At 42.9% G+C, this 72,089-nt stretch overlaps 2 protein-coding genes, 1 long non-coding RNA gene and 1 pseudogene across 3 annotated transcripts in view; 2 read left to right on the forward strand and 2 right to left on the reverse strand.

The window, feature by feature from the left end:
* CDK5R1 (cyclin dependent kinase 5 regulatory subunit 1) overlaps positions 1-1,679 on the reverse strand; it is a 3,921-nt gene extending 2,242 nt beyond the window's left edge. Inside the window, exon 1 of the mRNA XM_058705679.1 lies at positions 1-1,679. This exon is cut by the window's left edge and continues 2,242 nt beyond it. Within this exon, the coding sequence (XP_058561662.1) occupies positions 621-1,544 (924 nt within the window). The 5' untranslated portion in view covers positions 1,545-1,679 and the 3' untranslated portion in view covers positions 1-620.
* A 4,453-nt stretch (positions 1,680-6,132) lies between these two features.
* On the reverse strand, positions 6,133-37,134 carry PSMD11 (proteasome 26S subunit, non-ATPase 11). Its single transcript, XM_058705678.1, has 14 exons — positions 36,977-37,134; positions 34,550-34,651; positions 28,280-28,404; positions 22,056-22,127; positions 21,625-21,682; positions 18,769-18,963; positions 13,150-13,294; positions 12,346-12,406; positions 10,635-10,697; positions 9,034-9,159; positions 8,541-8,576; positions 8,233-8,284; positions 7,792-7,934; positions 6,133-7,673 (listed from the first exon to the last, which is right to left on the reverse strand). Exons 1-13 carry the CDS (start codon positions 37,065-37,067, stop codon positions 7,792-7,794), a joined length of 1,269 nt encoding a protein of 422 aa, XP_058561661.1. The 5' UTR covers positions 37,068-37,134; the 3' UTR covers positions 6,133-7,673.
* Positions 29,317-32,680, forward strand: LOC131498405 (uncharacterized). The gene is made up of 3 exons (XR_009255418.1): positions 29,317-29,399; positions 31,439-31,510; positions 32,594-32,680. It is a non-coding gene; the product is annotated as an uncharacterized LOC131498405 (long non-coding RNA).
* A 21,701-nt stretch (positions 37,135-58,835) lies between the features above and the next one.
* Positions 58,836-59,296, forward strand: LOC131497571 (small ribosomal subunit protein uS8-like; annotated as a pseudogene).
* The last annotated feature ends 12,793 nt before the right edge of the window (positions 59,297-72,089 follow it).

Consider the following 72,089-nt stretch of genomic DNA (forward strand, 5'->3'; position numbering starts at 1 on the left):
AAGGAAAGCCCTTCTCCCTAAAAAAGAAAAAAGAGCAAACCAGGGTCGTGTGCGGCCAAACGACAGGACGCAATCTTTGTACCAGGCCGGCTTCTCCATGATTGAAGAGTGGTCCCCGGGTGGCGGGCATCCGGCCTTCACAACCCCACTCGTGGCTCGGTCAGGGCGGCGAGCTCCACAAGCCTCTGGGAGAATGGACGACCCAAAACAGGAGCCAGAAAAGGACCTCCAACCGGAAATGCCAACTGCTCCCTGGGCCAACTGGCCAGAGCCCCCCCACCCTCCGGCTCCCATGCCAGACGCAGCGGGCAGCCTCACCTGCCCTGGTCCAGCAAGGGCACAGGTGGCAGAGGCAGGTCAGTCCTTTGAATTCCCCAAAGTTGAGAGGTCGGTGGCCTGGGTGGCTCTGGATACATCTTCTGGGTTTTGCACAAGGTTCGGGAGTTCAAAAGCGCCCAGAGTTCTCAGCAGGGCTGAAGAAAACCCCAAGGAGAGAAGGTGGGAAGGGACAGGCCCTCGGTGGCTTTGCTAGACACATACTGTACACAAAATCTGATTTGCTTAATAATAAATTTTTAAAAATGAATTGAATCCTTGAGCCAGGATGCGGGCTACAGGGCTCACCGATCGAGCCCGAGGAGGAGCCGCTTCTTGTCCTCCTGACCGCTCTCATTCTTCAGGTCGGAGAACACCTGTGTGAAGTAGTGTGGGTCGGCGTTGATCTGCAGCATCTTGGAGCTCATGAGGTTGATGACGGAGAGGCAGCGGTCCCAAAAGGCCTCCTTGCAGCTCTCCACCAGGAAGGGCTTGAGCGGGTAGGAGATCTCGTTGCCCATGTAGGAGTAGGAGAGGTACAGGCAGGTCAGCAGGATGGCCTGGAGCTCGTGGTCCGAGCCCACCTCAGAGGAGATGACGTCCCTGCAGAGCATGTAGAGGAAGACCACGTTGGCCGGCGTGATGAAGCCCTGGTCCTGCCAGCCCTGCAGAAGCAGCGAGCGGTCCACGCTGCGCAGCCAGAGCACAGGGTCCGTGGGGGACAGGTGCTTCAGGCGGTAGCACCGGCGGCAGAGAAACTCGCCCAGGCAACGCAGCAGCTCGCTGGTGGACGCCTGGACGATGACACGTTTGGGCGTCCCTGCGGAGGTGAGAGCAGGATGTGGGGCCTTCTTGACCGAGGAGGAGACCCCGGTCTGGGAGCCCGAGAGCTGGCTGGCAGGCGGTGCGGGCGGCTGGGCCGGTGGGGGCTGGGCGAACGTGGACAGGTTGGCGCACGACAGCGACTTCTTCAGGTTCTCATTGTTGAGGTGCGTGATGTTGTTCTGGTAGCTGCTGTTCGGCTGCACCTTCTTGGAGTTCTTCTTCTTGGCCGACACGGCCACGATCCTCTTCCAAGGCAGCACGGAGATGATGGAGTGCCGCTTCAGGTTCTTGTCCTTGGCGTTCTTGCTGTTCTGCACGGCCGTGTAGTGGCCCACCGTGGCCGCGCCATCCTCAAACAGCGTGGCCTTCCGGTAGCTGGGGGACAGGGACAGCACCGTGCCCATGGTGCCGCTGCGCGCCGGGCGGGGGCCCGCGCCCCTGTGCGCCCAGCCTGCCGGCCGGAGGGAGAAGACAGCTCAGCGAGCCCGCGGCGGCCCCGGGCAGGAGGCGGGGGCGCTCCCGGGGGCGCGTGCTGCCCCTTCGGATCTGCGTGGAAAACAAGATGGTTCTCAGCACCAGGCGGGGCTCGGCGCTGCGCTCCTCCACCCCGGCCCAGGCGGCCCCCGCGGACTTGGCCCCGGCCCCGCGCCCCTGCGCCCCCGCGCCGCAGCCCGGCCGCCTCCACTGCAGCACCCCCCGCCCGCCTGCGGCGGCCGCTGCGGTCCGGACGGCGGCGGGAGGGGCCCATGCGCCGGCGGGAGGCTCCCGGGGACCCCCGCCTCGACACCGCACGCGGCCTCAACCCCGACCCCGGCTCCTCGGGGGCAGCGGGCGGCCGCGGGGCGCAGGCTTACCCGGCAGGCGGCGGCTCCTGCGCTCCGCGCCCTCCCTCCGCAATGCGCGCCGCGGCTCGGGCCCGCGGTCCCCGCGCTCGGCGCGGCTCGGCGGGGCTCGCGCTCGGCGGCGGCGGCGGCTCCGGAGCTTCTGTCCAAGGTTCTGCAGACGCCGCGGCCCCGCCCCCCGCCGGCCGCCTTCGCCGCCGCCGCCGCCGCGCTCCCGTTCCCGCCCCGGCGCGCACCTCCGCGGCCTCCTTGTCGGGGGCGCGCGCGCGCGGCCCACGCGCCGGGCTGGCCTGCTCTGGCCGGGGAGCCCGGGGCCGCCGCGGTCCTCAGCGACAGCCGGGCGCGGTGCGGACAGGGACGCGGCCGCGATCCCGAGCGCCTCTACTCGCCGCGCCCCTTGGAAGACCCGGACTCGGGCGGTGGCGGCGGGTACTCGCGGCGCCAGCCCCGCCCCGCCCCTGGGGCCGCCCCTCCCGCACCGCTCGCCGCCCGCTCTGCGCCGCCGCGCCAGCAGCAGCCCGGCCGCGTGAGAGTCCCGGGCGCCCCGCGCAGCCGAGCTCGGGGCCGGGCCGGGGGTGGGAGGGGGAGCGCCGGGGGCGGGGCCGAGGGCCGAACCCGCCCGCCGCCCCGCCCAGACACGTGCTGCCTTTGTTCCCGCCGCGGCGCCCGCAGCCGCGGGCCGCGGGGGCGCTCTCGGCCGCGTCCCCGCCCTGGCGACGCGCGGCCCGCCCGGACTGAGGTTGCCGCACGAGAGGCCATCCACAGAGGCTGGCCGGGACTCCGAGATCCCTTTTTCCATTAACATCCTCGCCACCCGGGAAAGATGCTGGGGCGCCGGGGGAGGAGAAGCCTTTGCTGAAGCCACTCGCATCCCGATGGGCTGTCCCATCGACTTTCGTGCCTCCCCCTCCGGGTCTTCTGTTCCCGCACTCCAGGTAAATGCCCCGGGCCTAGAGGTAAATAGAAATCCAGGCCAAAGAGGCGTAGGCGTTCCGGGTTGGTCCGCAAATAACGCCTGGCTTTCCCACACCAATAGGGCTCTGAGAGCCCCTGGGTCGTCAGCTGCCCCAGAGACGGGCCAGTCCTTCACAGATGTGACCTCGACGTTTCCACTGGCCCTCTTACCAGTTCTAGTAAAGCTGAAGCAACCGTTTTTCCAACCAGCCTCTGATCCTCTGATTTAACTGGTTTTCATGCAAAACATGTATCATTTGAAGATCTGGCACCAGTAAAATTGTAAAATTCTGACTCGACTAAGAACAATTCCTCTCACAGACAAGAATTCAGATCCTTCACAAGAATCATTCGTTTTTCTTTTAGTTTTGTTCTGTAAATTGATTTAGAGTTGACCACAAGCCAGAGAAACAGAAGCTCCAACCCGTATCTTAATCCAGATTATCACCTCTGGACCAAAAGATAAGGAAGTGGTAATCCAGATTAGACTACCCAATTCCCTGGCCACTTGACAGGAGGCTGTCAACCTGTGCCAGCTCTGCCAGTTCTGCCTACTGCCCTACACAGAACAATGCTGCTATCGAGTCAGAAAGCGCTAGAATTTGTGTATGTACTACCCAGCGATTTCTCTGTCAATAGTGGCAATTGAAGCTTTAGGGACTTTGGTGACCGTAGAATGGAAAATGCATTGTTCTGTACCCAGAGGGCTACTTCTGAAACCTCCACAGCAGCTGTCATCTTAACTTAGATGAAAGCAGGCCCTTAGCTCGCTGAGCCCCTCCCTCCAAATGTTCCTTGGTGTACAACCTCTGCCTGCTTTGAAAATGGAGCGATCCTCAACCCTCCTTCCCTATAGTAAGGAGCTTGAAGAGGTAATCTCCTCCAGGCCCCCTGGCCCAATTACTCTCTTTTCTCTAAGGCTAAGCCTTTCTCCCACCAGCCCCAGGTGGAGAGGCCCAGAGGCCCAGCCTTTGTCCATATTGCCTCTCAGGGTCGCCTTCAGATTCTGGTGTTGAGCAAAGGTTAAATGCTTTCCATTTCACAAAACGGGCCTAGATTTCAAAGCCTGTAATCCTCCCCTTAGAACTATCTGGACCCACCCTGTTCCCTGTACCTACAAATTTCAGTTCTAGCTATTCCAGTTCATGGCAGACAGCACCAAGGTCCACTTTACCCCATTTCAATTTCCCAAACCTAAGAAGCATGCACTTGCCTGGGCCTTTTCCAATCTGACCACACTCTGGTATCTTCTCTTCTTGCCTTTGTTCAGCCAGCCTTCCCTAGCACTTTCAAAAAGAGCTCTTTGCATTACTACCTCAATCTCCTCACGTGTCAAAGGCAAAGCCATGTTTGCAGCACAGCATGAATGAAACGTGCACTGCCAGCCCGCTTGCTACTGTGACTGAGGAAAGAGGCTGACCGGAAGTCCTATCCACCCGGCCATGCCCAGTTTCAAGGCACCCCCCATCACCACCACCACCCCAAGCCCCCATCACAGCTCCAATTGCAAGGCAAGGAAGAAAGGTCCATATTCTGCCACAAATCGCAGAATCAAGGCCCCAGAACGCAGACCCGGCTGAATGAAGCAGAGCTGTTTTCTTCCCAGTCTTCTTCAGAGAAGAGCTCCAAACCCCATCAATCAGCCTATTTATCCTATAGCCTGCCTCTAGCTTCTAGAAGGGCCAGCCTCCTTGTTATCTATGCCATTAGCCTTATGCTATAGCTGGCATTCCTGTGTACCATCAGAGAATCCCGTCCTCTGCATGGCCCCATTCCCATACCGCCCCAAGAAGGAGAGGCCAAGGCCCCAGCCAGCTACCTTCCAGAAAGGGCTCCAGAGAAAGCAAGGCTAAGCCCTGGCTTCTGAGGAAGCCATGCTTTGTTCCTTCAGGGATCACAGAGCAGCATCTAGTGGCCCTTCTGGGCAGCACAGATTACATAACTAGCATTCAGCAGTGTTCCAAAGCCAAGCGCCTCAGCCTCTGCTCCCAACACCAGCGCTGTCTCATTAGCACATAAGAAAGCCTTGGCACTGATGCAAGCTGGTGCCAGGAAGTGTCCCTAGACGAGGAAGCCTGGCCCAGGCCAGCCCATGGGCCACCGGACCCTCTCAGCTGTGTCCAGACCCAGCCTCCTGGAGGCCAGGGAGGGAAAGCAGTCCCAGAGGTCTAGAACAGCACAGTCCAAAACAGTGTAACGTGAGCCACAAAAGCAAGCCACATAGATAAAATTGAGTGTTTTCTAGTAGCCACATTAAAAAAATAAGAAAAAAAAAGAAACAGGTGGGTTTTAATAATATATTTTATTTAACCCATGATGCTCAAAATATTTCAACATCTATATTAAAAAGTTGAGCTATTTTACATTCTTTTTTCTTTGTTTCATACCAAGTCTTCGAAGTCTGGTTTGTGTTTACACTTGCAACGCATCACACTTCGAATTACCCACATCTCAAAGGCTCGACAGCCACATGAGGCTAGTGGCTACACAGTGGACAGCACAGGTCTAGAGGAGGTCATCAGACCCACATAGGGAGCAGAGGAAAGGGCTGCTGCCGACTGAGCTCCTCGGGGCTGCCCTAGGCTTGGGAAACCCTCCCTCTTCTCCAGCTCTAGGGCTGACTGGATCCCTTTGGAAGATCTCTTAAAGTCCTTTAGTGAAGCAAAATCCTCCCACAAGTGAAACTACAAAGAGACTATACAAAACTAAAACAGAATGAGAGTGGTTTGGACTGAAGTAAACTGGCGGCCAGAGCGCACACCTCTCTCCTGTCAGCCTCAGAGCCCCTCAAACCACCACTCCCAGGGTCTGAGGGGCTATGTGAAAAATCATACAGCTTTTCCAAAAGATTCCAACTAGAAACACAACCACAACTGAATGTCAGGACTCCCCAGGCACTTGCGTGACTTCATATAACCCTCACACCACAATTACCTACCACGGAAGCGGCAGAGGATTACAACCCAAACCGTGTCCTCACTGGACCGTGTTGCCTTGGAAAAACGGAAGGATACCTGCACACCACTTCCCGCCTCTGACCTCACCGACAACTTTCTTACCCGAAACCCTCCACTTCACCCTGGGTCCAAAGGTCTCCCATGAAGCAAATGAGATACCAGAGCTTTGGCCAGTCTAGAAGGCTACACAGAGCTGTGTGGACTTGATCAGAAGCCCTCCAGCACTCAAGAAAGGACACTTTTTGAAAAAAAAAAATTGTTTTTATTGGAACTCATCTGAACATCAGATATACCTGGTGTTGGTTAGCAAGAACCGTTTGTACATTTGATATTGATGGTGCCAAAACCAAAACAGTGACTGGACATGACGGGGAGAGATGTTGAGAACAAAAAACCTGATTTTGGAGAGGAAAGTAAAAGCCAGTCGGATTCAGTGAGGATGCAAAACCTGGTACAACAAAATCCTTTTACAAAATATAAATTTATTACGAAAACCTGGAAGGATCATCTGAGAAAGGGAAAGAAAAAGGAGGCCAGCGGGAAGGAGGCATGAGGGGAGGAGAAGAGGAGAAGACAAAGAGATGAGAGGAAGAAAATAGAGCTGAGCACGACGGAGGTACAGAAGCTTACCTGCCCAAACGGCATGAAAGCCTTGCTATGTGATCTCATCATAAAACAAAGCATGCGGAAATACAATGCTCTACCTCCCATCCGTTCGATTTCTAAGAGGTAAATAAAGAAGCTCCCTGGGAGGGGGACATGAGGTTGCTCGAAAACCCAACAACGAAGATTTTAAAAAAACAAAAACGAAAACAAAAACACCAAAAGCCCCACACCCCACAGTCGCATTTCCAATGTTCACTTGTTAAAAAAAGACTAAATCCATCTGACAGCAGGAGGAGGAGGGGGACAGGGAGAGAAGCTGATGGATTTCAGACAGCCTGACTCCCCTGGAGGAAAGGAGGGAGGGAGAGAGACATGTGACGGTCTCCTGGTTGAGAGGAAAAGAGAAGGGACAGAAAAGAGCAGAGAAGGGCAATTAAAACACTGACGTCTAATCTAGTTTACTGTGTTAAAAAGAGCCACATGCACAGCAGGCCCCCTGAGGGCCCACACTGCTCCCGCGTGGCCCTGGTGGACACTAGCTCCTGGCCGCGTCCCCACTCCTCCACAGGTCGGCGCGAGCTGTGCGGGTGCGGCTGCGGCGGGACCTCCGGCCGGTGTGCTGGAGCCACTGTCGGGGGGAGGACGGGAGACAGGCCACGTGGCAGGGAAAGAACACCGAAACGCCGCATTTCAAATAAAAAAGAAAATAGCAGTCTATACACAGTTGTTTGTTTTGGTTCAGTACAAACAGAATAAAAAGTCGTTGCTTTGATGGTCAGGCAAACACCCAATTCTGAAGAGGAGGAGAGCTGACGCCCAGCAGGTGGATGAGGAGCCCCAGTGGTTGGCGGAGCGCCTGGCTTTGCGGCCCTCTCCCAGGAGGCAGAGAGCACAGCTTTAGGTAGTGTAAGCCTTTTTCCTTTTATTTAGAATAACCTTTTTTTTTTCTTTTTCTTTTTTTTTTAAGCAATTTCCCCACTCCCAAGTCGGGCCAGTAAAGATTACATGAAAACTGGCACACCTATTGGCTGGAATACAGATGCACCAAATGAGGATTTAAAAACTTTCCGAGCGAAAAGTAGAACAAAAAGAAAAAAGAATCTCCTAGCATTTTCCCCAAAGGTTTCACTCTCCCGCCACACACACTCTCCAAAGGACCGCTACAGATCCAACTCTGCAAGAGAAGACAGAGCAGTGTCAATCGGGGAAGCTGCGAGGCCACCAGGAGGCTTTCAGTCTCGACAGGCAGAAGATAGCGCTGCCCGGGCCTGGGTCCCAGAGCCAGCACTCACCTATGTCAGTTTCTTGGCTTTGTTGTAGAGGGAATCCACTACTTTACTCATGTTCTGAATTGTTTCCAGAGCAGCTTCATAAGTTTTATCTACTGGGGGTTCATCGAAAATAATCAAGACACCCTCCCCCTGGTCCAAGATCCCTGCAGGAAACACAAGGGCAACCCAGGTAAAAGAATGGATTAGACACAAAAGCACTTGAGAAGCAGCCCACTCCCTAGCTGCCTCCCTTTCTCCAGAAAGGAGGAGAACCAGAAAGCATCTCCATGCTCCATGTCCACATGTCTATTACACATTCTCTTATGGGGATAAGAGGGGCAAGGATCCCAGGGAGCCACCAGGTGAAACAAATGGAACATCTCCTTTCAAGATAAACAAGAGCGTGATGCCTCATCCGCATCCCCACCACCAGCAGCCCCCTCGCCTATATGACTTACTCACCATGAAATTTCTTGTCAAGAATCATCTGTGATAATTTCCTTTCCACGTCGGCCTAAAATCAAAGCACATGATGAAAGGGACTGGTATCCACTAGTCGAAGATCACACGGGCATGAAAGTTTTGTATAAAAGGGCAAATGGATCGAAAACAAAACGGCAACAATGCAACTCGAGCTCTGAGCTCATGGTCTCCTTACCACATGAAGAAGCTTGAGGACCTTTCAACCAGGCCCATCCAGTGTAAGTGCCAGCACCTCCATGTGGCCCTCTCCCCGTCCCCACCCCCAAGACAAGCTCAGGACTGCTTACCTTGGAGAGTTTGATGAGGCTAGATATGTGTTCAATCTGAAAGAAAAGGCAGAGAAGACAGCGACACCGAGAGTCATGCTTCTGCCTCTAACTTGGAGGTAGAGTGGGGGTGGGATTGCTGTGTCTCCTGAAACCTGGCCCAGTGTCTCTCTGGGACGGACTGTCTCTGGTCATGCTTAGGTCTCTCGTGCTCTGTCCGTCTGCCTGCCTCTCATTGCCAGACAACACACACTCCTACCCCACAGGCCCCTACAGGAGTATCTACCACAGGCACGGTGACTACAGAAGCAAGGAGGGGACTGCTCTCAGATTACAAGCAGAGGCCATCTCCCCGGCCTCCACCCCACAGCACCTCCACAAGAAAAGCTCAACCCTCTAGCCCTCCAGACACAGCCCTGGAAGCAAGTTCCTATTGTGGATAGGTGTGGGAAGGGAGGGAGCTAGAGAGGACGCTTAGCCAGAGAAGAACCAGGGTCCCCCGCAGGGTCCTTACCTGAACTCGGGAAAAAGGCTCAATGACCCGGATCAGATTCTGTTCCAGCAAGTTGTCATACAACTTGGCCAAGTGTGTACTGATGATTGGGTCATCCCGGAGCTCTGCCCGGTAATCTGTCAGGGCCTGCCAAGAGAGCCGGTCACAGAGATTGGCACACAGAAGCACCTGAAAGGCACACTACTCCTAGCTTCCTAAGTAGTCTGCTGGACTTTGTAAATCCATGGTTGACTGAAGTTATGGAGGATCTGAGATGAAAGACCAGTTATGACAGAAAGGAGAAGAAAAGAAACATCAAGAACTAAAAGACGGAGCCCCTTCTTGGCACCATCTTTCTATAGGCAAGTCTCACGTTGACAGCTCAAACCACGTAAGCCCCAAGAACAGCTAGCTCAGCTTGAAAGCCAAATCAACTATACAAGCAGTTCTCAAGATGTATCCACAGAGTGAATAGGGTCTCCGTGAAAAAAAAGGAAAAAAGTTTTTTGAGGTAAATAACGGGAAATGCATTCCACAACTGGCTCGTGGAGTTTTACAAGAACATCAGCATACAGTTCTGCAGTTAACAGAAAGCAAAGCATCTAATTTTGTTTAGCCCTAGGGTTTCCCAGACCCTTTTCCCAAGGAACACCTACTAACAGAAGTGTCCCATCAAACATCCCAAACTTTAAAATAAAATGATCTATTTTGTTTATTCATAAATGTAATTTATCTACCCTGAGAAATGGTCTCAATATCCAGCCTCATGCCAGCTGTGCTATAAGGTGTTAAGCAAGCAAATCATGACAAGTAAGGAAGTGAATGAAACCAGCAAGAAAGCTCTACAAAGATGATGAATCTTGGGGGACACCCACAGCCAAATGGTCTAGCCTCTGTCCACACTACGTTTTTCTTCCTAGATCTAGGTTTGTTTTTATTAGGTTGGTCAATATACTCAGACTAAGAGAAGAGAGGCTCAGAAGAGAACAGATAAGTCTCACACTACTGCTCAGGCAAGTCCTCCCTTTTCAAACCTTCACTAACAATGAGTGGAAGGCAGAGGAGACAAAGACAGCCTCAAGAGTGAACTGAGGAAGTGTGTTCCAGTCCACTAGCATACATCAAGACTTCTCCTTTGCCGACAGACGAGAAGCAGAGCTGACATTTCCGGAGCTGAAGGAAACCCTGAGACCGTGGAATGTGGAACAAGTGCCAAGCCTGGCATTGAATCCTGACATGTGAGCTGTGGGGCTTCGGGCCTTCTCGCTGAACCCCAGCTCCCTCAACTATAAAATGCAGGTAAGAGGTTGTTGTGAAAAATTAAGTAGAAAAGGATGACAGAAACAAATGTTTGAAACTGAAAGTTACTATATATAAATGAGGTATTACAACTCAACAAGTTTCATTGTACAAAAGTGCTCAACTCTTTCCAGGTTTTGATACTGTACTATAATTAAGATGTAACCAATGGGGAAACTGGGTGAATGGTACATGGGATCACTGTGTACTATGTTGGAAACTTCTTGTGAAACTATTATTATTTACAAACAAAAAGGTTTTTTTAAGTATGTACATGCCCCTCTCCTCCACCCAAGTCCCTACCAACCCGATACCGTGCTTACCTTTTCAAAATCTGCCAGTGATCTGTTCTTGCTAGCCTGAGCCACACATTTTAATGCTTCTGTCTAAGAGTAAAGAGAAAAGCAGTGAAAGTGATCTATTCTGCACTCAGACCTCATCCACTAAATGTCATAAGCAGTACGCTATGTCCACACAACTTTTGGATCCAAGGAAGAACCTGCCCCACCATTGTGTTTCAGAGGCCTGGGAAGAAAAGCTAGAAAATGACGAGAGAACTATGATCTCTTTACCCCTCCTCCAAGGCTCTTTATGCCCAAGCCCCCAGACTCTTTTTGCCCTTAGACCTGATCATACCTGTGCTTCATCAACTCTCATTCTCCCAGGTTTGGTACAGAGCACGAGCCAAGGTCTATTTTCATTAGGGTTGAGACACCAGAATTCTACATATTACACTCAATGTTAAAATGCCACAGAGGGATGAAGGCACAATCAGTGGTTGACAGCAACTTCTAACCTGGTTAATAAAAGGCACTTCACCAAGCTATCAAGTCTCCACTCAGCAAGAGATCTACAATCTTTCTGGGAGACTGTTCTGACTCCTGCTTGAAAGTGGTCATCAAGGTACAAAGGACCAGAAGGACCTCCTCTCGTACCAGCCTATGCACCTACATAAGGACGGTGTGTGTTACACAGCAGACTTTGAAATGGTGCAAAACTAATCATTGGTCTGTCTCAGCATTTATGCCAGACAGAACAGATGTCACAATTAGAAACACCTGGAAATGAGAGCCAAATAACCCAAGTTCAAAGTCTGGCTCCACCATTTACTACTTACCTGACCCTGTCCTGGACACTTGAGACCTCTCTTAGCCCATTTCCTAAACTCTAGTTCCATACAGGCAATGAGTCCTTCAATGTAGTAGTAACGACTATTCCTGTGGTCAAAACTACGAGGGGATCTGAAACTTTTTTGGATGAAAAGCCATTTAGGACCACTTGTAGAGAAGGACAGTTTCTTCCATCTGTTAGGGCCATTCCTCCAAGGACATAATAAGATTGTTAATGGGTCTATTGTTCAGAGACAACTGCATTTGAAATCCAGAAAGATTACTTTTACTTTACTAGTGATAATCAAGCAAAGTACAAAGAAGGGATGGTCCCGACTTCTGAGACCACCTTTACACAGGTCATACTCATACCTACTCAGGCACAAAAGGGGCTCCTCCTGACTATCAAAGGCCTCTTGCACCACACACACTGAGGACATGAATTGGAAAGGTACTGAGCAACACTTGGATGAGCCATCAAAACCTAGTTTCTGCACCAAGCACTTCAACCTCCCTAAAGCACATGTGCACCAGACCTTGCCAGGCTCCAGATTCTTGGAGAACCCAAGATTTCATAGTCTGCACATATTAAGTTTACAAATCAGGCTCAAGATAGATAAAATTTTTGGTCAAAGCAAAATGCAACCTAACTTGTGCAAATGCTATGGTTCAGTTCTTATAACTCCCCCAAACCACCTGATGTCCATAAGAGCACCAAACACAGACTCTCCAGGCCAAGAATTTAACAGTACAGGAAACACACTGCATGGCCTTAAGGGAAAGGGGTGGCAGGGGGCGAGGGGGATCACATGGAGAATATAGAATGGAGACCTGAAGAGCACTGGTCTCACTGTGCATCATGACTGACAATGTGCTGGCCTCAGAGTGAGTAGAGGATCAGAACTGCAGTCAAAATATTCCCTACCTGCCTCCCTGCATACCGAAGCGCAAGTTTCCCGCTCACCAAAGCCTGGACATCTTCTGGGCTAGAAAAAAAAAGACAAACGTGGTCAACTGCTCCAGGATGTTAGGCTTCTAAGTATAGGTTGAGGCAAATTTGTCTCAGAATTCCACGGAGAAGACCGCCCATAGAGGTAACAGTCCCCACACCCAAACCCACAGGCCCCTCACCTCACAGAAGGCAGGCTTTCTTCACTCTCTGCCTAAGCCCAGCACTTGAGAGCAGAAAAACTCCAGCATTAAAAAGAAAGCAGCACTGAACGTCCCAAAAGTAGTAGACCCAACAGACAGAATAATGTCGGTCAATATCTCATTACTCCCAAAGGAATGTTGATAAATTCTGTAGAATTCCTTATGAAAAGATCTGTCATCCTTGCTGTTGTCCCCTTTCTCAAACCTCTCCCTAACCTCTTCCTTAACCCACCCCCATTCTGGGTGGCCCACCTGGCCAGTGCTGGACTGTAAGCTAATTTCCAGGCCCACTGTCTGGTGCTCAGCAACTCTCTGGTCATAATAATTGCAGGATGATGAGAACACTCCAAGCGAGTCTGGAAAGGAGATTTCTAAAATCTGTCTCCCTGATTCTCAAAGACCAGCAAGGAAATGTGCTCTGGAACACCTTCAATCCCCCCACTCTATGTCAGCCAGCCCCAGAGGTGGCCACTTCTGCTTCTGTAACCAGCCCAACTCCCTGTGCAAGCCATCTGTATGGCCAAAAACTGAGGTGAAGAACTTGAGTTCTCATACCCCCAAGTTAATGTGTACCTACGTGTTGAGCATGATTTTGCACAGCAACATGTACTTCAGAGATGTGATGGCCTTGGGGCTATCGATGGAATCATAACCCTCAAATGCCTCATAGAAATATGAGTATGCAGTTTTCCAATCCTTCTCCTCTGCTGCATGGATAATACCTGGGCATTAAAAAGAAAGGAGTAAGAACCATATGAAATAATAGAACCATCAAAGATCAGAGCTGGGAAGGGCCTCAGAAATCTATCCCAACCCCATCTACTTAGTGATGAGGTCAGGAAGGGATAAAGGGCCTGCCCCGAAGTCAATGCCAGCTAGTGGCAGAGCTGGGATTAGACCCAGTTCTTTAGTCACCAAGTTCAATGTCATCTTGACAATATAAATTCCAAAGGAGTTAGAGACCCTACTCAAAGGGGATCCTAAAAACCTTTAAAAAGCAGGGGCAGGCGGGGAGCGCTAACATCTTTCCCCAGGCTTCCCATCACCACCATGGTTCTGCTATCTTCTGAAGCCACTAGAAAAGGCCACGTTTAGCCTCCAGGACGTCACCCTCATAGGTCAGGAAGTTCAACCAAATATCCTGGACTGCCTGAATGACTTGTTTTGGTAACATGTCTTTAAGAGAGCTTGCCTAAACTTGACATTTTTATATGTAAGCAGCTCTCATAAGAAAAAGGAAATCCAATCTCTTATACTCTCATTTCAGATACTTGTCATTTACAGGTGTGCTTTTGTCTAGATGCAATCAATATATAGACTTCATATAATGCTAGACATATGAACTTAATTTAACTGGACATGGTTAAGCAGTACTTCCTTCGGCTGATAGACTACAGGTTTAAATAATTCTCTATCATTTAGAAGTTGGAAGGGCACCTGGATGGCTCAGTCAGTTAAGTGTCCGACTTTAGCTCAGGTTGTGACCTCATGGTTTGTGGGTTCATCGGGCTCTGCACTGACAAGCTCAGAGCCTGCAGCCTGCTTTGGATTCTATGTCTCCCTCTCTCTCTGCCCCTCCCCTGCCAGTGCTCTCTTTCTTTCAAAAATAAAAAATAAACCTTAAAAAAAAAAAAAAAAAGCTGGGTTGTTCCCAACAAGGCTAACTTTGATTGAACTTGCTATTACTTGCAACCTACACTATCACTTGGGGTAACATGAAATTTAGTTTTTTCTAGCTTGGGAGGCATCTAAGCCCTCAGAGTCTGTATTAGTTCTAACTCCACTTCAGCCTTTATGAGGTTACAGACCTCAGCCCCATTTGTTTATTACCACAGTGCTTCCCAACATTCTTTTTTTTTTTTTTTTTTTTTTAAATTTTTTTTTTAACGTTTTTATTTATTTTTGAGACACAGAGAGACAGAGCATGAACAGGGGAGGGTCAGAGAGAGGGAGACACAGAATCTGAAACAGGCTCCAGGCTCTGAGCTGTCAGCACAGAGCCCGACGCGGGGCTCGAACTCACGGACCGCGAGATCGTGACCTGAGCCGAAGTCGGCCGCTTAACCGACTGAGCCACCCAGGCGCCCCTACTTCCCAACATTCTTAACATCAAGACACACAGAGAAAGTATTCAGCACCTTGAAATAAAAGGATAAAACTAGTTACACGTGACCCAAGGGAAGAATGTTTCAGCACATTTATTTGTTTGTTTGTTTACTTATTTATTTATTTGAGAGAGGGTGCAAGTGAGCTAGGGGCAGAGAGGGAGAGAGAGAATCCCACAAGGGGGAGGGACAGGGAGGGAGGGAGGGAGAGGGGGGTAAAGATGGAGATTGAGAGAGAGAGAGAGAGAGAGAGAGAGAGAGAAGTGGGGGTCACCCAAGGCAGGGCTCCAGCTCACCCAATGCGGGGCCCGAACTCACGAACTGTGAGATCATGACCTGAGCCAAAGCCAGATGTTTAACTGACTGAGCTACCCAGGTGTCCCGTGTTTCAGCACATTTTAAACCCACCTATCATATACTTGCGTGCCTGTACACCATCTGGGAACTTGTGACTTAATAACCATTTACTGAGTGTATGTGCCACACCCCAGTACTTTTAAAATACCCAAGAAACCTCTCATTTGGAGGCTAAAGGAATCACCCTTCTTCTCTACTGTTCTTAACTAAAGAGAGCTGGAGAAAATCCACCCTTCTCTGTAGCCAAGGAGAGCGCCCTCAAGAATGTCCAACAAACTATTAACACTGCTAAACTAGATTAGACAAATCCCCATTTCCCACACCTCCTGGTCCTGAACTAGAAGAGAACAGACCAGACCCACAGCAAGACTAGTTTAAAAAAAGAAAAAGAAAAAGAAAAGGTAAAATAAGGGCCAAGAACTGGTATACTGCTTTCCCAAATACAGTAATAAATAGGGCCCACATTAGGACTCCAAGCAACATGGCTATTATAGGTTTATCTATTTATTTATTTAAAGAGAACATTTTTTGAGAGAGAGAAAGTACGCACGTGAGCATGGAGGGGGGGCAGGCAGAGCGAGAGAGGGAAGGAGGGAGGGAGAGGGAGGGAGAAGGGGAGGGGGGGGGAGGGAGGGAGGGGGCGAGAGACACAGAGAGAGAATGAATGAATGAATGAATGAATGAATGAATGAATGAATGAATCGTAAGCAGGCTCCACACCCAGCACAGAGCCTGACTTGGGCTCAACCTCACAACCATGAGATCACAACCTGAGCCGAAATCAAGAATTGATCCTTTAATCGACTGAGCCACCCAGATCCCCCAGGAGGTTTATTATTTAAAAAACAAAACGGGGCACCTGGGTGCCTCAGTCAGTTGAGTGTCTGACTTCAGCTCAGGTCATGATCTCACAGTTTCGTGAGTTTGAGCCCCACCTCCAGTGCTGACAGCTCAGAGCGTGGAACCTGCCTCAGATTCTGTGTCTCCTCCTCTCTCTGCCCCTCCCCTGCTCATGCTCTGTCTCTCTGTCTCGCAATAATAAATAAATGTTAAAAAACAATTTTTTTTAAAACAAAACAACACAGCAACAAAAAAACTGAGACTGTCACTCATTCAACACAAAAATTAATGCCTACTATGTGCCAGGAACTGATACAATTACTACAGAGAAAATATGAAGAAAAGGCCCTCATGAAGCTCACAGTCACACAGTGGGAAAGATGGTCACCAAAACAGAAACAAGACTAGTACCATAACAAGACTAGCACCATGTACAAAAGAATAGAGCTTTGATAGGGAAGTCCAAAAGAAAAGAAAGCACAACTGGATCTGGAAGGGTGCACAGGAGTCTGCCAAGGGGATAGATGAGAAGGGGGAATTTCCAGGCAAAGAAGACAAAATACACAAAGGCACAAAAGTAGGAACACATGAAGTTATCTGGTAACCGATGAAAAGATGCTTTCCTTTAGCTTGCCATGTTAAAGTAAAATGTAGCCTGGGAATAATAGGAAACCACTGGAGAATTTCAAATAAAGGAGTTACATGATCAGATTTGTGTTTGAGAAAAATGACTTTGGGGTCAGTAGTGGATTGGGAGAAGTAATCAGCAACGGTTACATCAGTAAAACATTACTCCAATGCCCCAGACCTTTATTTATTAGCACAGTGACTGTAGGATGGGGAAAAAGGAGGCAGGTTTGGAGACAAACTAAACCTGATCTAGCAATTGACTAGATATGAAGGGTAAAGAGAAAAAGGAGTCAAAATTAACCCAAAGACAGTAGCTTGAGAAACATTAAGTCAATAATGATACTACTCACTTGAACAGGACAAAAAGGTTGAGAGAGGAGTTAGATAATAATTTTGCTTTTTGACATGTTGAGACTGAGACGCCTGAGACATTTAGGTATGTATGTCCATTATGCAGCTGGAAATCTGGACCTGGAATTTAGGAGAGAGGGAAGCTACTGAAGGTCTAGGTGAAGAGACCACTGGTGGCATGCAGCAGTGAAAGCCACAGGTGAGTATGAGATTTGAGACAGGAAACAGAACAGGAAGAGAAAGAAGCTAAGAAACACACTGAGAAACACCCACACTTAAAAGTCAGTCATAAGGAAGAGGAAACAGCAAAGTGTGACCAAAGAGAGTCAGTCAAGGGAGGAGAACCAAGAAGACACTGATGTCAAAGAAGACTAGAGTGTTCAATAGGGTCAACTTAACCCCAAAAGGAGAGGTTATAAGGAAGTTATTGACTTCTTTCAAGGAGTCAGTAAAGGAAGGATACTTTTTCAGCTTTTTCAAGAAACTTGACAGAAAAAAAGACAGCAATTTAGAAAGGAGAAAGGCCTATGCTTTTGTAGCTGGGGCAGTTCAAGGACTAACAGGAAGATCCAAGGGGAGAAGAAAGACTGAAGACTCAGAATGAACAGAAGGACAGGTATAAGAATCAGTGACAGAAATTCTGGAGAGGAATGAGAAGAGGGTTCATGTACACAGGGCCTCCATTTCTTCTGAGAAATCAGATGCAAATTCATCTCTTGCCCATGAAGGACGGCATAAGGAAAGAGGAGCAGCTTAAAGCGAGTGCCAATACTGGTGAAAGCTAGGTGCTGTGGTAAGAGCTTCACGTTCATCATCCCACTTAATCCTCACCACGATCCTATGAGAAGGTACGACTATTATCACCATTTTACAGATGAGCTACAGATAAATAACTTGCCCAAAGCCACACAGCTAGAAACTGACAGAACCCCAATTTCAACCTAGGAAAGGTAGTTTGTAGAGCTTCTGCTCTTAACCTCTGAATGGTAAAACATATCATGTGATATTCACAATACCTGATAAGCAAGTAGGACAGGTATTCTTTCGCTTATACAATTATAAACAAAGATTGCAGAGAGGTAACACCAGGACTTCAAACTAGTAGTCTTTTTTTTTTTTTTTTTTTTTTACTGCTTATTTATTTTGAGAGGGGGGATGGGGGGGAGTATGTGCAGGGGGAGAGAGAGAGAGAATCCCAAGAAGGCCCTACACTGTCAGCAAAGAGCCCAACTCAGGGGCTCAAACTCACGAACCGTGAGATCATGACCTGAGCTGAAATCAAGAGTCAGATGGTTAACCGACTGAGCCACCCAGGCGCCCCTAAACTAGTCTTCTGCCTCCAATTCCAGTGCTCTTTCAATAATGATGATAAACTAGAATAAAAGCTGCTAGCTACAAGAAAAAGCATTCTCCTGCCAATCCATGGCCTCCTAGCCCCAATATTCACACACTCCATCAAAAAGGTATCCACTACACTCAACTGCAATTGGGGGTAGTAGGGGACGCATTCCTTTAGCCCTGATCTGAGGCCCTATGGAAAAGTCCAACATGCTTTACCAAGGTCTCCAAGTGACAAGAGACTTGGGTTAGTCGAATTCTGAAGAGAAGTGCTACCACCCTACATGAGTGACTAAGGTGGAAGTTAAGGGAGCTTTTTAAACTTGTGAGACCTTTCTAGGCTCTTGGCTATAACCATCATGTCGCCTGGACCACCACAGATAACCATGTTCTTAATATATTTTAGGCAGTTAACAGCAAGTTAATAGGAGGGAATGTATCCTTCTAATTGGTTTCTCTAAGAAGTTTAAGTAGAATCAGCCAATTACATTCTCCATCCCCATGCCCCCCATTCCTCCCCACTGTAAGATAAGATGAACTTTAAGAAAACATGCCATGAGTAGCTAGGGTGTTACCTGATTGCATATCCAATGTGGCCTGCAATTTAGGGGGGCAGTAGATAGCATTTGCTGTAGTTCGAGCAGAGGTTAAGGCAGCTCGGGCTTTCGGCAGGTTGCTCAGGGCATGGTATGTTTTGCTTTCTAAAAGCTGTACTTCCACCAAAAGGGCTTTGTCATCCATCTTTTTCAACTCCCGCAGCAGCTGAGAACCTGAAGCAGGAAAAAAATATATACCCCTTTGTTAGCCATAATCTTAATACCTTAATACTGTAACGTCTCACTCTCCCACCCTCATAAGAACACTCAGGATGGGGCGCCTGGGTGGCGCAGTCGGTTAAGCGTCCGACTTCAGCCAGGTCACGATCTCGCGGTCCGTGAGTTCGAGCCCCGCGTCAGGCTCTGGGCTGATGGCTCGGAGACTGGAGCCTGTTTCCGATTCTGTGTCTCCCTCTCTCTCTGACCCTCCCCCGTTCATGCTCTGTCTCTCTCTGTCCCAAAAATAAAAAAATAAAAAATAAATTAAAAAAAAAAAAAAAAAAAAAAAAAACGAAAAGAACACTCAGGATAAAGAAACTGGCCTGAACTCAGAGAGGTAGTCTATTTGCAAGAATTAATTTTTTTTTTTTTTTTTTACTTATGTGCTATTTTCTCTTCCAAAAGAGAAACATAGACCTCTTTGAAGTTTTCTACATACTAAAGACAACATTAGGGCCAAAAATCCTATAGGCTTACTCAGAAGATCTGAATACAGTGAGAATCTCCACCCAGAACATGCTGAAACTAGTTATTCAGTTCAGACAGCCACCTGGTCTCATTCTCTTCCTGTCTAGCAATCATAATACTACATAAGAAACGCCAGGCACTAAGATTGGAGGGGGAAGGAAAGAGTTCTGGATATGCCACTGTTCTCCAAATACACCTTCTTCTCATCTCAGATGAGAAAATCAAATCCAAATAGACTCGCATCATATATACAAATTAACTCAAAATAAATCAAAGACCTGAACATAAGAGCTAAACCCATAAAACACAGGAGTAAATCTTTGTGATCTGGGATTAGGCAATGATTTCTTAGGTATGATACCGAAAGTGTAAGCAACAAAAGAAAAAACAAATGGGACTTTAAATTAAAATGTGCTTCAGGGGCGCGCCTAGGTGGCTCAGTCAGTTAAGCATCCAACTTCGGCTCAGGTCATGATCTCACAGCTGGTGAGTTTGAGCCCCACATTGGGCTCTGCTGACAACTCAAGAGCCTGGAGCTGCTTCAGATTCTGTCTCTTTCTCTGCCCCTCCCCCGCTCACGTACTGTCTGGCTCTCTAATACAAATAAACATCTAAAAACAAATTTTTTTTAATGTGCTTCAAAGGACACTATTCAGGAAAGTAAAAAAGTAACCCATAAAATAGGGGGAAAAATTTTGCAAACCACGTATCTGGTAAGGGACCTGTATTTAGAGTGAACAATAAAATGACAACCAACCCAATTAAAAAACAAGCAAAGGATTGAATAAACATTTCTCCAAAGACATACAAATGGCCAATAAGTACATGAAAAGATTCTCAACATCATTAGCCATCAGGGAAATGCAAATCAAAACCACAATGAGATACCACTTGCACCCCCCACGAAGATGGCTAGAATAAAAAAGACAATAAATAAATAAAACGTGGCATAACCACACAATGGATATTCAGCAATAAAAGCGAATAAAGTACTGATATATGCTACAGCATGGACGAACCTTGAAAATATGCCAAGTGAAAGACCATATACTACAAGATTCTATTTATAAGAAATGTCCAGAACAGGAATATCCACAGGGGCACAAAGTAGATTCATGCTTGCCTGGCGGGGGGTGGGGAACAATGGGAAGTGATAACTAATGGGTACATGGGTACAAGGTTTCTTTCTGGGGTGATGAAAATGTTCTGAAATCAGATTGTGGAGATGATTGGACAACTGTGAATATACTGTATTCGTGTAAATTCAGTGGTAAAAAAACAATGAATTGTACACTTTTAAAAGGGTGAATTTGGGGACACCTGGGTGGCTCAGTTGGTTAAGTGTCTGACTCTGGATTTCGACTCAGGTCACGACCTCAACAGTTCATGAAATCAAGCCCCATGTCAGTATATTCATATTCTCTCTCCCTTCCTTGCTCTCTCTCTACCCCCCCCGCCCCCGCCCCTCCCCTGCTCACGCATGTGTGCGCTCTCTCTCAAAATAAACTTTATTAAATAAATAAAAGGGTGAATTTTATGGTCTATGAATTACATCTCAATAAAACTGTTGTTTTTTTAATGCTACTATTTGAATCATATGAAATCCCATTTTGCTGGATAAAAACAATACTGGCAATTTTTCAACTTTAATAGAGAACCATATTCTTTCATCTGGGGAAAATAGCCCAGATCTACCCACTAATTTAAAAAAAAGAAAAAAGAAAAAAAAGAAAGAAAGAAAAAAAAAAAAAAGCAGCAGGCAAAGACTCCAGGGTGTTTAAAGGCCACACAGGGAAAGCCTTTAGTCGGCCCACTCTAGCTGCCATATACATTTGCACCAGTTAACTTCTTGGGCTTTAAAAGAGATTTTAAATATAATTATAAACAAGTATAGTAAATGTAATAGTCAAACACTTGCAGTTTGATCCTTTTGGTTTCTAAATCTGACAGACTAACTCTGGGTAGTTCTTCAGAACTTCCAAATGGCATTTTTCCATGACAGGTTCAGTAAATGTAAGCCACTTTAAATCCTTCTTAGAAGTAAACAGAACATAAGTTGTTAGTATGTAACTAGTAAGAGTGGCCAGGTTCAGAATACATTTATTTAGCCAGCTAGGATGCCTTATTACTTTCTACCAGCTTACTTACCCAAATGCAATGCTTCCTGGTACCTCTTGGTATCAAAGTACAAAGACACCAGTCTTGCCTAGGAAAGAGAAAAGGCATTGACTGACAGAAAGAAAGAAAAAGGCCAAAGAAAGAAATCAAAGATTGACAGTCACAGAACTGTTACTGTTGAATATACAAGTCCTGGAGAGAGCACCAAATCCAGCCCATTATCTCCTACCATGGCCAGTGATTGTTAACTTTACTGTGCTACTGCTTACTCTTCTGAGCCAAACAGCAGGTCTATCTCAAAACTGCCACCAGAGTATTCTCCTGAGTGGGATTACTATCAATAACCTTTGGCTGCCTGGAGAATACAAAATTACTGAAAATACTTTTGATCAGAATGGTGTTAATTACATTCACAGTCTAATGCCCAAAGACCTGAAATCAGTACTAGTGTAGGCACATACCTCCAAAGCTTGGCGTAAGAAAGTTCTTTTCTCTGATTTGGCCCATTCGATGCACTCTAAACACAACTCGACCTGCAATGAAGAGACAGTACGTGCAACATTATGTCCTCACATTCTTCCCACAGACCTTGCTTTGGAGAACAACTTTAATTCCCTCCTTATATATTACCCATGTTGCTCTGTTTAATGTCACAGGGGACATGCCTTGATCCACAGTATCTCAAAGTGTAATGGTTATATCATAATGGAGAATCAACTTGGTTTTTTACAAAGTATTTTTGTGCTTAGATTGTGTTCTTTTGGAAAAGACCTTCCTCTTTAAGATTCCTCTCCTACCTTCCCAGAAGGAACCCAGAACTTCCAACATATATAGCCCTGGAATATAGATTTCTACAATGGATGAGAAATCTTTAAAGCAGAAACTTCTGCAAATAGTAACAGTAATGTGTTAATATGAACCCACTGGTAATAAAGGGGAGAAATTCTCAGACTAAGCACAAATGCCTTGTTCCTAACACTTGCTTATATGACTCTAAAGGCCCTTTCCAATACTAAGAAGTGCAACCAACCAATTCATCATCACAATACAATACACTTAGCACATACTAAACGGAGTTAAAAAAAAAAAAAAAAAAAAAAAACTAGAATTAGCCTAACACTTAAAAGGACTTTAAAGCTTTATTTAATGGTATGCTTTGGGAGCACATGGCTGGCTCAGTCAGCAGAACATGTGACTCCTGATCTCAGGGATGTGAGTTTGAGTCTCATAATGTGTACAGAGTCTGCTTTTAAAAAAATGAATAGGGGCGCCTGGGTGGCTCAGTCGGTTAAGCGGCCGACTTCGGCTCAGGTCATGATCTCACAGTCCTTGAGTTCGAGCCCCGCGTCGGGCTCTGTGCTGACAGCTCAGAGCCTGGAACCTGTTTCCGATTCTGTGTCTCCCTCTCTCTGACCCTCCCCTGTTCATGCTCTGTCTCTCCCTGTCTCAAAATAAATAAAACGTTAAAAAAATTAAAAAAATTAAAAATAAATAAAAAATAAAAAATAAAAAAATAAAAAAATAAAAAAATGAATAAAAATAAATAAAGGTGCTTTGAATCCCCAGTTCTATCTGCCACCCAAACAGTGATATAACATGCAAAGTAACTGATTTAAAGGAGTGTTGTCGCTAGATGGTCTACCTGCCATCAGGCATCTGTGACATCTTAGCTTTGAGAAAGTACATATTAACTACTTATATCATTTATATACATATTAAGATCTTATATCACTTCCGTTGAGGCAAGTTTTGTTATTAAGATTCCTAATGAAAGCATAAGATTAAAAAGAAACTGAACTTTCTAGAGAACTAATTGCTAATACAACAGGTCTTTAAATCCAAAGTTCTCTTAAGAGGTGTGTAAGGAAGGAAAAGGAAAGGAACATAATCCAGATTGACAGATCATCTGCCTTTAGATCCTAAGTTCCAAGCTCAGTGAAGAAACATGACATTACATGCTATTTAGCGGACTCACCACCGTAAGAGTCACTGGAACCTTTACAATTCACTGAGGCCCCCTGGTGGCTACTTAATCTCCAGCACTAAATTCAACAGACCTAATAAAAATTCTACAAAAACTAAAATAAAAGCAAGCCAACCACAATTTCAGTCTTCTGCATCATGTTCTGAAAAGCCAACCTCAAAGTCAGATCAGTTCATAATGTGAATGGAACTGAAAATACTTTGCTGAATATGTTTAACAATGAAAATACAAGAGTCCTTAGTCCTGTAAGTCTTGGGAGGGCTAAGAAATGCTTACCATGCCAGTTTTACACAGGGAGCTTTTTCAGAGAATACAAAAATGGACGCCGAGGCTCCTGATTCAGTAGTCTCGAACAGAACCTGGCCACTTGGATGTAGACCTCTAGTTAAGAAACACTGAATTCTACTCCAGCATCTCACCTGTCCCCATTTCCCTGACAGTCCAGATGTCAAGTGACTCGCTCAAGGTCACATAACAGCTACTGGGATCAGAACTTGACCCTATCTCCGGTGCTCTCGTTCAGGTCAGTACTGGTATTTCTCCTAAAGCAGGGACTTTTTTACAAACTGAACTGAGATCTGTTACCCATTACAGGGGTGCATATTCTGCACTATCTAGGACTGTAACTGGTGACACCAGCGCCTCAAATTAAGTAAAAATTTTAAAGGCCATTGGCCTTGCTACACAACTATTTTGTTTGAGGCTTTGTGCCTTGTTAATGCTGACAATGACTGATAAAGGGGATAAGAATGTATGAGAAGCCCATGCTTCTGGAGGAAGCCCTTATTTGAGTACTAAACCTTGATGTGGTCGAAATCAGACATTTAAGTTTTCTTTTTTTTTTTTTCTTTTTTTTTTTAAGTTTATTTTCAGAGATCGGGGGGGGGGGGGGGGGGTGGGGAGGCACAGAGAAAGGGAGAAAGGGAGAAAGGGAGAAAAGGGAGAATCCTAAGCAGTCTCCACTCAAGGTCAGTGCGCAGAGCCCAATGTGGGGCTTGAACTCACAAAAACGTGAGATCATGACCTGAGCCGAAATCAAGAGTCAGGCTCTGACTCCCCGGGCTCCCATTCAGACATTTAAGTATTTTTAAAATGACTTTACTAACTAAATCCTTATGGGAGAAAAATTACTACTATTCCAAGTCTGAAGTTCTCTAGCATGAACTCCTTTCCACTGAAATAACTGTTTCAATAACAGGATTCAATATAAGGTTTCTTAAAATGTACTATTGTGGTTTCAGTTGGATAGACTATACCAAAAAATGGCTTTCCATAGTCAATTACCTAGAGATCCCTGAAAGGTAAAGTTAATTTTGAAATTTCAGTTTACAGGGGTGCCTGGGTGGCTCAGTTGGTTAAGCATCTGACTCTTGATTTCGGCTCAGGTCATGATCTCACAGTTCATGAGTTCGAGCACCTACATCAAGCTCTGTGCTGACAGTGCAGAGCCTGCTTGGGATACTCTCTCTCTCCCCTCTCTCTGCCCCTCCCCTGCTCGAGTGTGCACACACGCACTCTTTCTTTGTCTCAAAATAAATAAATAAATTTTAAAATAAAATTTAAAAATGAATCTTTTTAAAAAAATTTTTTTTCAACGTTTTTTATTTATTTTTGGGACAGAGAGAGACAGAGCATGAACGGGGGAGGAGCAGAGAGAGGGAGACACAGAATCGGAAACAGGCTCCAGGCTCCGAGCCATCAGCCCAGAGCCTGACGCGGGGCTTGAACTCACGGACCACGAGATCGTGACCTGGCTGAAGTCGGATGCTTAACCGACTGCGCCACCCAGGCGCCCCAAAAAATGAATCTTTTTAAAAAATGAAATTTCAGGGGCGCCTGGGTGGCTCAGTCGGTTAAGCGGCCGACTTCACCTCAGGTCATGATCTCGCGGTCCGTGAGTTTGAGCCCCGCGTCGGGCTCTGTGCTGATGGCTCAGAGCCTGGAGCCTGTTTCAGATTCTGTATCTCCCTCTCTCTGACCCTCCCCCGTTCATGCTCTGTCTCTCTCTGTCTCAAAAATAAATAAATGTTAAAAAAAAAAAAAAATTACAAAAAAAAAAAAAAAGAAATTTCAGTTCACTCTGGCAAGAGTCAGGTTCAGTCCCCTCCTCACCCCAATTCTCCACTCCTCTCCCCTTGCCAACCATCCCCTCACTCTCTTACCCCACCCCCTTACGTCACACATACATCCTCACTTTCTGGGCTCCAACCCTTAGTGCTGTAATTGACCCAATCCTCACCTTTTGGAATATGACAAGCTGAAAACTGTTCTGTAGATCTATCTGACTTCTGCTCAATCCCCAATCAGAAAAAGGCAAGGAAAAATTCCCTCCTCCAACCTCCTGGGTACCAAACTCCCTAGCATAAAACTCCTAGCCCTCTTAACAATGTTCTGAAACAACTTTTGCCTCAGGCTGCAATACTACTGTGACAGGGACCTATAACTTGCTTCCCCATCCTTTCCCATCACTCAATCAAATATTAAAAGAACCTAGACTTTTCCAAGATGAACACTAGCTCCATTTCCCCAAGCCAGAGACCTTGAGTCCCCTACAGAAATGTAGTAACAACACACTTTTATCTCAGTTCAATAAATTTGTCTTAATTCAACAAAGTATCTCCTAAGCATCTACCACAGGGAAGGTATAATCCACACACTCCTCCAGCAAATATTAGTTCTGTAGCTCCTCTGCGCCAAACTACTCTAAGTACCAAGGGTACAGCAATGGACAGGACAAAGTAGCTACCCTCACGGAACTTATATTCTAAGGAGTAAACAGATGTTAAAAGTAAAATAAATATGAAGAAAAGTAAAGCAGAGAAAAGGATATGTTAGACAGGAGGGCCTAACCAGACATGGGGCCACATGATAAGGCCAGTAAATCCCACTAGCCAATTACAGGACAGTGCTAAATTATGATTTAATAGACTTCCACAAAGGAGTAGGAAGACTGAAGATTAAACAAATGCAGCTCTATCCATGGAGTTAACTCTATGCTCTATGAAGGGACAAATCCCAGAGACGTCGGTGTATAAAGGAGCAGCTTCGATAATTAATTTTTCCTGCCTAAAAAGTTCCAAGTAACACACATCAATCTGTTTCACACTAATGTTTCTTGGTCAGCCCATTATAAGGCACCCTATTTCAAACAAAAGATGGTGTCACTTTTTCATGAGAACAAAGTATGATAAAAAAAATTTTTTGAAAGTTGAGTTAGATTAGAGTAACACCCCTTTAAAAATCACTTTTTTTTTTAAGTCATTCATAAAAATAGTTCTAATGCTTTGGTTCAAAAGGCAGCCATCTAAATATTATCTATTTTTGGGGTGTCTGGGTGGCTCAATTGGTTGGGCATCTGACTTCAGCTCAGGTCATGATCTCACAGTTCGTGGGTTCGAGCCCCATGTTGGGCTCTCTGCTGTCAGCACAGAGCCTGCTTGTGATCCTCTGTCCCCCTCTCTCTGTGCCCCTCCCAGCTCACACGTACACACGCTCTCTCACTCAAAAATAAGTAAACATTTGGAATAAATAAACAAATGAATAAATATTTTTGACCTACCATCATGAAACATAGTTCTGCCACAAATTTGAAGACTTCTCTACAAATGGATTTTCTACAAATAAATTTGGTATATGGTATTTAAACTAGGTTTCAAAGAATCGTTAAGACTAGAGAGCAGATTTTACAAAAGACCTGATTTCAAAGTGGGATCCATATATCCTAGATTTCTGAAACTCATTATTTACTCAATGTTTACTGTGCCCTTCCATACCTTTTACGTGTATAGCCACAGAGATTACAGCAAACAATGAGACATATAACCAACCAGCAATTCCTACCCCTGTCCTTACATATCTGACATTTTATATATTTATTGTCTGCCTTCCTCATTAAAATATAAGCCTCATGAGAGCAGTAACTGTGTTTTTACAAATGTATCCCCAGTACTGAAACAGTGCGTGGCACACAGCAGGCACTCGGTGACTACTAAGCAATGTGTCTATAGGAAAGACAACAACTGTATTCTTCCTACAAACAGATTTAAGCAACCACAATATACCCTGTTTGAATCTGCTGCTTTTTACAGAGTAAGTTTTAACTTTGGTGGTGTCTCCTCCTGAAGTGCAGAAATACAGCTATCTTTAAAAGTTCAGAAGAGGCTCACTGATTCCAAACAGGCACTGATTCCAAAGAGGCATTCTTCAATACAGGTCTGGTCTGAACTTGCAGACAACACGTACAGGTACAGGTACACCAGAGTCACTTCCGCACACACAAGACACAAACACATGGATGCTCACCCCTCAATAAAGGCATATATGCGGTACAAAACACGCCAGGAAGGGATGCCACAAGACTTAGTGCTCACAAGGAGCTTTGTGACACAGAATGAAAGGTACCACAGACACAGAAAACATTACAAAGGTGTGGCAATACAATACCTCAAAGACAAGAATCAGTTTGTAACCCTGATGTAATGAGGATTCCAGGGACCACTGACAATCTCCACTTACAAAGCAAAGCATGGAACAGACCCAAAGTATCAAATGCCCTGTAACAAAGAGAAACTGACATGATAAGTCCTGAGCTGTCCTCCCAGCTGTCCCTTCCACATTAGCACCACAGTGCAAGCAGGCATTTCTTTCACTGAAACAGATTTTTTTCCATACGGTCTACCTTCTGCCATTAAAGCAGCTTACCTCCTGCCCTGTAGCTGCTTCCATATCAAGAAACAGATCAAGAAGAGATCGGACCAGACGAGCTGCCTTAGCCTTGCTGATGGAATTCAAGAAGGGTCGCACATACTTCAGGAGTCCTCCAAGCTCTGCGTAGAAGGTAATTCAGAAAAGAAAAAGTAAACATCAATATTAGAGACAAAATACCCATTAAAATAATGATCCAAGCTCATAAAATCCATCTAAATGAAGCATAGTAGGAACATAAAGCATTCTTAGCAGGTAACAGAGTAGCAAAAATGAGTCAACAACATATACCAAATATGTATTCCGTTCCGTACTCAGCTCCTGGATTACTATGAGGGCTCTGGGAAAAACTCACGGCTCTAGGCCTCATTTACCCATCTTAATGAGAGATAAAAAGCAAAGCCTTCAGTCTCAGAACACAGTTTTCTAGAACGTGAAATATGCTGTGCTTCTGACACCTGAGGCGAAAATCACTCCCTCATAGCCAACAAATCTGATCAGGTTACAGGAGGGGTGTTTTGTTGTTGTTGTTGTTGTTGTTGTTGTTGTTGTTGTTGTTGAATTTCCAAGTCCACCGTGGCAGCTCCCCCTTAAACAGATGAAGGTTTTCAATTCCAGGTTTCCTCCTCCTCCCTTTCAAAGTTCTCCCCAGGTTAGACTTTTAGCAATATCCCTTCCCTGGCACTCTTCTGAATAAACTTTTCACAGAAAAGTTAGGATGTATTCCCCTTAAAGATATACTATCCGTTAAAGATATATTTAAAATTCCTCATTAATCTGCAAAGCTTAAGTCTTAAACTATGACCAAAACAGGTGTCCACCACAGAAGTTTTTCTCCTTATAGGAAAAGAAGGTGGAACAGTAATTTTAAGGGAACATCTTTAGAAACAAGAGTAAAAATTGTAGAATATTTCAACTCAATAACTAAGAAAGTATTTGGAATGTAGGTTAAAATTACTTTAGTGCCACCGCCTCTTTAATATTCTTCAGTTGTGGACTCACCCTCCTGAGGATTCTAATTCAGGGCAAGCAAACCTCACCCTCCCGAGAATGCTAATTCAGGGTCCTGAAATCCTCATCTGCCTGAACAGTAACAGGATGCATGGGGCTGCGTCAGGTACAAAAGGAACTTTATACATAGAAAAGTTCATCTTTCTCTTCACTCTCCAGTACTGACCTTTGATTTCACTAAGGTTTTTCCCATTCTGCCACTCCATTCATCCCTGCATAGACTATACATGCTTCTGCTCTCATGTCTCACTCCTGCTGCATTCCCATGTAGAATTTCTCCCCCACCTTCTTGACCTATGTAAACCTTACATATCCTTTTAGGTCCAGCTAAAGTCCTGAGGAGTCTTCCATGACAACTCCAGACCACACTGATTTCTCCCTCTCAAATTCTTTTTACATTTATACAGATCTTAATTATATGCTCATAGCTTTAAAAAAAAAAAACTTCCTGGGGCGCCTGGGTGGCGCAGTCGGTTAAGCGTCCGACTTCAGCCAGGTCACGATCTCGCGGTCCGTGAGTTCGAGCCCCGCGTCAGGCTCTGGGCTGATGGCTCAGAGCCTGGAGCCTGTTTCCGCTTCTGTGCCTCCCTCTCTCTCTGCCCCTCCCCCGTTCATGCTCTGTCTCTCTCTGTCCCAAAAATAAATAAAAAACGTTGGAAAAAAAAAAAATTAAAAAAAAAAACTTCCTTTAGTATTTATTTTTGAGAGACAGAGTCCGAGCGCAAGCAGGAGAGGGGCAGAGAGAGAAGGAGACACAGAATCTGAAGCAGGCTCCAGCCTGAGCCATCAGCACAGAGCCTGATGCAGGGCTCGAACCCACGAACTGTGAGATCATGACCTGAGTTGAAGTCAGACACTTAACTGACTGAGTCACCCAGGCGCCCTCGCAATCATAGCTTTTTAAAAGTAGTCTAGTACAGGAGCACCTGGGTGGCTCAGTCGGTTGGGCATCCGACTCTTGGTTTCGGCTCAGGTCATGATCTCACAGTTAGTGGGCTCAAGCCCCGCATCGGGCTCTGTGCTCAGAGCTCGAAGCCTGCTTGGGATTCTCTCTCTCCTTCTCTCTGCCCTTCCCCGACTCACTCTCTCTCAAAATAAATAAATAAACTTAAAAAATTTTTTAATAAATAAATAAAAGTAGTCTAGTACGATGTCCCTTCTCCCACAATATTTCCTACTATGACAGAACAATTCTGAATAATCTCTAATGACAGGAATTGTTCAGAAAGTAGACTATTCGGATGTTGGTCAAACTAAATTGTTCCTTTATTTAAAACACAAGTCTGTACCCTCTTTCCACATGGCTTCAAATCTCTGAAGATAACTACCATTTATATCTCTCTAACTTTCCTTTTCTCCAAGCTAACCATCTTTAGCTATTTCAACTCTTCCCCCAATGTCCTGGTTTCTAGATTCCTTGTCACTGAATAAACTCTAGTTTGCAAACATACCACTTGTGGTAACCCAGAACTGAAAACAACTCTCCAGGTAGGATCTGACCAGTAAGGCCATGGCCTAATTCTCTTGATCTCACCACCACATGTAACACAAGGTAGCCTACTTCCTTTTTCCTAATAGCATTTTTTGTTTAGACCGAGTCCATTAAGGTCTTTTTTGCATAGACAGGTAATTCCCCATCTCCCTGTTTTGATAAATACTTTTAAGTATGTATCTTTATACTTACCACACTGAATTTAATCTTGCTGGCTTTGGCAATAACTCTGAATCTTAATCCTGTCCTCTACTGTACTGAGTCATCTACAAAAACAAGCAGGCCTTCTGAAATGGCTTTAGCCATAATGCCAGATGCTGACCAGAAAAATAAGGACAGATCCCTAGGACATGATGCTAGAGACTTCCCTTGAGGTTGACAAATGATTTTCACACCCTTTACCTATCATTAATATTATGGAAAATGTTCAAATACCTTGCTTACATCAGATATGTAATCTGTATCATTCCTCTAACCCAGAAATGGGCAAACTTTTTCTGTGAAGGACCAGATAGTAAATATTTTCAGCTTTTTGGGCTATGTGGTCTCACTGGCGGGTACTCGATTCAGCCACTGTAGTGCAAAAGCCATCAGACAATATGTAAATAAGTGGGTGTAGCTGTGTTCCAACAAAACTTTATTTACAAAAACAGCTGGCAAGCCCCTGCCTATGGAGCTCTGCAAATCTACTGGTCTGATAAGGCTAACCAGAGAAGAGAATGGAGGTGAGTTTGGAATAATCCTTTCTTAATAAACCCACTGTCTTAAGTGATTAAAACCTACTTATCAAATAATCTGTCCCAGATATTAATGATTACCAGTTTAAAGTGTCTAGAAATTATTCTTCTCATTATCTTCATGCAAAGAGAAATAATATTTGCCCATCCTCAGTTTTCTTAATACTTCTTCATCCTCCATGACTTTTCTCAGAATAATAGTGGCTCTATAAATATATCTGCTAGAACTACGCTTTTGATATTAAAAGACGAAAATTGTCAGAGCCTAGAGACTTGAACTTATTTAAAGAGACTATCTGCTCTCTCTTCTCTCACCTAACTTGGCTTTAATTCTCTTTCTGATATCTTCTTTCTCTTTTTGAAAATCATTTTCCTTCCTGGAAAAGGCTGAAGTGAAACATGAACTAAGCAGCCTGCCTTCCCTCTAGCACCTGCTAGCATTACAGTAGTTGCTCTAAGCGCTGAGTGTTACTCTTCTTACCCTAACCAGAAAACAAATGACCTCTTCGTTGCCAAAGACTCAGCAATTTTTTTTTATTCCCACAGAATCTACTGACTTTTTCCTCCTATTTATTTATATTTATATGACCAGAATTTCCTTTTTAGAACCTCACAGAATTCAACATAATCCTTTTAGAATCTCAGGCTATGATATCTGCAGATCCTGACCCCGGCCATCATGTCTGATGGTGCTCAGCACCACTTTCAACTACTATCATGCATCCAACCTTGCCTTATTCACTAATTCCCAAATGACTGCTATAGGTCAGGGACCTTATCTTACATTTTTTTAATGGAGTACTTAGCACAGTGCTAGCTGTATGTTAAATGCATAATAAAACAAAACTGTAGGTTGGGAATAGACATCTCTTCTCAGGGAACCAAAAATCAAAGGAAACAATATAAACCTATCAATTATGAATAGCAGTTAGGTACATGAATGTAGGCCCAGCGACTTCCTTAGAGTTTCTATTGTATATACCTGTACCCATCAAACTCTTAGAAAACAATGATAAATAACTTGGAAAAGTTTCTGAAAGTCCTTATGATTCACCTGTTAAATTCCAACAGGTTAAGCTATACACTTCTAAAGTTCTCAGGTACTGAGTCACCAAAAGGAGAAGGGCAAGGAATAAGAAGATAAAATGAATAAATAAATAAAATTATAAACTAATTCAAGCAGAAATAAATAAATAAAATTCAAACAGAATAGTTAATATTTTGGGATAAATTTTTGAAGTGTTGACTACACTACATGCTACTTGTAATTATCCGTGCTACTGGAGGAAAACAAACATTTGGATATTTCAACGACCGAAAAACCTTAAATCACTTTATCTGACTTTCTACCTCTTTCAAGAAAATTACCTTATTAATTATATTGTGTATGGACTAATTATCAAAACTATTATGCAACACCAAGCTCACATTAACTGACAGTCCGAAGAAATCCATATGAAATATGTTAAATAGGAGGGAAATCAGTCTAAAAAAAACAAAAACAAAAACAAAAACAAAAAAAAAACACAGGGGCACCTGGCTGGCTCAGTCAGAAGAGCATGCAACTCTTGATCTTGGGGTCATGAGTTCAAGTCCCATGCTGGATGTAGAGATTACTAAAAAAAAAAAAATAAACCTCAAAAATAAGTAAATGAATAAGTAAATAAATAAATTTTCTAAATGGAGGGAAAAAAACCAGTGCCAACCATTGATAATCCATAAATGATTAACTACAGAAAGCAATAACCATTATACCATAAGACTATGAGCTCTGAAGTGGGACTAACTGATTCAGATCCTGGCTCTCCCACATACTAAATAAGTGACTGGGTAAGTTATTTAACTTTTCTGTGTTCAGTTTCCTTAGGTGTAAAATGGACAATTGTATCTACATTATCAAGTTGTTTTGAGGATGCAATAAACTAAATCATTTTTGTGCTTAAAAATGCAACTAGTTGATAGTAAGCATTTAAAAACTGTTTTTATCATAAATATTTTTAATGATATTTTAAATAAGATACAAAACCCATATAAACACATCCTCCCAATTGCATACATCCTTACTCAACTTTCTATTGCCTAAGCTTAATAATAAGTTAGTTATCCTTAACTGCGAAAAATCTTAGTTCTCAAGTTCAAGAAGTTTTGCTAACTTACACCTCCTGGGGAATATTATTTCGGGGAAAGTAATCCAGGAGGTCACTTACCAGAGCTTAATCCACTGCAATTAAATAAGATCTAAATTCACTTTAAAGTTGACAAAAAATCACCCGTTTTAAGCTTAAGCAGCCTTCTCTCTCAACCCTATTACCACTTTACTGGTCAAAGACCCTTCCTGGTCTCTTATTCCAAGGTCACACACACCCATCATCAGAATAGCATCTGAAGCCTACAAAGTCAGTGGTTCAATTACAACTAGAATGTTTGGGCAATGACATGCACAGAGTCCCAGGTAACAGTGGAGAAATCTCGGGAAGGCTCTTTTCATTTGTTGTCTTACTTACTCTGTATCAGGAAAAAAGGACTCACTCTCTCTCTCACTCTCCCCCCCCCCAAAGAAATTCATACCTCTCTCGCTTGCTCTCCCTCCCTCTCGCTCTCCCTCTCTCTCTCTCTCTCTCTTCGACTCACTTGGATGCAAAGTCCCTAGTCATTTTCAAGACAAGGGCCCAAGTCGCTATCCATCTGAAGTGTAACAGAGCTGAAATCACTGAAGACTGCTGCTACTCGTGCTGCTGCCCTTATGTAAGGGAACACAGTGAAAATTCCAGCCAGAAGCAAATCAGAGACCACCATATCCCAGCAGGGCCAGGAGCTTCCCTCACCCGCAGAACAAAACTGTTCCACGGAAGAACAGAGTTTAAAGTTCACCCAGCTTCCTCCTGAAGAACCGAAGCTCAACAAGTTGACAATAAAATGACTACCAATAAACTGTGTGGATGCATTCCTAGGATCCTTTACAGAAACTTGAAAAACCTCACCCAACATTTCAGGTAAAAGAGAAAGCAAGCCATTTGCAGCACTTACCTGCAGCTTGTCCAGTCTTCGCCAAGAGAGACCCGAGTTCCAGGATACTCTGCTCTTTGACCTGCACTGCCTCCTCATCATTCTCCTGAATGTCACGCTTCACTAGGAGAGGAAAATGCAAACCTTAAAATTCTGACAAAAAATGAAGACTGAGGGAAATTTCACCCTCACAAGACCAATTACAAACACTGTCACCAAAAGACAAGTTCTAGATAGCTAAAAACAAACAAATGCACAAACTCTAAAAGTGAAATCATCATGTGGGATACGTCCCATGTAAATCATAAGAATAGATTTCTCTCTGACTTTAAATGTGCCTTTTCATTCTATCAATTAGAATTTCCCTTACCCACCTACACTGAAATTTCCATTGCAGTCACTTGGTTAAAGCAAAATTCAAACAAGTTCTTCTTATTTGTGGTGGTAAGCCCCATGCTGGGCACTATGTTACTGAAAATATTAAACATACGTATACGTTTACCTGCCGCAAACTAAAATCAAATGACCAAGTTACTGATGAGTAAAAAGCCAAAAGTCTTTCAATAAACTTTAAACCTGTGTAAAGCCTCACTGATGGGTGTGCCAGGGATAAGCAGTTCTAGGAAGCCATTCAGGAAGAACAACCCAATCAAAGCTCCAGTGTGATCCTTAGGAAGGACTGGTGCTTTATAATGGATGCAGGACCTGTTAAAACAACTTTGTTCTATCTGTCCCACTTTCAGCTGTTAATAACTACTCTACCACTCACACACTGAACAACCTCTCCGAGTTTGCGGTGATAATTTTAGCGATCATCACTAGTTATCACTTCTCTTACAAAGCATCATGACTTGACAAAAACCAAGATTTTGATACTCCATGATGGAGTCTGGAAAAAGTACGGCTGTAACCATCATGACTCAAGCTTGCTCTAACAGGGAGGCTTTCAGGCAACTCTCTCCTAGTAGAGTGGAAATCACAAAATGTTCCAACTACAATTTTTACTAATAGTTTCACGTTATAAAAGACAAAATATTAGGCACTAAGCACACATACAAAAATAAAATCCATACTTCTCACATTAGTGTGTACTCACAGAATAAAAATACATGTGTGACTGAGATGACTCAGTTCTGTAACTATAATAACTTAATTCAAGATCAGAACTTCAAAACGAAAACCTTTCATTTACCAATACGATCCATCCACAGATGCATCTTAACCCCCCACCTCCTCTCCAAGCCTCTAATAACCCCAAAGACAAAGACATCAAGATCCTGTCATTGTCTTTTCTCCCCTGCAAGTCAGGAATATCAAAATACAACAGACTAGGAAGTCAACACGAAAGCCAACATCCTGGAGGTCCCACATACACGTGCATTCTTACACTACTTGTTGATCCAATTCGAATCTTCTCAAGCTACATTAAAAAGATCACATTACTACATGTGCAGTGAAGAGCAAGCCCATGCCCTAACCGAACCCTTTGCGACTGAACATTAAAAGCCTTCTGTCTCACAAATTTCTGTTCACACCTGAATCCCGATAGAAACCTGTCATAAGGGACTGGCTGGAGCTCCCATTTCAGTTTTCCTGTTGGGCGCAAAGCTAAGGCAATCATACTACAAGGTACCGAAAAGTGTCTTTAATTTCTTCCGGCCGTGTGCAGCCGGCCGGTTCCCCGAACTCCGCGGCTGACAACTAACTCCCCGAACTCACTTCCCACCTTCCACAAGGGAGACCAGGACGATTAGTCACCTCCTCGAGTCGGACGGTCCCATCACGCTATTACACCCTACACGGGGGCAAAGGAACGTCTCGGGCACCTCTTCAAACCAAATGCCAATTGTCAGTGTGTGTCCCCTCGGTATTTTCCACATTCAGAGAGAGGTCTCCCTTTAGTGGAGCCTTCCGATGGGAGGCTGGGGAGAGGTAGCAGCTCCCAGCGTCCCGAGGAAGAAAACTCCAAGAGCAAAGCGAGCGCTCGCGCTGCCACCCGGAGCGGGCTGTGCTGATAACAACGGCGGGAAACCCTGTCTACAGCGGGTTTCGCCAAGGCCCTTCAACTCGAGGCTCTTAGTCCTGCTCGCGACAAGCCCGCCGGCCGGCACTGCTCCCGGTCCCGGGCCAGCCCGCATGGGCCAGAGCCGGGGCAAGGCTGGGGAGTGGTGGGGGCCCCGGCTCGGCCCACCCTCCCACTCCACGCGGAGCCCACCGTGAGTCAGCAGCCGGCGAGGGAACGCCGGGGCTGCCTCGGGGCTTCCCACCCGGGTGGGACCTAGGGGGCTCCAGGGAGCTGCGAGCGGCCTGTGCCCCCGGCCCGGCCCCCCTCACACACAGTGAGTCAGCAGCACCAGAGCCGGATAGCCCGGCCCCGCTCCGCCGCCGCCGACCCGCACAGGCCGAGCTGAGCCGGCAGAGTCAGGGAGGGGGCGCGGCGACCTTTACCGATGGAGTGGAGAATGTCGATGGAGGCCTCCCGGTCGGTGCTGAGTAGAGACTGGGCTCTCTGGAACTCCACCACCGCCGCCGCCGCCATCTTACCGCTTTCACACCGTCCCCGGCCGCGGCCGCCGACGCCGGAAACACACTCCCGGAAAGCCCGCCCTCGCCTCCCTCTTCTCTCATGGCCCCTCCCCCCCTCCCGTTCCCAGAGCACCACGGGAGTTGTAGTCTCTCCGCCGGGCGGGGCCTGAGGAGTGAGGGTGAGCACCGGGGCGCCTTGGCTGGTGGGCGGCAAACTCCCCAGCACCGCCTAGCGGTCAGCCCGCGGGCGAAAGAGGCGGTGCCTAAGAACCGGAGCCGGAGGCTAGTCTCCACCCACCCCAAAAGAGGCCTCTTAGCGGCGACTCCCTTAGCTCGCCCTTGAGAGGAGTTTTTGAACCCTCGCCTAGGTATTCGTGGAGAGCCGTTTGGCTTCCTTTGTAGCTTCCACGTTTAACCACTCATTCAGGGCAATGAACGATCTTATATAGTGCTCGCAATGTGGCAAAGAATTGCACCATTCAAAGGCGTTCAAGTGTCTAACGACATTTGTCACACACACGCACGCGCACACACTTTCCAGGCTAGGATCCTGTAGAATCATAGCCAGCCTGTGATTAAACCCACCAGTGCCGGGGAGAACTGATGTTGGAAAGTGAAATCTCATCTTTGCCCCATTCACTCAATAAATCCCTCTTGGGAGTCACACCAAAGTCTAACGGCTACCTGGACTCCTCGGCTCAGAAAAGAAAAAAACTGGAGTTTTCTCTCTAATATCTCCAGTGCCTTCAACTAAAATCAGAGATATCTGAAAGGCTGTCAAGTGGCCGGAGAAAAGACTTTCTATGTGACCACTGAAGGGAGAGCCTAAGGGAAGGGCTAAAAATATAACAGAGGCAGTTCAATATGAAGAATATTTTTCTCTGGGTGAAGACAATCCAAAAAAAAAAAAATATGTTGTCCCCTAAAGGGACCTGTAAAGGGAATCAACATTGCTCTCCTCTCTGACTGGGTTAGGCAATTTATGTATCTTCTTTTATCCTCCCAACAATGTTCTGAAAGAAGATACTATTTACACATCTTTCCTAGATGAGGAACTGGGTTTAAAATGATTTGGTGAAATTAATATGGTAACTGACAGAGCTGAGATCTGAAAGTTAGGAAATGGGCTCCTACTTCCTGGATGTATCCAGATGAAAACTGGATAACATCTCATCAAGTTGTAAACAGGATTGATGGCATTGGTGGGGAAACAGATTAAATGGCTTCTAGATTTCTCCAAACTCTGAGATGCCATGAATCTCAGTATAAAACTGAGACTTGCTTTGCTTAAAAAAGGCATTCCTCCCTCCTCAATTTGGCATGGATGCTAATGAGTTATAAAATTCCAAAGCAGAGAACAAGTCATAAATATCTTCACCTTCTAAAGAAGACCTACCTGTTCATCCCCAAAGACTTACTAAAAACTGACTAGACCAGTTCTAAAACCTCCACTTCCAGCCTCCATCAGGGAGAGAGAAAAATTCAAAAGGAATCCATTAGAAGAAATCATGAAAGAGGATGAAACGTTCACCTCACTATAAAGAGGAAGCACTACAAAAGACTGGTGGTGTTTGCCAGATCTTTCTCCCAAGCTGGTGAGTCCTGCTGACTACAGGAACTTAGAAAGCCATCTCTGTGCAACCACCATTGTGAGAGCTTTGAGGTGAACCAGACCTGTCTGTCCAGGAGATTGGGGCCTTCATGCACATTCATGAAGGCGGTTACCCACTTTTGGCCTGCATAATTTTGAATTAGGGAAGGGGGCCGATACATTCCACAGTGGGACAAGGAGAAAGAGCAGCAATGCGGGAGCCTCCCCTACACGTGTTTGGCATGGACAAGTGGCCAACTCAAATAAGAGGCTGGAAGAGTGGACATCAAAAAGTTATAACTGGGGTGCCTGGGTGGCTCAGTCGGTTGAGCGTCCAACTTCGACTCAGGTCATGGTCTTGCAGTTCGTGAGTTCGGGCCCTGCACCGGGTTCTGTACTAACAAACAGCTCAGAGCCTGGAGCCTCCTTCGGAGTCTGTATCTCTCTCTCTCTCTCTCTCTCTCTCTCTCTCTCTCTCTCTCTCTCCCCCTCTCCTGCTCATGCTCTGCCTCTCTCTGTCTCTCAAAAATAAATGTAAAAAAAAAAAAAAAAGAGGGATCTTAAGTTCCACAGGTATGGCCTCCAAGGAAGCCTTAAATGCTCCCAACAAGAGAATCAGCACCTGGACGCCTGTGTCTGATGGCATTAGTCATGTGACAGACTTTATTTACTTTCCTTTCCTTCCCACTTCTCTGCCCTCCCCAAACCCATACACCCCACCCCCTAATGCCAGAGGAGACCCAGACACAGCAGAGTGAGAGAGGGAAGAGAAAGAAAAGAGGAAAAGTATAAGCTAAACACAAATTTCCCACTGAGAGTCAGAGGGGGGAGAAGCTTTAAATTATAGGTTCACAGCAAAACTGAGCAGAAAGCAAAGACAGTCTGGACTTTTTTTTGAGAGAGAGAGAGAGAATGCATGAGCACACATGAGCAAGGGAGGGACAGAGAGGGAAAGAGAGAATCTTAAGTGGGCTCCACGCCCAACGAGTGCCCAATAAGGGCACTTCAAACTTTCTCTGCATGCATCTGATAGTCTGAACCTTGGGAGGGTCTGGTTACCATCCCCCTCACTGGGGGCCACAAAGTGTTGCATAATCTGACCGCTATTTTTCCGACTTCACCCCTTACTCTGTTCAGTTGACTCCTTTTGTTTGTTTCTTTTTCTTTTCTTTTTTTTTTTTTTTTCCTCAAACATGCCAAATTCTTCCCCACCTTGAAGCCTTTACATTCTCTCCCTGGGTTTCAACTCAGAGATGGTTTCTGCCAACAGGCCTTCTGTGTCATCCCATTAAAAGTAATCTCCTCTACCTCCAGCCTAGTAACCATCATATCGCTTGGTTTATTTCCTTCCTAGGATTTAACACAGTCTTCGATTTTACTATCTCACTTGTCTAAAACTCACTGCCCTCCACAAGGTTTTAGGGACCTTGTCAATCTCGTCCACAGTTACAGTCCCCAGGCTCCCACATAGTGGCTTACACACATGGCAAACCCTCAATAAATATTTGTCGGATGAGTGCTAGAATCTGTCCTGCCATAAACTTCTGCTGCCCTAAATGTCTATATCCTGCACTATGTGACTGTTTAGGCATTGCTATTCAGATTGCAGTAGGGGTGAAAGGACTGTCACGATCAGCCATGACCTAGGGTTTATAGGACTGGCCTGAAAAGATTAGCTGGACCAAAATCCAACTCCTCTCTCAGGAATTGGGAAACTGAAAGACTGAGCCAGTTAGCCAAGGGAACTGAACTCAAAATCTGTCACTTGGAACCAACAAGACCCAAGTTGGCAGAGGGAAAACTCAGTAGAGGAGTGAAAAGAAGCAGGAATGTCGTGGAAGGGAATGCCAACACCTGCACAGAAGGCCACCACCTCAGTTCCTAACAAGTTTCTGATTTCTACTTCCACCCCCATGAGGCCCACCCATGCCACATTCCCCATTCTGGAAATACTGGGACATGTTTCCTTTCCAAATATCCTCCAAACTTCCTCATTATGTCAAGAAGAAAGGTTCAGTGTGGTGTCATTATGTGTTTAATGGCTCTTCAATATTCGTTCATCTTTCTTTTCAGCCAACTGAGAGGAGGCAACAGTATCTAGCTGGCATTAGGCTTCCTTGTTTTGGTTTTTATAGGTACATCCTAGTTATGGCCAATACTACTGATTTTCCATCGAAGGTAGAGACATACAGTTACCCTGAAAAACAAAATGGGTCAATTTAAATAGCAATACATATGGTATGTGGACATGGAAAAAACCAGGAATATGTATGATAAGCAAATGATTATTTGCTTCAGAAATCCAAATTCTGGTTTAAATACCACTATGTAGCCAACCATCTACCTCCCATCATCTTTCTTTTTATTCTGAAATTACATCTCTGATTGGAAGACCAGGAAGTCCTTTGGATCCCTGCCCTAAATTTATAATCTTTACAGATGGCTTTCAAGTTACTTCTGGCAAAGGCACTGTATACTATAGAAAAAAAGTATGGAATTTGAAGTTGGGCAAACATGGAGCTCAAATCTTCTCTCTACTACCATCTGATAGTCAAATTACTTAAACTCTCTGAGACTGGGTTTGGTTATCAATAAATTATTCTTAAAATCTACTCTACTTGGGGCACCTGGGTGGCTCAGTGGGTTAAGTGTCCGACTTCGGCTCAGGTCATGATCTCGCAGTTCGTGAGTTTGAGCCATGCATCAGGCTCTGTACTGACAGCTCACAGCCTGGAGCCTGCTTCCGATCCTGTGTCTCCCTCTCTCGCCGCCCCTCCCCCACACGTGCTCTGTCTCTCTCCGCCTCTCAAAAATAAAGAAAACTAATAAACATTTTAAATAAATAAACATTAAAAATGTTTTAATAAAATAATAATAAATAAATACAATCTACTCCACTTGATGGTTGCATAATAATGCATATACACTTAATACCACAGAATTGTACACTGAAAAATGGTAGAAATACGTTTCATTACATATATTTTACCACAATAAAAAAAATCTACTTCACAGGATTCTTTGAAGATTAAAATTTTAAAGACACTAGATCACTTCAGCGCTATGACTGACACCTATAAGTGCTCAATAAATGGCAGCTGTTAACATCATAGTTAAGTTGCTGATTAAATTAGCTAATTAGCATCACTACTCCCCTTCCTCAGGGAGCCCTCACAGAGAGCTAAAGGATCCTTTAATTAGTGAGTTTTATTGCAATCAGCTCTATCAATCAATCATCAATTTTGTTTCCAATCTTAGACTTCCTCACCCTTGCCTCACCTCCCTTCCCTCTCTGTAAAGCTTCTGTCTCTACACTATTCCGAAACACACTACAAAGCCCTAATCTCCCCCTTGCTACCCTATATTCCAGAACTATTTCTTTTCCTGAATATAATTGTTAATTTTTTAATTTTTAAGTAATCTCTACACCCAATGTGGGGCTTGAACTCATGACCTGAAGATCAAGAGTTGCATGCTCAACCACCCGAACCAGCCAGGCACCCCATAATAGTTCTTTTTTCACTGAGATTTTTAAATGTTTTATATCCCATAAATGACCAAGTAGGGAAATGCTATAATGTACTATCCTACTAATACAAGAGGATACACTTCTGCTCTCCCTCATACTTTGTGCAGTGCAGAGACAGGGAATTAGGTTAGCAATCCTAAGCTAGTGGTGATTCCCCAGCTCTGCACGCTGGCTGCCATTGAAGTTCTAGAAGCGAAAAGAAAGTACAAAGTAGACAAAGTATATCACTATTATCCTTTCATCTCTCTTTGGAAATCCTTCTCTCTCACACTGCCACCTTTCCCCAGACCTCCAGGTACCTTGTTGTATTTATGTTTTATTACAATTCTCCTTCAGTGAAAGTCTGTTAGTGACGCACTTTGTCTTTGACTAAAAATGTCTTTATTTAGACCCTCTTCCTTTTTTTTTTTTAACATTTATTCATTTTTTGAGAGACAGAGAGAGAAGGAGTGTGAGTGGAGGAGGGGCAGCGAGAAAGAGGGAGACACAGAATCTGAAGCAGGCTCCAGGTTCTGTCAGCAGACAGCCCGACATGGGGCTTGAACTCATGAACCGTGAGATCATGACCTGAGTCGAAGTCAGACACTCAACCAACTGAGCCACCAAGGCACCACTTGACTCTCATTCTTAATTGTTCAAATGGGTATAAAAATTCTTACATTGACATGTACTTTTGTCCAGCATTAAAGATATTAAAGATGACTGTTTTCAGTCTAATTGAAATTTCTTTGTAGGTAATCTGTCTTATCTCTCTGGTTAATTTTATTTTTATTTTATTTATTTTTTTAATATTTATTTATTTTTGGGAGAATGCAAATCAGGTAGGGGCAGAGAGAGGGGGACAGAGGATCTGAAGTGGGCTTTGCACTGACAAGCTGATAGCAGTGAGCCTGATGTGGGACTCAAACCCACGAACTGCGTCATCATGACCTGAGCCAAAGTTGGACACTCAACCAACCGAATCACCGAGGCTCCCTTTCTCTGGTTAATTTTAATATATTTTCTGTGCTTGGCTCTCTACAGTTTCACTACAAAAATATTTACATTCTAATGAGTCTAAAGACTCACGCTTCCTGAATCTGAGGATTCATGTCTTACATTAACCTTGGAAACTTCTCAACCATTATCTCTTTAACGATTGCCTCCTCTGTTTCTCTTCTCTTCTGAAAATCCTTTGAGATGTAAGTTAGATCTATGTTGTCCAATACAGTAGTCACTAGTACATGTAGTTACTGAGCGTTTGAAATATGATCAGTCCACACTGAGCTGTGGTGTAAGTGCAAAATGGAAAAAAAAAGAATTTAAAATATATCATTCATAATTTTTATATTGATTATATATGGAAATAATATTTTTATTAACTTTTCCAGTTTCTTTCTACTTTAATATGGGTATTGGAATTTTTTTAAGTTTATTTATTTATTTTGAGAGAGAGAGAGAGAGCAAGCAGGGTAGTAAGTGGTAGAAAGAGGGAGAGAGGGTATCCCAAGCAGGTTCCATGCTGTTAGCGCAGAGTCTGATACAGGGCTTGATCCTGAGAACTGTGAGATCACAACCTGAGCTGAAACCAAGAGAAGGGCACTCAACTGAGTCACCCAGGCACCCCAGTATTAGAAATTTTTTAATTATGTATAATCTCACATTATATTACAATTGGACAGCACTGTGTTAGACTATCTGCTTCTTTTCACCATATTTCTTATCTTTCCCATCTTTTTATCTCTCTGTGCTACATTCCAGGTGATTTTTTTAAAGGTATTAATAGCCCACTGATTATATCTTCAGCTGCTTCTGATCTGCTATATGCTCCATCTACTACTACGCTTTCATTTTAAACAAATTGAAATCTATATGTGCATTTCTACAAGATTTATTTGGTCCTTTTCCGAAATATTGTATTATTTTCTTATGCACTGGGTTCCTTCTTTTATGTTTTTAAGTATACAAACCAAAGTCTATAATCTATATCTGGTAATTATTTGATCTTCCTGGGGATCCAGTTCTGCAGTTTGTTGTGTTTGCTGAATTTCCCTCCTAGAGGATTTTTTTTCTCATGTGTTTGTAATTTTGAAATATGATGGGGCGCCTGGGTGGCTCAGTCGGTTGAGCGGCCGACTTCGGCTCAGGTCATGATCTCGCGGTCCGTGAGTTCGAGCCCCACGTCGGGCTCTGTGCTGACAGCTCAGAGCCTGGAGCCGGTTTCGGATTCTGTGTCTCCCTCTCTCTGACCCTCCCCTGTTCATGCTCTGTCTCTCCCTGTCTCAAAAATAAATAAAAAAAAAAAAAAAGAAAGAAATATGAGCTCATCTTCAACAGGGTTTTATCTTTGTTATTCCTAGGAGATCTAGAGTGAGTTTGCTTCTGCCAAACTGTTCCAATATCACTGTTCCATGAGTGTAATTTACATTAGTTTACAGGCTTTGGGGAATTCCTAGAGATATTATTCCTAGAGATAATAATAAAGAAGAGAGAGGGGCACCTGGGTGGCTCAACTGGTTCAGCATCTGACTTCAGCTCAGGTCATGATTTTCCCATTCTCTCTCTGCCCCTCCCCTGCTCGCGCTCTTTCTATCTCAATCTCAAATAAACATTAAACAATTTTTTTAAAAGTCGGGGCTCCTGGGTGTTTAAGTGTCTGACTTTGGCTTAAGTCATGATCTCACAGCTCATGAGTTCGAGCCCCGTGTGGCAGCTCTGTGCTGGCAGCTCAGAGCCTGGAGCCTGCTTCAGATTGTGCGTCTCCCTCTCTCTCTGCCCCTCCCTGGCTCACGTTCTGTTTCTCTCTCTCTCCTTCAAAAATAAATAAACATTAAAAAAAATTTTTTTAATGATAATAAAGAAGAAAGGCAACTACCATAAAGATAAGTAATACCCCTGAAGTAAACAACCTAATGTATAAAATAGAAAAATTATTCAAAGAAATAATTTTTGAAATGTCTTTTTTATAAATGAAAAAAAAAGTAGTTACAGGTGGAAATAACAAATCATATCCCAGGAAGAAAAAAAATTGGCACAGAATGATAGAACTCTCTATCTTAGTTAAGTAACTAAACACCAAAGTTAAAGAAAGTATTCTTTAGACAACAAGACACCAGCAAGTTGACTAAAAGGGTAAAGTGGAGTTGTGAATCAAGCTTCCCTAACACCTAAGGCAAGGTTCGATGCCAGAAGATACTGACATGCTGTCACAAATTTGAAAAGAAAGAAAATGTGGCCCGAGAATATTATACCCAGTCAGTATATTCAAATATAAGAGAAACAGAAAGGTACGATGTTGGCAACATTTAAAAAAAAAAAAAAAAGTCAGGGAATATAAGACAAAGAACTTTTTTAGAAAAAACAGTTGATTAAATCTAATTTAGTGGTGGATCAAAACAATGAACTCACTAATAGGAGAGCACTGCTGGTGGTGAGCTCTGATTCCATATAAACATAGTACTGAGACTAAACAGGATGTAAAGCAAATGTTAAAAACCTTGACAAGTAACAATATAACTACGGAAAACAATGGGACGAGGAGAGAAGATGGAAAGCTGATCAGTGTTAACTTCAATTTCTTCATCTTTCTGTAGTAAGATGTTAGGTATAAGTGTCCAAAAAGTAGCTAAAATGCACAATTATTTCAATTATTTAATGTTTTTAACACTCCTCCTCTTAACTTTAAAGAGATAGTCTAGGAAATAATAGTTCTTCCAATGGAGAAATATTTACTGAAATTCAACCGTTTCTTCAATTTTACTTTTTTTTTTTTTTTTAATGTTTATCTATTTTTGAGAGACAGAGATACAAAGCACAGGCAGGAGAGGAACAGAGAAAGAGGGAGACACAGAATCTAAAGCAGGTTCCAGGCCCCGAGCTGTCAGCACAGAGCCTGACACAGGGCTCAAACCCAGGAACCATGAGATCATGACCTGAGCCAAAGTCGGAAGCTTAACCGACTGAGCCACACAGGTTCCCCCAACTTTTTTTAATAGAGATTTATTTTTATCTTTTTATTTTTTGGAGAGAGATGGCTAAGTGAACGAGGGGAAGAGACAGAGGGGAGAGAGAGAATCCCATGAGGGGGAGAGAGAGAGAGAGAGAGAGAGAGAGAGAGAGAGAGAGAGAGAGAGAGAGAGAGAGAGAGAGAGAAGCAGGGCTCACTCAAAGTGAGGCTCGAGCTCACCCAATGCAGGACTCAAACTGACCAACTGTGAGATCATGACCTACGCTGAAGTCAGATGCTTAACCGACTGAGCTACCCAGGTGCCCCCAATTTTACTTTTTCTTTTCAGTAAACTCTACTCCCAACGTGGGGTTTGAACTCACACCCCAAGATCAAGAGTTGCATGCTCCACAGACTGAGCCAGCCAGGCTCCCCTCTTCAATTTTACTTTAATTTCCTTTTTTGCCGTTGTTAATTTCTGACAAAAAAAATTAAGTGGAGAAAAGTAGTAGGAATTATAAAACAAAACACCTACATTGCTACCACTCAAAATTAATAATTGTGTGTCAAATTTTATTCATCTTCTTAGGAAATAAAACATTAAAAAGACAAAACTACCATCCCTTCAAGCCAGCTTTCCCAGCACCACCATTCTCACCGAGCAAAAACTTGTCATTCTGTCTAGAGACAAATCAGTAACTGATATACAGTATTGCTTTGTGTGAATAATCATTTTTTATTCACATAATGGTAGCCTATCAATCATAGTGTTCTGCATTTTGCTTTTTTCATTCTACATTGTGAACTGCATATAGAGCTATTTTATTCCTATTAACTGTATAAATTACACATACTCTCCCACATTTATCCATTCCACTATTAAGGAATATTTAGATTGTTATTCTTTGGCTTTTGCTGTTACAATACTCTCATGCAATCGGCAAAGCTAAAAGGCATCCAACGGAATGGGAGAAGATATTTGCAAACGACATATCAGATAAAGGGTTAGTATCCAAAATCTATAAAGAACTTATCAAACTGAACACCCAAAAAAACAAATAATCCAGTGAAGAAATGGGCAAAAGACATGAATAGACACTTCTCCAAAGAAGACATCCAGATGGCCAACTGACACATGAAAAGATGCTCAACATCACTCATCATCAGGGAAATCCAAATCAAAACCACAATGAGATACCACCTCACACCTGTCAGAATGGCTCACATTAACAACTCAGGCAACAACAGATGTTGGCGAGGATGCAGAGAAAGACTTGGATCACTTTTGCCACTGCTGGTGGGAATGCAAACTGGTGCAGCCACTCTGGAAAACAGTATGGAGGTGTCTCAAAAAGTTAAAAATAGAACTACCCTACGACCCAGCAATTGCACTACTAAGCATTTATCCAAAGGATACAGGTTTACTGTTTCAAAGGGGCACATTCACCCTAATGTTTATAGCAGCTCTAATGACAATAGCCAAAGTATGGAAAGAGCCCAAATGTCCATCAACAGATGGATGGATAAAGGAGATGTGGTATGTGTGTATATGTGTGTATATATATACACACACACACACACACACACACACACACACACACACACAATGGAGTATTACTTGGCAACCAAAAAGAATGAAATCTTGCTGTTTGCAACTATGTGAATGAACTAGAGGATATTATGCTAAGCGAAATTAGTCAGAGAAAGACAAATATCATATGACTTCACTCATATGAGAAATTTAAGACACAGAACAGATGAACACAAGGAAGGGAAGCAAAAATAATATAAAAACAGGGAGGGGGACAAAACATAAGAAACTCAAATGTGGAGAACAGAGGGTTACTGGAGGGGTTGTGGGAGGGGGGATGGGCTAAATGGGTAGGGGGCATTAGAGAATCCACTCCTGAAATCATTGTTGCACTATGTGCTAACTAACTTGGATGTAAATTAAAAAAACAAAACAAAATAAAAATAAAAACAATGCTCTCATGGACATCCCTGCACATATGTGAAAGTTTCTCAGTATACCTAGAAATGTCATGGTTGGATTCTATAGATAGGCTCATTTTCAGTTTTATTAGATACTGCCAAATTACTATTGCAAATGACCATGTATCAGCATACCCAGTCCTCTCTCAGGTGGTGTGACAAAACACCATTTTCTCCATATCCTCGCCAATACTTGGCATTTTTGGCAATCTAAGTGAAATAGTATCTTGTACTCACCTAAAGTTAATAGTGTTGGGACTATTTCTATGATTGTTTAATCTTTTAGATGGACTCTTCTATAAAAAGATGGACTTATAAAAGACTATATGGACTATAAAAGATGGACTCTTTTATAAAAATCAAATTTCCTCTTAAAAATTTTTTTCTCCACATCACATTTTGACTGGTATTAAATTGCTAGTCCAGATGACTTTTGGTTACTATTTGCCTGGTATGTCTTTTTCTATTTAATATTTAGGTTTTCTATGTTGCTTTGCATGTGCCTCTTGTACACATCATATTGCCGGGTTTTGGTGTCTGAGTGTGGGTTTTTTCATATTTTTTAAGTTTATTTATTTATTTTGAGAGAGAAAGAGCACAAGTGGGAGAGGGGCAAAGAAAGAGAATCCCAAGCAGGCTTTGCTCTGTCAATACAGAGCCTGATCAGAGGCTCCCACTTCTGGTCCTACTATACATAGGATTTCTGCATGCACACTGGACTGCCATTACCCTCTTCAATTCAATCCCATCTGATTGTAGTCGAGAATTTCTCACGATCTCTGAGAATGTGCATTTTTTTAGAGCTCATCTATGAACACATGAAATATTTTTTTTCCTATCATTTCTAGAGTTTGGGGGGAAGGACTGAAACTGCAGGATGTGCTCAGTTCACCATCTTGGACGAGAAACTCTTCCATAAAACTCAAGTAAAATATTATTTTTGTTTAAAATCATCATGTATAATATTTCATTTATATACTTCTTTTTCTATCTATTCATCCATCCATCCATCCATCCATCCATCCATCCATCCCTCTGTCCTTCTATCTATCATAAAAGAAGAGATGCCTAGGGGGCACCTGGGTGGCTCAGTCAGTTAAGTGTCCAACTCTTCTTTAAAAATTTTTTTTAATGTTTATTTATTTTTGAGACGTAGAGTGCAAGCGGGGAAGGGGCAGAGAGAGAGGCAGACACAAAATCCAAAGCAGGATCCAGGCTCCGAGCTGTCAGCACACAGTCCAATGCAGGACTTGAACCCACAAACCATGAGATCATGACCTGAGCCAAAGTCAGACGCTTAACCGACTGAGCCACCCAGGTGCCCCAAAGTGTCCAACTCTTGATCTCAGCTCAGGTCTTGATCTCAGAATTGTGAGTTCAAGCTCCATGTTGGGCTCTGCACTAGGCATTAAGCCTAACTAAAGAAAAAAAAAAGGAGCACCTGGGTGGTTCAGTCAGATTCTATGTCTCCCTCTCTCTCTCTGCCCCTCCCCTGCTCTCTCTCAAAAAATAAACTAAAAAAAAAAAAAAAAAAGAATCAAAAAGACATCCAGAATTCACTTAATATTAAAATAGTTACTTCTGGGTGGGTGGAATTTATTCATTTTTAATTTTTTTAACGTTTATTTACTTTTGAGAGAGGCAGAGTGCAAGTGGGCTCCAAGCTTCAAACTGTCAGCACAGAGCCTGACGTGGGGCTTGAACTTACAAGCTGTGAGATCATGACCTGTGCCAAAGGTGGACGCTTAGCCGACTGAGCCACCCCGGCACCCCATATTTTTATTTATTTATTATCTTCTATTTTTTTTAATGTTTATTCATTTTTGAAAGTCAGAGAGAAACAGCACAAGCAGGAGTGGGGCAGAGAGAGAGGGAGACACAGAATCCAAAGCAGGCTCCAGACTCTGAGCTGCTAGCACAGAGTTCAACGTGGGGCTCGAACTCACCAACTGTGAGATCATGACCTGAGCAGAAGTCTGACACTTAACCAGCTGAGCCACCCAGGTGCCCCTCACCCATATTTTTAAATGTCTATTTATTTTTGAGAGAGAAAGAGAGAGAGAGAGAGAGAGAGAGAGAGAGAGAACACATGAGTGGGGGTGGGGCAGAGAGAGAGGGGGACAGGGGATCCAAAGCAGGCTCTTTGATGACAGCAGAGAGCCAGGTGCAGGGTTTGAACCCACAAGCTGTGAGATCATGACCCAAGCCAAAGTTGGACGCTTAGCTGTCTGAGCCACCCAGGCATCCCATGGGTGGGTAGAATTTAAAGTGATTTATTTTCTAATTGTTTACTTTTTTTTGGAGTTTATAATAAATATGTATCATTTTTACAAATAAATTCATTCTTAAAAGTATGTTAAGGTCAGCTGTCTTTGAGTGTTACAGGTAATTTTTAATTTTGCCTATCTGCATTTCCCAATTTCAACAGTGTGCCTATATTTGTGTTATCATGTTGCATTTTAAGTTTATTTATTTATTTTTTGAGAGAGAGAGGGAGAGTGAGGAGGGAGAGGAGCAGAGAGGGAAAGAGAGAATCCCAAGCAGGCTCCACAATGTCAGCGCAGAGCCTGACTTGGGGCCGATCTCATGAACTGCGAGCCGAAACCAAGAACCAGTCACTTAACCAAATGAGGCACCCAAGTTCCCCTATTTGTGTTACAATGTTAAGAAAAAGCTCAAAAGGTGAGCAATCTGAAATCGGGAGCCATCAGGACCTGTAAATAGTTCAGTAGCATCATCAAATACACTAGAAGGATTGAGGAGTATTGTTATTTTCTAATAGGAGTGGTTTGGGTCTTCCTATTTTGGTTTAAGTAACAAAATTGATTAAATCACAAACACATAGGAAATATCTGTATCAGGGCTTTCACAGTTGAATCGTTAAGTACAGTCAAGCCAGTCTTCTAGAAGCCCCTTCTCTGTGAAGACCAGATGCAATAGAGTTCAGAGGAAACTGGTCCAAATGACCAACTGGTGAATGGATAAATAAAATATGGCCTCTCCATAGAATGGAAAATTATTCAGCAATAAAAATGAAGTCCTGATACATGCTACAACATGGATGGACCTTGAAAAACTCACACTATGTGAGAGAAGCCAGTCATAAAGACTCCATATTGCATGATTCCACATAGGAAATGTCCAGACTAGGCCAATGTATAAAGACAGAAAGCAGATTAATTATTGCCTAAGACTGGGGGTATTGGAGGGAAATGCGAGTGACTGCCAATGGGTATGGGTTTCATCTGGGGATGATGAAAATATTCTAAAATTGCAGTGATAGCTGCACAATGCTGAATATACTAAAAAAACAGTGAATTTGACTCTTTAAATGGGTGAATTGTATGGTATGTGAATTATATCTCAATAATTCTGGGTTTTTTTATTTTTTTATGTTTTTATTTTATTTTTGAGAGAGAGAGAGACAGAGTGTGAGTGGGGGAGGGGGAGAGAGAGGGGGAGACAGAATCTGAAGTAGGCTCCAGGCTCTGAGCTGTCAGCGCAGAGCCTGACGCAGGGCTTGAACTCACAGACTGCAAGATCGGAAGCCGAAGGGACGCCCAACCAACTGAGCCACCCAGGCACCCCTCAATAATGCTGTTTTTTTTTAAAAAAGAAAAAACTGGTTGCTTACACATCTGTCTCTTTGTGAAAAGTATTCAATTTTTCCCTTGGGCCTCTGAAATCATACTCTATGCTAGGAAGGTTTGTTTGGAAACACATTTTGTGCATGAACTGGAGCATTATTAGAATTACAACCATTTATACAAGGCTTCGTGATGTCCACAACTTGCTCCATGTGTTCCTCCTCCACCAGGTGAAGCGAAATGATTAAGAACATGGATTACAGGGGCTCCTGAATGGCTCAGTTAACCATCTGACTCTTGGTTTCCACTCAGGTCATGATCTCACGGTTTGTGAGTTCAAGCCCCGCACTGGGCTCTGTGCTGACAGCTCAGAGCCTGGAGCCTGCTTCGGATTCTGCATCTCCTTCTCTCTCTGTCCCTCCCCCACTTGTGCTCTGTCTCTGTCCCTCAAAGATAAATAAATGTAATAAAAAAATTTTTTTAAGGTAAAAATAAGGATTACAAATAAGAACAGGCCTGAAGTGCTGATGTTATCGGGGTCGGAGCTAGAGGCTAGCAGTGAAACAACATAATGACCTGCCTATCAATCTTAGGAAATCTTTAGCATGGGGGTGCTTACCAAGTAACTGATAGTGAAAATTTCACATACATTACTTCACTTCATCCTCAAAATAACCTTTAACAGCAGGTACTACAGATCTGTGTTTTATAGATGAGGAAACTGAGGCTAGCTTAGAGAAGTGAAGGAGCTTTCCAAGAATCCAGGATCAGGAAATCATGAGTCAGGGCGCCTGGGTGGCTCAGTTGGTTAAGTGTCTGACTCTTGATTTTGGCTCAGGTTATGATCTCACGGTTCTTGGGATCAAGCCCTGCATCTGGTTCTGTGCTGACAGCAAGGAGCCTGCTTGGGATTCTCTCTTTTCCTCTTTCTCTGCCCCTCCCCCATGCACACATGCACTCTGTCTCTCTCATAATAAATAAATAAACATTTTTTTTAATGAAAATAAAGTACAAAAGTTAAAAAAAAAAAAGACAGAAAGAAAGTCATGGAGGCAGTCCAAATTGGACAAAGTCAAGGAGACTGAGAAGATAGACTTAACTCACCGAGGACACCTCCAACAAAAAAAGGCATGCACTCAGATGTCACTGCTCAATGCCTATGTTCTTAGCAGCATCTTAATCACACAGGCATGTGGTAGATTTACCTTCTCTGGAAGTCACCATTTCTCCTCTTTTTTTCCAGAGTGAATTTTTCTTGACCTTTTCATTACCTGGATTCATCTCAAGAGCATTTCACTGTCCATTTTTGAAGAACCTTCTTAGCCAACTAATTTTCCTGTCTTTCCCTGAGTGCAAGCTAGGGAGTTCCAGAAAACTCTTCCCTGTATTTGCTTCTCGGGGCCTGATAAACATTTCTTCAAGGTGTGGCAACACTTCTGTGTTGTGTGCTGCAACCAGAACATCGTCAGATCTTCGAAGTCTAGTCAGAGTGCTGTATATCTCAGGGTGGGAGGGTGTTTCACACCCATGTTTATTTATTTATTTTTTCAGGTTTCCGTTATTTAAGTAATGTCTACATCCAGTGGGGGGCGGGGCTCGAACTCATGAACTGTGAGATCATGACCTGAGCTGAAACCAAGAGTCGGACACTTAACCAGTTGAGCCACCCAGGTGCCTAGGTGCAAACTCTTGACAGAGCAGCATGGTTACGAGACAAATAAGTATTCTGTATTAAGCCAGTACCACCAAAACTACATTTTTAGAATGTCTGTCTTTTGACTTGGCTAATTCCACAACACATATAGACAGGTGCCCATTTTTTAAATTTTTTAATGTTTATTTTATTTTTGAGGGAGAGAAAGACAGAGCCCGAATGGGGGAGGGGCAGAGAGAGAGGGAGACAGAATCGGAAGCAGGCTCCAGGCTCTGAACTGTCCTGACATGGGGCTGGAACTCACAAGCCGTGAGATCATGACTTGAGCTGAAGTCGAACGTGTAACAGACTGAGCCACCCAGGCGCCCTGTGGTGCCCAAATTTTAAACAAGAATTTTGTGTCATCAGAATGAATCTTCCTAGTAGAAATTATTTCTGGTACTAATGGTGGTAGTTCTCCATTATACAATACATAATGCAAATGTGTTTATAATCTGAGTGGCTAACGATAGCTTTTCCTGATGTCACATAGTTTCTCTTCATCCATTAGTTTAACCAGTCAATTAAAAGACAGAGATTTGGGGGCATCTGGGTGGCTCAGTCGGTTGAGCGTCCGACTTCGGCTCAGGTCACGATCTCACGGTTCGTGAGTTCGAGCCCTGCATCAAGCTCTGCACTGACAGCTCGGAGCCTGGAGCCTGGAGCCTGCTTCAGATTCTGTGTCTCCCTCTCCCTCTGCCCCTTCCCCCACTCATGCTCTGTCTCTCTCTGTTCTCAAAAATGAATAAACGTTAATAAATAAATACATACATAAATAAATGACAGAGATTTTTACTGAAGACTCCTTGTACACCTGGGTTTTCGATCCCATCTGTCATCTATAAACTTCCCATTTTCAAACGACCCCCTTAGAACCCTTAGCAGAGATCAAAGAACAGAATTCTATGCCATTAAGTTGTAGCCTACAGATCATCAGATGGTAAAGGTACTCTACATATATTATTTCATTCAATCCTCCCAGAAACCATATGGAAATAAGTATTATGTAACAACAACAAAAATAAACAGACTGCTAGAAAAGATCAGAGCTAGTATCCAAATTCAGGTTATTCCAACCTAAGAACCCATGCTCTTCCTACTACCATGATTGAAGAGATAGACACATTCATGTAAAGCTATGATACACATTATAGCATGATGTCTCATAAGAGAAGGTATAAATGAAAGCTGCCCAAACCCCCTAATAAGGATTCTTATTAGCTGTAGAAAACTGGGGAAGATCTCAGGAGGAAATGGCAAATGAAAGAGGACTTTATGAATGAATAAAATATCAACCAGTTCTGAAAATACGGCCATCAGGTAAATTCTCCATGCAGACTCACAGGGATTATCCTTCAAACCCATATTTCACCTGAAAATTCCTCAGTACTTCAAAGCCCTGCTCATCTTTTTTTCTTGTTAAGTTTTTATTTAAATTCCATGGGGCTCCTGGGTGGCTCAGTTGGTTAAGTGTCCGACTCTCAATCTTGGCTCAGGCTCAGGTCACTTGGTCAGTGTGAAGCCTGCTTGGGATTCTCTCTCTCCCTTTCTCTGTCCCTCCCCTGCTTGTGCGCTCGCTCTCTCTCTCTCCCTCTCTCTCTCTCTCAGAATAAAGAAACTAAAAAATTTTTAATTCCAGTTAGTTTATATACAGTGTGATATTAGTTTCAGATCTACAGCATAGTGATTCAACACCTCCACACAATTCCGGTGCTTATCATGATAAGTGCACTCCTTAATCCCCTTCACCTATTTCACTCATCCCCTCTCCCCTCTGGTCACGAGTTTGTTCTCTATAGTTATGAATCTGTTTCTTGGTTTGCCTCTTTTACCTTTGCTCTTAGATTCCACATATGAGTGAAATTACATGGTATTTGTCTTTCTCTGACTTATTTCGCTTAGCATTATGTTCTCTAGCCCCATCCATGTCCTTGCAAATGGCAAGATTTCATTCTTTCTTATGGCTGAGTATTATTCCATTGTATATATACACCACATCTTCTTTATCCATTCATCAGCCGCTAAGATACTTAGGTTGTTTCCATAATCTGGCTGTTGTAGATAATGCTGCTGTAAACGTCAGAGTGCATGTATCCCTTTGAATTAGTATTTGTGTATTTTTTGGATAAATACCCAATAGTGTTATTGTGGGATCATAGGGTAGTTCTATTTTTAACATTTTGAGGAAACTCCATACTGTTTTCCATGGTGGCTGCACCAGTTTGCATTCACACCAACAGTGCAAGATGGTTCCCCTTTCTCCATATCGTTGCCAACACCTGTTGTTTCTTCTGTTGTTGATTTTAGCCATTCTGACAGGTGAGGTGATATCTCATTGTAGGTATGACTTGCATGTACCTGATAATAAGTGATATTAAGCAACTTTTCATGTGTCTGTTGGCTATCTGTATCTCTGGAAAAATATCTGTGTCTTCCGCCCATTTTTAATTGGATTATTTGTTTTTTGGGTGGTGAGTTTTAGAAGCTCTTTATAGATTTTGGATATTAACCCTTTATCTGTCATTTGCAAATATCTTCTTCCATTCCATAGGTTGCCTTTCAGTTTATTGTTTACTTCAGTGTACAGAAACTTTTTATTTTGATGTGGTCCTAATAGTTTATTTTTGCTTTTGTTTCCCTTGCTTCAGGAGACATATCTAGAAAGAAGTCACTATGGCCCATGTCAAAGTTACTGCCTCTGTTCTCTTCTAGGACTTTTATAGTTTCAGGTCTCACATTTGGGTCTTTAATCCATGTTGAATTTATTTTTGTGTATGATGTAAGTGGCCCAGTTTTCTTGTGCATGTTGCTGTCCACTTTCCCCAAAACTATTTGCTGAAGAGACCGTCTGTATCACATTGGATATTCTTTCCTGCTTTGTCAAAGATTAATTGGCCATATAGCTGTGGATTCATTTCTGGTTTTTCTATTCTGTTCTATTTATCTATATGTCTATTTTTGTGCCAGTACCATCTTTTCATCACTACAGCTTTGTAGTATATCTTGAAGTCTGGAATTGTGATGCCTCCAGCTTTGCTTTTCAAGATTGCTTTGGCTATGGGGTGCCTCAGTGGCTCAGTCGATTGGGCATCTGACTCCTGATTTTGATTCAAATCATGATCCCATGGTTTGTGAGGTTGAGCCCTGCCACGGGCTCTGCACTGACAGCACAGAGCCTCCTTAGGATTCTCTCTCTACCTCTCTCTCTCTCTCTCTCTGCCCCTTCTTCATTCATGCTTTCTCTCTCGCTTGCTAAAAAAAAAAAAAAAAAAGATTGCTTTGGCCATTTGGGGTCTTTCTGGTTCCATACAAGTTTTGGAATTGTTTGTTCTAGTTCTGTGAAGAATACAGGTGTTATTTTGATAGGGATTGCACTGAATGTATAGATTGTTTTGGGTAGTATAGACATTTTAACAATATTTGTTCTTCTAATCCATGAACATGGAATGTCTTTCCATTTCTTTGTGTCATCTTCAATTTCTTTGATCAGTGTTTCATAGTTTTCAGAGTATACCTCTTTCACCTCTTTGGTTAGGTTTATTCCTAGGTATCTTATGGGTTTTGGTGCAATTGTTAATGGGACTGATTTCTTAATTTCTCTTTGTTGATTCATTTGTGATGTATAGAAATGCAACAGGTTTCTGTACATTGATTTTGTATCCTGACTTTATTATCAGTTCTAGCAGTTTCTAAACCTACTTTATTGAAGGGTTTTATTATAAATGAATGTTATGTTTTGTCAAATGCTTTTTCTGCATCTATTGAAATGATCATATGATTCTTACGCTTTCTTTTATTAACATAGTGTTTCATGTTAATTGATTTGCATATATTAAACCACACTTGCAACCCAGTAATAAATATCAATTGATCAAGGTGCATGATTTTTTTGATGTATTGTTGGACTCGGTTTGCTAGTATTTTGAGAAGTTGTGCACCCATGTTCATCAGGGATATTGGCCTGTAGTTCTCTTTTTCAGTGGAGTCATTCTCTAGTTTTGGTATCAGGGTAATGCTGGCCTCAGAATGAGCTTGGAAGTTTTCCTTACTTTTCTATTTTTTGGAATAGTTTGAGAATAGGTATGAACTTTTATTTTTTTTTTAAGTTTATTTATTTTGAGAGTGAGAGAACATGCATGTGGGTGGGGGAGGGGTGAAGAGAGAAGGAGAGAGAATCCCAAGCAGGCTCCACACCGTCAGCACAGAGCTCAATCCCACAAACTGTGAGATCATGACCTGAGCCAAAACCAAGTGTTGGATGCTTAACCAACTGAGCCACCCAGGCACCTCAAGAATAGGTATGAACTCTTCCTTAAATGCTTAGAATTCCCCTGGGAAGCCATCCAACCCTGGACTTTTGTTTTTTGATTACGGATTCAGTTCATTTGCTGGTTATTGGTCTATTCAAATTTTCTGTTTCAGTTTTGATAGTTTATAGGTTTCCAGCTATTTATCCCATTTCTCCCAGGTTGTCCAATTTGATGGCATATAGTTTTTCATAATATTCTCTTAGAATTGTTTGTATTTCTGTGGCTGGTGTTGGTTGTTATTTTTCCTCTCTCTCATTTGTGATTGTATCTGGGTCCTTTCTCTCCCCCCCCCCCTTTTTTATTTATTTATTTTTTTTGATGAGCTTGTCTAGAGGGTTTTCAATTTTATTAAAGAACCAGGTCCTGGTTTCAGTGATCTGTTCTGTTTTTTTTCCTTTCTATTATCATTTATTTCTGCTCTAATCTTTAGTATTTCCTTCCTTCTGCTGGCTTAGGCTTCCTTTGTTCTTTTTCCAGCTCCTTTAAGTGTAACATTAGGTTGTTTGAGATTTTTCTTGCTTCTTAAGGTAGGCCTTAATGCTATATGCCTTCCTCTTAAGACTGATTTTGCTGCATCCCAAAGGTTTTGGATTGTTGTGTTTTCATTTTTCATTTGTTTCCATGTATTTTTTAATTTGATTTCCTGGCTGGCCCATTCATTGTCTAGCAGTATGTGGTTTAACCTCCATGTATATGTGGTCTTTCCAAATTTTTCTTGTGATTGACTTCTAGTTTCCTAGCATTGTGGTTAGAAAAGATGCATGGTATGATTTCAACCTTCTTGAATCTGTTAAGGCCTGTTTTGTGGCCTAATGTGTGATCTATTATGGAGAATGTTCCATGTGCACTTGAAAAGAATGTGTGTTCTGCTTTCTTAACATGGGATGTTCTGAATATATCTGTTGAGTCCATCTGGTCCAGCGTGCCATTCAAAGCCATTGTTTCCTTGTTGATTTTCTTTTTAGATGATCAATCCATTGATGTAAGTGGGGTGTTACAGTCCCTACAATTATTGCATAATTATGAATTAGTTCCTTTATGTTTGTTGTTTTCTGTATTTGGGTGCTTTATGTTAGGTGCATAAATATTTACAATTGTTGTATCTTCTTGTTGGATTGTCCCTTTATTAATATATAGTGGCCTTCTAGCTCTTTCTACCATCTTTCTGTGCCGCCATTATGGTGAGCATGAATGTCCTGGCAGATCCTCTCAAGAGCATTAACAATGCTGAAAAGAGAGGCAAACGCCAGGTTCTTATTAGGCCATGCTCCAAAGTCATTGTCCGATTTCTGACTGTGATAATGAAGCACGGTTACATTGGTGAATCTGAAATCATCGATGATCACAGAGCTGGGAAAATTGTTGCAAATCTCACAGGCAGATTAAACAAGTGTGGAGTGATCAGCCCCAGGTTTGATGTACAACTCAAAGATCTAAAAAATGGCAGAATAATCTGCTCCCATCCCACCAGTTTGGTTTCACTGTGCTGACAACCTCAGCTGGCATCATGGACCATGAAGAAGTAAGACAAAAACACACAGGAGGGAAAATCCTGGCATTCTTCTTCTAGCGATGTAATATATTCATACAAATAAAATGCCTCACTGGAAAAAAAGGGAAAAAGGAAAAAAATATATATAGTGGTTTTGTCTCTTAACAGTCTTTGTTTTATAATCATTTGTCTAGGGGCACCTGGGTGGCTCAGTTGGTTAAGCATCCAATTCTACATTTTGGCTCAGGTCATGATCTCACCAACTGCCCATGACAGCCCATGCTGTCAGCATGGAGTCAGCTTGGAAATATCTCTCCCAATCTCTCCACCCCTCCCCTATTCACACCCATGCTTTCTCTCAAAATAAATAAAATTTTAAAAATAAATAAAGACTAGTTTGTCAAAAAAAAAAAAAAAAAAAAGCCTAGTTTGTCCCATGTAGGTATTGCTACTCTGGCTTTCCTTTGACATCTATTTGAATGACAAATGTTTCTCCAGGCCCTCACGTATCTAGGTGTAAAATGAGTCCTGGGGCATCTGAGTGGTTCAGTTGGCTGAGTGTCCAACTCTTTATTTATTTTAATATATGAAATTTATTGTCAAATTGGTTTCCATACAACACCCAGTGCCAACTCTTGATTTCAGCTCAGGTCATGATCTCATGGTTCCTCGGATTGAGCCCTGCATTGGGCTCTGTGCTGACAGTGTGGAGCCTGCTTGGGGTTCTCTCCCTCCTCTCTCTCTGTCCTTTCACCTGTTCAAGCTCTAAGTAAACCTAAAAAAATAAAATAAGTCTCTTGTAAGGCAGCATATAGAAGATGGATCTTGTTTTTTTATCCATTACATCACTTTATGTCTTTTGCTCGGAGCATTTAGTCCATTGACTTTCATTTTTTTTTTAATTTTTTTTTCTTTTTTTTTAGTGTTTATTTATTTTTGAGACAGAGAGAGACAGAGCATGAACGGGGGAGGGGCAGAGAGAGAGGGAGACACAGAATCGGAAGCAGGCTCCAGGCTCTGAGCCACCAGCCCAGAGCCCGACGCGGGGCTGGAACTCATGGACCGCGAGATCGTGACCTGAGCTGAAGTTAGACACATAACCGACTGAGCCACCCAGGCGCCCCAAGTCCATTGACTTTCAAAGTAATTATTGATAGATATGTATTTATTGCCATTTCATTACTTGTTTTGTTGTTCCCAGAGATTTTCTCTGATCCTTTCTTGTATTTCTTTCATGCATTGCTGATTTTCTTTAGTAATATATTTGGATTTTGTTCTCTTTATTCTTTGCATGTTTACTGGTGGGGGTTTTTTTATTAACTTGTTTTACTTTTTATTTTTTTAAAATTTACATCCAAATTAGTTAGCATATAGTGCAACAATGATTTCAGGAGTAGATTCCTTAGTGCCCCTTACCCATTTAGCCCATCCCCCCTCCCACAAACCCTCCAGCAACCCTCAGTTTGTTCTCCATATTTATGAGTCTCTTCTGTTTTGCACCCCTGCCTGTTTTTCTATTGTTTCCCTTCCCTTATGTTCATCTGTTTTGTCTCTTAAAGTCCTCATATGAGTGAAGTCATAGGATTTTCGTCTTTCTCTAATTTCACTTAGCATTATACCCTCCAGTTCCATCCACGTAGTTGCAAATGGCAAGATTTCATTCTTTTTGATTGCTGAGTAATACTCCATTGTATATATATACACTACATCTTCTTTATCCATTCATCCTTTGATGGACATTTGGGCTCTTTCCATACTCTGGCTATTGTTGATAGTGCTGCTATAAACATCGGGGTGCATATGTCCCTTTGACACAACTGTATCCCTTGGATAAATAGTAGTGCAATTGCTGGGTTGTAGGGTAGTTCTATTTTTAATCTTTTGAGGAACCTCCATACTGTTTTCCAGAGTGGCTGCACCAGCTTGCATTCCGATGGTGGTTTTGATATTTGGTTAGCATTTGGTTTGTATATAACCTCTTCTGCATACAGCTGCCTATATTGTTGATGGTCATTTAAGCTTGAACCCATTCTTCTCTCCTCTCCTCCTCATGTTTTAGATACATGTTATTGTATTTTAAATTCTTTTTTGTGTGTGAGTTCCTTGGTGGATTTTTTACAGAGACATTCACTTTTACTGCTTTTGTGTTTCCTACCTTTATACTGTCATTTTTGGGCTCTCCTTTCCACTCAAACAGTCCGCCTTAATATTTCTCACAGGGAGTACTGCTCGTCTTCAGAATTCTCTGCACTCCATCTACAAATGCTCCCTGAACCATATCTCAAACCAAATTTCCATTATAATTTTTTTCAGGATACCTCGGGTTATTCTTGTTTAAAAATAGACACTTAGCTCTGAGGCATAAGGCTTTTCAAGAGCACTTTTCATTCCACTCATCCCCTGCATTCTGGATCATTTGTATCTACTTAATATTGCTTAATCTTAGTTACACTTTACAAAATCTCTTTCACAACTTTTATAAATATGGCCTGGTCTAGGGGCGCCTGGGTGGCTCAGTCGGTTAATCGGCCGACTTCGGCTCAGGTCACGATCTCACAGTCTGTGAGTTTGAGCCCCGCGTCGGGCTCTGTGCTGACAGCGTAGAGCCTGGAGCCTGTTTCGGATTCTGTGTATCCCCCTCTCTGACCCTCCCCTGTTCATGCTCTGTCTCTCCCTGTCTCAAAAATAAATAAAACGTTAAAAAATTAAAAATAAATAAATAAATAAATATGGCCTGGTCTTTATTCCCCTTCAATAACAATTTTAGTCTAAACACCTAAAAGCAGAGTGCCTGGGTGGCTTAGTTGGTTAAGTGTCCAACTCTTGGTTTTGGCTTGGGTCATTATCTTGTGGTTTCATGAGTTCAAGTCCCACGTCAGACTCTGCTCTGCACAGGCAGTGTAGAGCTTGCTTGGGATTCTCTCTCTCTCTCTGTCTCTCTCTCTCTGTACCTCCCCCACTCAAGCTCTCTCTCAAAAAAAAATTAATAAACTTAAAATAAATAAATAGATAAATAAATAAATAAATAGATAGATAGATAGATAGATAGATAGATAGATGGATAGATAGATAGCTAAAAGCAATAGAAATGGGGTGCCTGGGTGGGTCAGTCAGTTAAGCATCCAACTTTGTCCATGATCTCACAGTTGGTGAGTTTGAGCCCCTCATTGGGCTCTGTGCTGACAGCTCAGAGCCTGAAACCTGCTTCAAATTCTGTCTCCCTCTCTCTCTGCCCCTCCCCTGCTCACGCTCTGTCTCTCTCAAAAATAAATTCTAAAAAATTTTAAAAATAAAAAATAAAAGCAATAGAAATAAGCATGTGTTTATTTAACTTTAATATAAAGAATAAAGAAATCCAGAGGCTCGTGGGTGGCTCAGTCAGTTGTGTGTCTGACTTCAGCTCAGGTCATGATCTTGAGGTTCATGGGTTCAAGCCCCACATCAGGCTCTGTGCTGACAACTCAGAGCCTGGAACCTGCTTTGGATTCTGTCTCCCTCTCTCTCTGCCCCTTCCCCCACTTGTACTCTAATTCTCTCTCAAAAATAAACAAACATTAAAAAAAAAAAAAAAAAAAAAACAACCAGCGGTGCCTGGGTGGCTCAGTCAGTTGAGCATCCAACTTTGGCTCAGGTCATGATCTTGCAGTTCATGAATCTGAGCCCCATGTCAGGCTCTGTGCTGACAGCTCGGAGCCTGGACCTTGCTTCAGATTCTGTGTCTCCCTGTCTCTCTGCCCCTTCCCTGCTCACTCTCTGTCACTCTCTCTCAAAAATAAATAAACATTAAAAAAAATTTTAAGAAAGAAGCATTTATATTTAAAATGAAATCTAACAACTAGGGTACCTGGGTGGCTCCGTCGGTTAAGTGTCCACCTTTGGCTCAGGTCATGATCTCATGGTTCATGAGTTAGAACCCCGCATCAGCTCTGTGCTTACAGCACAGAGCCTGCTTTGGATCCTCTGTCCCCCCCTCCCCCGCCCCTCCCTTGCTTGCTCTCTCTCTCTCAAAAATAAATGAACATTAAGAAAATTTTTAAAAAGAAATCTAACAACAAAACTAAAAACAGGCTACCACAATGTTTGCATTTTCTTAGATGATTAAATGTTAACAACACACAAGTTTAATAATTTACATGGTAACATTTTCACTAAAATTTCTCTAAATTAACAATGAGAAATTAACATTAGATGGGAACTCATCTGTATTGAGTTTACATAGCTTTGAGGTACAAATAAAATATGCCAAACATTGCTGTAGATGTTTGTATTATTTAAAAAAAAACTTTTTTGTAAAAGTTTATTTATTTTAAGAGAAAGAAAGAGCAGGGAAGGGCAGAGAATGAGGGAGAGAGAGAATCCCAAGAAGGAACCAAGCTGTCAGTGCTGAGCCTGAGGTGGGGCTTGAACCCACAAACTGTGAGATCACAACTCGAGCTGAAACCAAGAGTCAGATGCTTAACCAACTGAGCCACACAGGCGCCCCTGTATTATTACTATTTTTTTTAAGATTTTATTTTTTTAAGCAATCTCTGTCCTCAACATGGGGCTCGAATTCACGGCCCTGAGATCGAGAGTTGCATGCTCCACCAACTGAGCCAGCCAGGTGCCTGAAGCTTGTATTATTGATGACAGAATATTGTACTTACTGTATGCTAGGCACCACACTAAGATTTTATTCAATTTTCCAAAGACCCTACAAAGTAATACTAGTGCCATTTTTACAAGTAAAGAAATTGAGATTCAAAGACGCTACTTGCCCAGGCTTAAGTTGTTACTCAGGATTTCAATCCCAATCACTCTGATGACGGAACTTCTGTTCATTCAACTATACAATACCACTTTCATCTCCAAATCTGGCACATGAAAGGAGGTCAAATTAGCAAACCAAGATGAGATTTTCCAAACATTACCAATTATCTCACAATACCTGCACATGTGGGATCATGATCAGTCACGGATAAAATCTGCACCTCAATTCCACAAAAGCAACCAGAGAAGGTTCTGTCGGCCACCTTAACACACGCCTGCCAGGTATTACACATCTGTCACCCACAGGCCAGTCCTGGTGGAAAACCTCAACTTGGCTTTGGTCAGGAGAAAGCAGAGCCTGAGGACCACCCCAAAGGCCAGCTTTCCCTGATAGAGTAGCATTGCTCAAATCTGCCTTCGGTTCAGGGCACCATCTCTCAGTTTGTGAGTTGGAGACCCACACCTGGGCCTCTGCTGCAGAGCCCACTTCAGATTCTCTGCCCCTCTCTCTCTGCCCCTCTCCCACATGTTCATCCTCCCTCTCTCTCTCTCTCAAAAACGAATAAACTTAAAAAAAAAAAAAAAGACTGATTAAAAAAAATAGCGTTGCTCAAAATAATTCCATCATTGCATTCGGTAGAGCCTTCTGTTAGAGATTCCATTCTATTAGAAAGCTAAATTCTACAAAACTTTTGTTACAGTGTTTACAGGCTCACTTTAATATGAACAAGGAATTCTATACAATGTACAAAACAATCTGCAATAAATTTGCATACTTTTGTATCAGTGTAATTAATATGTATATGTGCTGCCTTAAGAGTACCCAGTGAATGCCATCATTTATGTAATATCACCATATGAATGCGACCATAATGTATGACTGATGTATAATTAATATGAATGGACCATTTATTCATCATTGATGCTCAACTGGAAAAAAAAAAAAAAAAAGGTTTTCTGCATATAAATAAAAGACATACCGTAAAGCAATGGCTCCCCTATTTCCCAAATTTTAAAATCCATTTCCACTTAATTATATTATTGATATGCTGATCATCTCAACATCCCTGTGGAATTAATAATAATGATAATAATCACAGATTTTCTGTTATTCACCTCAAGGACTTTTTTTTGTTTTTGTTGACATTTGACTTGTTTCATGTACTTCAACTGCTAGACTTTTCATGTCTTATTTCTCATCTATTTCAGATCTAAAAATAACAACAGGGGGTGCCTGGGTGGCTCAGTTGGTTAAGCGTCTGACTTTTGAGCTCAGGTCATGATCTCACAGTTTGTGAGTTTGAGCCCCACATCAGGCTCTGTGCTGACAGCTCAGAGCCTGGAGCTTGTTTCAGATTCTGTGTCTTCCTCTCTCTCTGCCCCTCCCTGACTCATGTTCTGTCTCTGTCTCTCAAAAATAAAAACATTACAAAAAAATTTTTTTAATAAATAAAAATAAAAAAATAATAACATAACAACAGTAACCTACAAGGCATTAATCATCTAAAATACTTCTAACAGGGGCGCCTGGGTGGCTCAGTCAGGTAAGCATCTGACTCTTGATCTTGGCTTAGGTCATGATCTCACAGTTTGTGACATTGAGCCCCCACGTCAGGCTCTGTGTTAACAGTGCAGAGCCTGCTTGGGATTCTCTCTCTCACTCTCTCTCTGCCCCTCCCCAACTCATGCACGTGCTTTTTCTCTCTCAAAATAAATAAACACTTTTTGAAAATAAAACACTTCTAATAAGCAAAATTGCACTTTAAATGCAAGGGGTCAAATTTTGCACACAGATTAATCACTCCTTGCACAAACACAATATCAAGGAGGGTGACCTAGGCTGAATGTTTTAACACATAACTCAGATTGTTCAGATGAAAAAATTCTAACTGTGGAAAATGTAATTTTCAAAAACATACCAAATCAGCCATTATCAATTGTGAAATATAATTTCAAAATGGTGTAATAAACAAAAATTCCTGGGTACCTGGGTGGCTCAGTCGGTTAAGCGTCCAACTTCGGCTCAGGTCATGATCTCACAGTTCATGGGTTCAAGCCCCATGTCAGGCTCTGTGCTGACAGCCCAGAGCCTGCTTCAAATTCTGTGTCTCCTCTCTCTCTGCCCCTCCCCGCTCACACTCGGTCTCTCAAAAATAAATAAACATTAAAAAAGTAAAATAACATAAACACCAATTCTTTCTTGTAATACAAATGGTACACATCAAATCAATACATTGTACATCTTAAACTTATACAATGTTATATTCTAATTATAGCTCAGAAAAAGCTAGAGATCAAAGGGGGGGAAACATAACAAAGCCTATGAATGCCATCACCATCTATCATTACCATATCTCAATAATCTGTGTCTCTCCCTTAATCACTGTTTTCACATTTACACTTCTGGTGGTATATCCCAATGATATCTGTTGATGTTACTTGAGGTCAGCATCTTTGTCTTATCTTTGGTTCCGCAAGAGCCAATACAAAACCTGGCACAAATCTGCTCCATTAAAAAAACGAAACAAGGGGCACCTGGGTGGCTCAGTCAGTTGAGCATCCAACTTTTGATTTCGGCTCAGTTCATGGTCCCAGGGTCGTGTGACTGAGCCTCGCATCAGGCTCTGTGCTGATTGTCGAGCCTGCTTAAGCTTCTCTGTCTCTCCCTTTATCCTTCGCTCTCTCAAAAACAAAACAAAAATAACCCTGCCCTATAAATAATCACTGAATTTAAACAAACCTTCTTTACACATCTTTGATGAACAAATGAAACAACACATGCAAAAATGCTTTGGATACAACACTGGTTTGTCAATGACTTTTTGAATATGACATAAAAGGCACTGGCAACAAAAGAAAAAATAGACAAGTTGGACTTCCTGAAAATTTAAAAATTTTGTGCACCAAAAGATACTGTTATCACACTGATAGTTATTGGAATAGGAGGTTGGGGCAGGGGTAGGTTAAATGGGTGATGGGTCTTAAGAAGGGCACTTGTGATGGGTACCAGGTGTTGTATGGAAGTGATGAATCACTAAATTCTACACCTGGAATTAGTATTGCACTGTATGATAACTAGTTGGAATTCAAATAAAAATTTGGGGGAAAAGGGGTGCCTGGGTGGCTTAGTCGGTTAAGCTTCTGACCCCTGATTTCAGCTCAGGTCATGATCACACAGTTGGTGAGATTGAGCCCCACACTGTGCTCTGTGCTGACAGTGTGGAGCCTGTTTGGGATTCTCTCTCTCTCTCTCTCTCTCTCTCGCTCTCGCTCTCGCTCTCGCTCTCTCAATCTTTTCCCCTCCCCCACTCGCACACACTCTCTCTCAAAATAAATGAACATTAAAAAAAAAAAAACTTGGGGAAAAAGAAAACAAAAACAAAATACTATTATCAGAGTAAAAAGGCAACCCACGGAATGGGAGAAAATATTGGCAAATCAAATATCTGATAAGAGTTTAATATCCAGAATGCATAGAGAACTCATAAAACTCAAAAACAAAAAAAACAACCTGATTCAAAATTGGGCACAAGACATTTCTCCAAGGAAGATATACAAATAGTCAATATATAAATGAAAAGATGTTACACATCACCAATCATTAGGGAAATGTACATCAAAACTACAATGAGGGGCACCTGGGTGGCTCAGTCAGTTGAGCATCTGACTTCAGCTCATGGTTCACGAGTTCAAGCTCCACATCAGGCTTGCTGCTGTCAGCTTGCAGCCCACTTTGAATCCTTTGTCCCTTTCTCTCTGCCCCTCCCTGGCTTGCGGTCTCTCTCAAAAACAAAATAAACGTTGGCACAAAAACACTCAGATCAATGGAACAGAATAGAGAACCTAGAAATGGACCTGCAAACATATGGCCAACTAATCTTTGACAAAGCAGGAAAGAATACCCAATGGAATAAAGACAGTCTCTTCAGCAAATGGTGCTGGGAAAACTAGACAGCGACATGCAGAAGAATGAACCTGGACCACTTTCTTACACCATCCACAAAAATAAACTCAAAATGTATGAAAGACCTAAATGTAAAACAGGAAGCTATCAAAATCCTCGAGAAGAAAGCCGGCAAAAACCTCTTTGGCCTTGGCCACAGGGACTTCTTACTTAACATGTCTCCAGAGGCAAGGGAAACCAAAGCACAAATGAACTATTGGGACCTCATCAAAATAAAAAGCTTCTGCACAGGGAAGGAAACAATCAGCAAAGCTAAAAGGTAACCAATGGAATGGGAGAAGATATTTGCAAATGACATATTAGATTAAGGGTTAGTATCCAAATCTATAAAGAACTTATCAAGCTCAAAACCCAAAAAACAAATAATCCAGTGAAGAAATGGGCAAAAGACATGAACAGACAAAGACATCCAGATGGCCGACTGACACATGAAAAGTGCTCAACATCACTCATCATCAGGGAAATACAAATCAAAACCATAATGAGATACCACTTCGCACCTGTCAGAACAGCTCACATTAATAGCTCAGGCAACAACAGATGTTGGCAAGGATGTGGAGAAAGAGGATCTCTTTTGCATTGTTGGTGGGAATACAAGCTGGTGCAGCCACTCTGGAAGAGTGTGGACATTCCTCGAAAAATTAAAAATAGGACTACCTTACGACCCAGCAATTGCACTACTAGGTATTTATCCAAGGGATACAGGTGTGCTATTTTAAAGGGGCAGTGTTTATAGCAGCGCTATTGACAATAGTCAAAGTATGGAAAGAGCCCAAATGTCCATTGACGGTTGAATGGATAAAGATGTGGTGTATGTATACGTGTGTGTATATACGCACACATACATACATACATGCAGTGGAGTATTACTCGGCAATCAAAAAGAATGAAATTTTGCCATTTGCAACTACGTGGGTGGAACTAGAGGGTATTATGCTAAGCAAAATTAGTCAGAGAAAGATAAATATCATATGACTTCACTCATATGAGGAATTTAAGATACAAAACAGATGAACATAAGGGAAGCAAAAATAATATAAAAACAGGGAGGGGGACAAAACATAAGAGACTCTTAAATATAGAGAACAAACAGGGGCGCCTGGGTGGCGCAGTCGGTTAAGCGTCCGACTTCGGCTCAGGTCATGATCTCACGGTCCGTGAGTTCGAGCCCCGCGTTGGGCTCTGTGCTGACAGCTCAGAGCCTGGAGCCTGCTTCCGATTCTGTGTCTCCCTCTCTCTCTGCCCCTCCCCCGTTCATGCTCTGTCTCTCTCTGTCCCAAAAATAAATAAAAAACGTTGAAAAAAAAATTAAAAATAGAGAACAAACAAAGGACTGCTGGAGGGGTTGTGGGATAGGGGGATGAGCTAAATGGGTAAGGGGCATTAAGGAATCTACCCCTGAAATCATATGTCTTCCCATCTACAAATCTATCTCCAAATAGTCAGGACTTCTTCGTCTCCTGATAGTATAATTTTTTTTCATAAAAAGATCTTTTATTAATTTTGGAGTAGTTTATACTTCAGGTTATCATAAATTGATTCATTTTGCCATTATATGTACTAATTGTTACTTGTGTATGAGAATGCTGACCTTTATATAAGTTACTTGGGGCGCCCGGGTGGCTCAGTCAGTTGAGCATCTGACTTCGGCTCAGGTCATGATCTCACAGCTTGTGAGTTCGAGCCCCGCATCGGGCTCTGTGCTGACAGCACAGAGCCTGGAGCCTGCTTCGGATTGTGTCTCCCTCTCTCTCTGCCCCATCCCTACTCATGCTGTGTCCCGCTCTGTCTTAAAAATAAAATAAAAACATTAAAAATATATAATAGTTACTTCATTGAACTAATTGTTTCACCAATTTGTAGATCTTTTTGAATATCCAGGGTAAACATCCTCCGCAAATAAGACAGCTTTGCTCTTACTTCCCAATTTTATATCCGTTAGTACTTTTTCCTGTCTTAGCATGGAGTTGAATAGGGGATAGCATGAAATGCTCCTTACAGTTGCACCATCGATTATGATGTTAAGTCTAGGTTTTTTATTGCCGGCAAGCGAAAGTTCTTTTCTAGTTGTTTACTAAGAGTTCTGATCACGGATAATTTTATCCAATCATTTTCTGTATATGAACTTACCATATGACTTTTTCTTTTTTAAGTAGGCTTCACGTCCAGCACCAAGCCCAACATGGGGCTTGGACTCTATGACCCCGAGATCAAGACCTGAGCTGAGATCAAGAGTCAGATTGCTTAACTGACTGAGCTTACCCCTGATTTTCCTCTTTTAACCTGTTGGTAAGTTTTCTGATGTTGAAACTTTCATTCATTTATTCATTCAACAAGTATTGAGTGCCTGTGATGTGTCAGGCACTGCTTTAGATTCTGGGGAAATAGCAAGAAACAGACAAAAATCCCTGCACTCATTAAATTCTAGTTGGGAATACAGACAACAAACAAGAAAATAAAATATACTACTATATTTGTGGATAAGAATGCTTTTGTTCTGGGGTGCCTGAATGGCTCAGTTGGATGAGCATCAAACTCTTGGTTTTGGTTCAGGCCATGACCTCATGGTTCATGGATTCTGGTCCTTGATCTGGCTCTATGCTGACAGTGCAGAGCCTGCTTGGGATTCTCTCTCTCCCACTTAATCTCAAAAAAAAAAAAAAAAAAAAAAAAAAGCTTTTGTTCTTTGTAAGCTGAGTTTTCTTTACCAATTTCTGATAGAGCTGCTTCAGAATTTTCCACCATGACCAGTGAATCTGTCAATTTCTTTTTGTAATTCTCAGTTAATACATTGGAAAATGCATACTATTTTAAGTTTATTTATTTTGAGAGAGAGAGCATGCACAGGAGAAGCGCAGAAAGAGGGAGAGAGAGATAAAATCCCAAGCTGATCCGAGGAACCTGCCCAAAGCTCAATGAGGGGCTCGAACCCACGAACCACGAAATGACGACCTGAAATCAAGAATTGGACGCTCAACCTACTGAGCCACCCAGGCACCCCAGAAAATGCATAATTTTTAACTATAATATCTTCTTACTAGATCTCTTTTGTCACTAGGTAATGTCCTTCCTCTCAATTAAAGGTTTTAGCATTAAATGTTATTTTGTCTAATAATAATATTACTGTGCAAGCTTTTACTTAGTACTTGCCTAGATTTTCTTTTCAACATTTTTCATTATTCATTTTTAGCTGTCTTTTTTAAGCAGCATATAGATGTTTTTAAATCCAAGATGATCATCTTTTACACAGTTCGTTTACTGTGACTACTCATATAGCTGGACTTACTTCCCCATATTAGTGTCTTCTGTATATCCCTTTTTCTTAGGCTCTTTTCTTGCCTTCTACTGAATTCATAGATTTCTGTATAGCTCTTCTTGTTTGTAATAGATTCATAGATTTCTTTTATAGCTCTTCTTGTTTGTAAACCATAGATGTCTTTTTTTTTTTTCAGTAGTACTCATTTTTAGAGGACACACTTAACATTTATTCTAAATGTTCTGCAGCTATCTTTGTCTTCTTCCTGGTGGTTCTTAGCACACCACTGAACAAGTGCTCTGTCTTGTCTATTACTATTTAGAGCAGTTCTCAGAGTATTTCCCAGGACAATTTCAAAAATCTACAAGGTTAAAACATTTTTATAGTAATACTAAGACTTTGCTTTTTCCCCCCACACTGCTGACATTTGCACTGATGATACAAAAGCAATGATGAGTAAAACAGCTGGCAACTGAGCATGAATGTCGGCACTGGTACCAAACTGTCCCAGTGGTCATTGTATTCATCGTCATGCATTCACCAAAAAGAAAAAACAAAAAACAGTTACACTTAAGAATGCCCTTGATGAGGCAATAAAAACTGTTTAATCTTATCAAATTTTGACCCATGAATACATGTCTTTTTTAAAACTCTGAGTGATGTGGGAAATATGCATAATGCACTTTTGCTGCACATAGAAGTACGAGAGTGGGTTCATGGAAAAGTACATGTGTGATCGTTGAGTTGAACTAGCCACTTTTTTCAAAGAACATGATTTTATGTGAAAGAACAACTGAGAAGAGGCACCTGGCTAGCTCAGCTGTTTAAGTGTCCAACTTCAGCTCAGGTCATGATCTCACGGTTCATGACTTTGAGCTCCGCGTCAGACTCTGTGCTGACAGCTTGGAACCTGGAGTCTGCTTTGTATTGTGTCTCCCTCTCTCTCT

The sequence above is a fragment of the Neofelis nebulosa genome, chromosome 16 (assembly GCF_028018385.1).
Source record: "Neofelis nebulosa isolate mNeoNeb1 chromosome 16, mNeoNeb1.pri, whole genome shotgun sequence".
NCBI lineage: Eukaryota > Metazoa > Chordata > Mammalia > Carnivora > Felidae > Neofelis > Neofelis nebulosa.

Bases quoted from the DNA above. Each gene is read 5' to 3' on its own strand.
- PSMD11 (XM_058705678.1), bottom strand. From the start codon at position 37,067: ATGGCGGCGGCGGCGGTGGTGGAGTTCCAGAGAGCCCAGTCTCTACTC. The intron at 18,964-21,624 runs GTAAGTAAGCTG...TTCCTGCTTCAG, and splicing joins CCAGGAAGCATTGCATTTGG to GTTCTCAGCTGCTGCGGGAG. The intron at 7,935-8,232 runs GTGAGTAAGTCA...TGTTTCCTGCAG, and splicing joins TCTTGACAAGAAATTTCATG to GGATCTTGGACCAGGGGGAG.